This window comes from Arvicola amphibius, chromosome 13, assembly GCF_903992535.2.
Source record: "Arvicola amphibius chromosome 13, mArvAmp1.2, whole genome shotgun sequence".
Taxonomy (NCBI): domain Eukaryota; kingdom Metazoa; phylum Chordata; class Mammalia; order Rodentia; family Cricetidae; genus Arvicola; species Arvicola amphibius.
This window is the reverse complement of record NC_052059.1, coordinates 70505793-70577881: the sequence shown is the minus strand read 5'-3', so window position 1 is coordinate 70577881 and position 72089 is coordinate 70505793. Positions and strand designations below refer to the sequence as shown.

Here is a 72089-nt window from a genome sequence, read left to right as displayed (position 1 = left end):
GACGCAGAGGCCATGGGCTAGTGCTGCTTACTGGCTGACTCTTTGTGACTTGCTCAAGTTCAATTTTCTTAGACAACTCAGGACCTCCTGTCCAGGGGTGTCACCACCTACAGTCGGCTGGGTCCTCTCCATATCAATCATTAATCCAAAAAGTGTTCCACAGACCCCTACAGGCCAATCATAAAGAGAAAATTTCTCAGTTGAGATCCTCTTCCCAGATAACCTTAATTTGTGTCCAGCTGACAAAACTCTAACCAGTACACCTATGTTTAAAACTTTCATGATAAGTAACATGAATTCTAGGAATTTTAAAACTACAGGTGTGTGTAAGACAAAAGCAGTACATATCTGTCACTATTAGGCAAACCAAGCTTTTAAACAAGTTAAGACAGAAACTCCTTGTTTCTCTCTGGGCTGTGGTTGGGCACGCCTTTAATCCCAGTACTGGACAGGTAGAGACAGGTGAATCTCTGTGAGTTCGAGGCCAGCCTGGTCTACAGAGAGAATTCCAGAACAGGCTCCAAAGCTACAGAGAAACCCTCTCTTGAAGCCCCCCTCCCCCCACAAAGAAAGTCTTTTATTTCTCATTTCAAATGAACATAAAATTTCCAACTCTGTTTAATTCTGAAAACAAAACAAAAAAGCAAAAAACTATAAACAATGACAATTTAGGAACAAGGGGTATCCCTTGACCAAGGGCTGTGATCTATAAGTCCATTTTTCATTTAAAAGGAATGAGGGTCCCTTGCAAAAACATAAGAATGCAATAAGCCAGTATGAAATGCAGGTGATTCCGATAACCTATGACCCGATTCCTTTTGCAAATGAACAGCATGGCAAAAGGACAGCAACTAATGTTTGGTGAAGACCTTACATGGATCTCAAACAACCTACCTGTAAGGGATACATTAGACAAACAAAATAAGGAGAGGGTCGCCAGGATGGTTCAGTAGAAAGAAGCCTGGTATTCTGAATTCAATCCACAAGACTCACATGGTGAAGGAGAAAACTGACTCCTACAAGTTTTCCTCTGACCTCCATGGCTGCCTCCTCTAAAGTTTAAAAGCAAGTGGAATGCTGGATATTTTATGATACAAAAAATCATTATCATTACATACGATAGCAATATCATTATGTTAAAAAAAATCTTTACTTGCTACCAGTTAGTTTCAAGTCACTTACAGATGACCTAATGTAGCATTTGAAATTTGCTTTAGTATACCTAGGATAAAAATTGGAGAGGAGCAGAACAAATTTCACAGAATGCTTGAAGAAATGTGTTACGACATGTGAGTTCATCATATCTCTTTGCTAATCTTTATACATTTAAACTGTCAATGTTTTTAAAGGCCTATTATTTTTTTAAAAAGGACTAATTTAGAAACACCAAAGGAGGCCCAAACAAAATGAAGATATTTTAGTGTAAGGATAATTTAAAAGTAATAAAACAAATTAATTAAAGATGCATAGGACATCAAAAGGGAATTCAGCTCAAATTCCATGATGCTCCAGGGATCTGAAGTTAGCAAAGCTTGCTGAAAATCTTCCCAGGCAATAGATCCGGACTGTCAGAAAGTCGCAGGGGCCCCAGCTCTTCCTGTTGAGGTCAGAGGTTAGCATTTCCGGGCTGCTGGTTGGAGGCACATGTGCAGCCTGTGTGAGCTGCCTCCTCATTCATGGATCCGTTTTGGACATGGTCTGAGCAGTGGAAACATTCTTTACATATTTAAGTAGATGATGCTGCTTATGACGGACACTTGGGACAGCTAGCTGCTGGGGGAAGTCACTAAAGGCCCCAGGAATAGCTGCCTCCCAAAGCTCATGTGGCTTTGGATTTGTTCCTTTACTGTATTGCTAGAGGGTCTCCCCTGCCCTTCCTCCTGGCCCCCTGCCAGGACAGGATTTCACTCCGTTTAGAGAGCTCCTGGTGTTTCCTGGTAGCTGATGATTCATTTTTCTTCCTTGAATCTTCTCCATGGCTGGATCCTTGTTTCCCATATCCTTCCCATACCCTCAGAGAACAAAAGGTTGGTGTTTTGGCTGAATTCTGAGCTGGAGTATTTTATCCGACACAGGATGAGACCTGAGGGCTCCTTCAGTTTGCTTAGATTTCCCTAAGCATTCCTAGATAAATACTAACCACATTTGCTTTCTGCCCGACTGAAGTGATGCTTTATGTGATTCATTTGTTGCCTGAGATTTTTAGTTATACTCATAAAATCTGGCCTCTGCCCCTGATACAAGTCCTCGTGTTTATTAAGATGTAACCTAAGACACCCATACATTTCCAGAACTCTAAAAATGCTTTCTCATGTCTGTAAACCCAGTAAGATAAATTTTGGCTTTTACATCATGTTTGAGAAGCAGTAATAACAGACGTCAGTTCAAAAGAAGAATTAAGTTCTAAGTCAAGAGTTCCATCGTAGCCCTGTCTCAAAACAAGAACCAGATAAATAAGGACCTTTGGCTGCATCTGACTTTGCAAAACAGAATCCCATCATTTTGGGGAATTAGAAGGGTAAGGAGAACACTTACCCCACTGATGAAATGCTGGAGCAGGTGAAGGAGCAGGGCGGGGAGCCACACCCAGGATGGCCACGACTCTGGGCATCAGCAGGGTATCTGAGACCTCAGAGAGGGCTCAATACTGATAAAATAGCAGAAGCTAGATGCCTTGAACCACACCGGTGACTCATTGCACTGTTTGGATACTATGTGACACACCACAGCTCCCAATGCCACTAGTGTAGATGACATATGATTGAAGGGCAGGAAAGATGGAGGAGCCACATGGCATATGTATGGCGGAACTGGAAGCTTGACCACTCTGAATGATTGGTGTGAGAGAAGGCAGGGATTGAAAGAGGAGCAGGTTGTTGCCTAGAGGAGTTGGCAAGAAGGTTTGTGTGTGTGTGTGTGTGTGTGTGTGTGTTCCTTTTCTTTTGTAGAGAAGGCTATAAGGGTAGAGATACAGAAGGACTGGGAAATGAGTGGGATTATGGTGTATGATGTGTAATTCCCAAAGAATCAGTAGTAGTAGTAGTAGTAGTAGTAGTAGTAATTATACTAATAGAAGAATTATACTAATAGAAGGGTGACTTAAACCATCCAGAGTTTTGCTTGCTGAAAATGAGGCGTTCAGAATCACAGAGCATGAGGAGGCAAGGATGCTTGTTACCCAGTACCAACTGTGTTTTCACAGTTGTTAAAGCAGAGATAGCGAACCCATGTTCCAAAATCTGGTTCTAACCACATCAGCCTGGGGTGTCTTTCTTACTGTTCTGAACCCCAGTGTTCTCACCTCACTCCTGACTGCTGCCTTTGCCACAGCCCCTTCTGTAGCATAGCTCTGACCCATGTTCAGGTCTTACCCAGCTCAGAATTATTTTACGACTCTCAGTGACACACGTGTGGAACACACTGTACTCAGATGCTTTGCACAGTCCACACAGGAAGGAACCTACCTGTGTCGTTCCCACGTGGCTTTCATTGTCTGGATGACTTAACAAACAAGGTCCTCCTGCCATTTAGAGACAGGTCTAAGCCCTTTCCTTTGCAGCTGTAACCCATTCTCTCTAAGTGAAAACTGACATCCCTTTTCCCTCCACCTCCCAGCACTGTGTGTGTGGATTTTCAGCCACCTGCCAGGATACTGTAGCTAATAATAAACATTTTGCTTTTCTCTACTTCACCAGAGTCCAAATTTGTAGGCAGGGTCTTATTTAGAGCTCCAGAAGTTACTCACTAAGACAAAATGTTCAAAAAAAAGTCCTGTTAAAACAGGTTGCACTTCACTGTTTTTGAAAATCCAACAGGACGTAGACAGACAATTCTAAAGTGGTGAAATTTGCCATTTTCTGTTTCTCCTCTGCTATCTTTAGGTATACTCAAGGATGTTTTTATTTTTACAGCGTGTGCCGTAGATGAAAACAGGGAGGGTTCTCTTTTCCTGTTTCCTTATATTATGCTCTATGTAAAGCTCAAATAAACGTGTTTCCTAAGGAGCCTGTGTCGATTAAACACTTTACTAGGTTGCTGCAGGGCCAGAGACAAGTGAAACCCAGGAGGGGAAACCGTGACATAGCTATAATGGAATAAGTTCCACAGTTATAGACTCGAGGGCCAGTCCCTCACATTAAATGTTATACATTTTCCAAGTAACATTCGCCAAGCATCCCTGCCCGCGATTAAAGAAAAGCTCTGAAAGATGATTAGCCTCAGGAATTAGCATTGATCAGGAGCAGAAGACCTGGGCCTACTCTGGACCGTACCAGTTTCTGTCAATGTGATCCCGGAACCTGGGATCTCCTATTTATCTTTCTCAGCAGTGAAACAGTCCAGTCATTGAGGTGAGTTCTTCCACAGGCAGAGACGCCACCCATCCAGTTACAGGGTGTGGATCAAATTAGCAAACATGCTGTATGTGTTAACAGTCCTTCTCAGTCTCCTTACTGGTAGCGTCTGTGGCTGAGAAGGCTGGCTCTCAGCCCGCACACCAAAGCATCTAACTCAGAAACTGACTCCTTGGACTGGGGAGCAGTGGCCTCTGCTACCTCCTCCCCATCACACACAAAGTAGACCTGGTTCTGGGTCAGCTTAGTGGAGGATCTCTTCTCCAGCCCCTCGGTGTCGCAAATAAAACAATCCTGCTTGCCAAAGGCAGCGCAGGCCACTGCGCCTGCTCTGTTGGCTTCGCAGACGTCTGAGGCTCCTAAGATACTTGCGAATGCCTGTTGGAAATTGAGGGGGCCATTTGAATGTAAGTCCTGTTAAGGTCACCAAGTTTTTATAGAGATGTGCCTAAGGGAAACACAGGACAAAAGGCAGAGATTCTGCCGAAGGTCTTATACATTACTCTTAAACCCTAGAGCACTGGTCAGCATCTATGTTTCTCCTTGTGATTTCGTTCTGTCTGTCTACTTCTACTTGAAATTAAGATGAAACAGACTGAAATCAGCAATGTGAAACAGGTCTCCAGAAGCAGCTGCTGGTCTCCCTACCGGTAACGTTCCCTAGCTGGCAGAAGACCTCTGGCGCCCTCTAGAGGTAGAGCTAGAAAGAGTCCCTACTAGGTCGCAAGTTCACAACTGCGTTTCCCGCCAGTAACTGGAAATACAGGATATGGTATACAATTTACTAATAACATTTCATAGGGAAATTTACTTTAGAACAATTCTTTGGTATATATATATAAAATTTTATCACTTGATAAAGATGAAAGCAAATTTACTAAGTAATGATTTTTTTTACATAAAAAGTTAAATATCGGCTTATGATCTGTTACTGCAGGATGAAGAGCTTCTGAAGAGTTTCTGAGTTGATTGATATTTAGATCTTATATAACAGTGCTTCACCTAAATATGTAAAAATATGACAAAAATGTGTTTAGGACCATTTTGGAAATTTTTATGTCCTAATCGTATCAAGCCTGAATTCACTTTAAAGAAAAAAGAGCCAGACATGGTGACACATGCCTTTAATCCCAGCACTTGGGAGGTACAGGAAGGAGGGTGGATCTCTTTGAGTTCCAGGCCAACCTGGCCTGCAAAGTGAGTTCTAGGACAGCTAGGGCTGTTACACAGAGAAACTCTGTCTCAAAAAACAAACAAAACAAAAAACAAAAATAAATAAAAAAGGCAAATGCAAATATCAACACAGAAAATTGGATCCCACATCTTGTGTCAGTCGGAAAATTGTTTCCCTTCTGGGGTTCAAAGAACCCTGGAATCTGAGAACTACAGTTGAAGACAGCGCTGAGAAGGGTGGGCAGCCATTGCCTTGGTTTGACCATAGGAAAAACGTACCACAGTTCACAGAACCTACAGAAATGTCATTTGTTCCTGACTCTGGAAAAGGTGCCAAGAGCTTAGTTGAACTTCTTGATGAGTCTGAATGTACTTCAGATGAGGAAATCTCTTTCTCACAAGATGAAATACAGTCATTTATGGCTAATAACCAGTCTTTCTACAGCAATAGAGAACAATACCGACAGCATCTGAAGGAGAAATTTGATAAATACTGCCGCTTAAATGACCACAAGAGGCCCATTTGTAGTGGCTGGTTGACAACGGCTGGAGCAAATTAAATAAATAAAATAGCTCTGTCTTTCAATGAAACACACAAAAAAAGAAGACAAACCTCTAGAGAACCTACTTTCTCAATAGTTGCACTGTAAAATGTCTTGTGAGAGAATGATCTGCAACCAACATAGATTGTAGCTGGAACAAGTCTGTCCTGCTCCCCTAGCTGTGGATCACCAGTAGTACACTCCACAGCAGCGGGAGTATGAAGGAAAGTGGTTTCCTTGTGGAGCTGGCAGCCCTGTTGTCTTATAGCCACATTTCCTGCTTTCACGCGTGTTGGGTGTTTCAGTGACTAAAACACTGGAGAAAACTGTTTTTCACCGGTTTTCGTCTGCATCCGTTGCCCCCAAGGACTCCACCAAGTGTTCCCTTCTAGGTTAGTTTTTTCTCACTAGCAGATCCCGTTTTAGATGTCCCTGACTGCTTAAGATATGGCCATGATAGCCTTTCCTTAGTCCTAGGTCGTTTATGCGAAACACTCTACACTGAAAACCCTGTGTGATCAGTCTCCCCCAGCTACTGAGTACCATGAGAAGAACTCTGTCTGCACCCCTGGGCCCAGAGCGGCAAAAATCTCACCCTGGCTGATGCTGCATCACTTGAATACAGCGCCTCATGTTGTTGAGTACCAATCATAAAATTATTTTTGTTGGTACTTCATAACTAATTTTGATAGTTATAAACTGTAATGTCAATATCTGATATGCGGATGGTCTTAGGTGACCCCTGTGAAAGGGTAGGCCGACCCTCCAAATGGGTCATGACACACAGGTTGAGAATCACCATTCTAGGGTAAGCCTTGACTTGAACTTAGAGCTCTCTGTGCATCCTTCTCTGAGACATCCTTCTCATGCTTTGAGACATAAGTCAGCTCTTCCCTTCTTCTGGTCCTTGCTTTTTTGCTATTTCCCTCCCCAGGAAGGCTTTGTCCTCCTTGAGTCGCTACAGACCACCTTTGTGTTGATAATAATACATACCTAACTATGGCTTGTAAGAAACTTAGTTGTATATAAATTTTCCCCATTGGAATTCAAGTCCTATTCCTTCGTTTATCTTAAGTGGAAGTCATTGTGCCTTAGTTTTGTGTTTTGTGGAAGGGAAACCAAAGTTTTGCTTTATTTTGTTTCATTTAGGTCCCTGTTCACGCTAGGCAAGCAAGCACTCCGCCACTAAAACTACATTCTTTTTCCTTTTCTCTTGAGACAGAGTCTCAATAAGTTGCCTAGGTTCGTCTTGAACTTGTAGCCTTTTTGTCTTGGTCTGCTGAGTAGCTGGGATTTCAAGACTATATCACTAGACCTGAGTTTCCTTCTTGAAGAGGAGTTGAAGAGGACGGAGGTAGGGGATGGGTAAGGAGGACTTAGAACTTTTAGGATAATTCTCTGAAGGGATCTGATCTTCACAAGACACTAAAAGTGAAATTTGCTAAATTTATCTTTTTATTTATTGACTTTTATCCTAATATCAGAGATACACTGAAATATAAAAGAATTAAAAGGTTTATTTTTATTTCATCTATATGGCTGTTTTGCCTCCATTTATGTATGTGTACTGCATGCCTGTGTGGATAGAGGACATACCTTCAGAGGACAGAGATGATGCCACATCCCCAGAATTGGAGTTTCAAGCCACCATCTTAAATTGAACTTAGCTCCTTCTCAAGAGCAGCAAGTGCCTTTAACCACTGAGTTATCAATCCAGGCTGTTGAGAACATTTTACCTCAAAGTGGAGAGGTAAAATGATGGAGATGACTATCAGATTGTACAACTGGTCAAATATGATTTTTGAATCACATCCTGTTTCTTATTAGCTTGAACAAATTGTCAAACTTCTGGCAGAAGGATTGGTGGTATGCACAGTTCCGATGAAAGCAGCAAGGAGATAAAAATATTCTGTAAATAATAAAATATGAAATCTATGTATACCACAATTTAAAGATATTCTCAAGTAGCATTTACAACTGTTTCAGGAGTCTTTGCATGACAAAGATGGAAACTGAACTCAAACCAGCAAAAAGAGAGCTACTAGGTCATAAGTTGGAGACATCTGGAGTATGATGGGTTTCGGGCTCATCTGGATCCAGAGATGCAGATGGCATTCTCAAACTACAGCTTCTGCTCCATGCCTTGCATAAGCTTTTTACTTTTTAATTTTTTTGTTGATTATATTGAGCTATACATTTTTCTTTGCTCCTTTCCCTTCTTCTCCCCTCCCCTTCTACCCTCTCCCATGGTACCCATGCTCCTATTTACTCAGGAGATCTTATCTTTTTCTACTTCCCATGTAGATTAGATCCATGTGTGTCTCTCTTAGGGTCCTCACTGTTGTCTAAATTCTCTGGGATTGTGAATTGTAGGCTGATTTTTCTTTACTTTATGTCTAAAAGCCACTTATGTGTAAATAAATATATTTGTCTTTCTGGGTCTGGGTTACCTCACTCAATATGATGATTTCTAGATCCATACATTTCAGGATGTCTTTTTTTCTGAAATGTAGTACTCCATTGTGTAAATGTACCACAATTTACTCATCCATTCTTTGGTATAGGAATATATAGGTGGTTTCCAGGTTCTGGTTATGGCAAACAATGCTACTATGACCATCATTGAGCACATGTCCTTGTGGTACAATTGAGGATCCTTTGGGTATATACACAAAAGTGGTTTTGCTGGGTCTTGAGGAAAGTTGTTTTCTAAATTTCTGAGACATGGCCATACTGATATCCAAAGGGCTGTGTCCATTTGCATTCCTACCAGCAATGGACGAATGTTCCCTTTATCCCAATCCTCTCCAGCATAAGTGTCATTAGTATTTTTGATCTTGGCCATTCTTAAAGGTTTAAGATGGAATCTCATAGTTGTTTTGATTTGCATTTCTCTGATGGCTGAGGATGTTGAGCATTTCCTTAAGTGTCTTTCAGCCATTATAGATTCCTGTGTTGAGAGTTCTCTGTTTAAGTCTGTACCCAATTTTTTAATTAATTAATTAATTAAAAATTTCCAACTCCTCCCATTCCCCCATTTCTCTCTCACTCCTTCCCCTTCCCCTTTCCCCCCTCTCCAGTCCTAAGAGAAGTCAGGGTGCCCTGCCCGGTGCGAAGTCCAAGGCCTTCCCTCCTCCATCCAGGTCTAGGAAGGTGAGCATCCAAAAAAACTAGGCTCCCAAAAAGCCAGTACATGAAGTAGAATCAAAACCCGGTGTCATTATCATTGGCTGCTAAGTCTGGCCTTATTGTTAGCATCATTTAGAGAGTCCGGTTTGATCACATGCTTATTCAGTACCAGTCCAGCTGGCCTTGGTAAGTTCCTATTAGATCAGTCACACTGTCTCCATGGGTGGATGCACCTTTCACAGTCCTGACTTTCTTGCTCATGTTCTCCATCCTTCTGCTCTTGATCTGGGCCTTGGGAGCGCAGGCCAGTGCTCCAATCTGAGTCTCTGTCTCTATCTCCATCCATCACCTGATGAAGGTTCTATCGTGATATGCAAGATATTCATCAGTGTGGCTATGAGAGAAGGCCAGTTCAGGCAACCTCTCCTCTGCTGCCCAAGAAACTAGCTGGGGAAATCCCCCTGGACACCTGGGAAGCCCTCTAGAGCCAAGTCTCTTGCCAACCTAAAATAGCTCCCTTAGTTAAGATATCTTCTTCCCTTCTCCCATATCGATCCTTCCTCCATCTCAACCATCCCATTCCCCCAACGCTCCCCAGTCCTCCCCTTCTCCCTTCTCTTTCCCCATATCTCCTTTCCCCCACCCCACCACCCCAGTGCTCCCAACTTTTGCCCAGCTATCTTGCTTACTTCCAATATCCAGGAGGATAAATATATGTTTTTCTTTGGGTTCACCTTCTTATTTAGATTCTCTAGGATCAAGAACTATAAACTTAATGTCCTTTGTTTATGGCTAGAATCCACTATGAGTGAGTACATACCATATTCATACTTTTGAGTCTGGGTTATCTCACTCAGGATAGTGCTTTCTATTTCCATCCATTTGCATGCTAAATTCAAGATGACATTGTTTTTTACCACTGAGTAAAGCTCTAAAGTATATATGTGCCACACCTTCTTTATCCATTCTTCTATTGAGGGGCATCTAGGTTGTTTCCAGGTTCTGGCTATTACAAATAGTGCTGCTATGAACATAGTTGAACAAATGATTTTGTAGTGTGATTGGGCATCTCTTGGATATATTCCCAAGAGTAGAATTGCTGGATCCTGAGGTAAGTTGACTCCAAGTTTCCTGAGAAACCACCACACTGATTTCCAAAGTGGTTGCACAAGTTTGCATTCCCACCAATAGATTAATGTTTCTTTACTCCACATCCTTTCCAGCATAGGCTATCATTGGTGTTTTTGATTTTAGCTATTCTGACAGGTGTAAGATGGTATCTCAAAGTTGTTTTGATTTGCATTTCCCTGATTGCTAAGGAGGTTGAGCAAGACCTTAAGTGTCTTTTGGCCATTTGAACTTCTTCTGTTGAGAATTCTCTGTTCAGTTCAGTACACCATTTTTAATTGGATTAATTAGAGTTTTAATGTCTAGTTTCTTGAGTTCTTTATAAATTTTGGAGAACAGACCTTTGTCTGATGCGGGGTTGGTGAAGATCTTCTCCCATTCAGTAGGTTGCCTTTTGTCTTAATGACAGTGTCCTTTGCTTTACAGAAGCTTCTCAGTTTCAGGAGGTCCCATTTATTCATTGTTTCTCTTATTGTCTGTGCTTGGGGTTATACGTAGGAAGTGGTCTCTTGTGCCCATGTATTATAGACTACTTCCCACTTTCTCCTCTATCAGGTTCAGTGTGGTCAGATTTATATTGAGGTTGTTAATCCATTTGGACTTGAGTTTTGTGCATGGTGATAGATATGGATCTATTTTAATTCTTCTGCAGGTTGACATCCAGTTATGCCAGCACCATTTATTAAAAATGATTTCTTTCTTCCGTTGTATAATTTTAGCTCCTTTGTCGAAAATCGGGTGTTCATAGGTTTGTGGATTAATATCCAGGTCTTTGATTCAATTCCACTGGTCATCATCTCTGTTTTTGTGCCAATATCAAGCTGTTTTCATTACTGTAGCTCTGTAATAGAGTTTGAAATCAGGAATGGTAATGCCTCTGGAAGTTCTTTTGTTGTATAAGATTGTTTTGGCTATCCTGGTTTTTCCATATAAAGTTGATTATTGTTCTCTCAAGGTCTGTGAAGAATTTTGTTGGGATTTTGATGGGGATTGCATTGACTCTATAGATTGCATTTGGTAAAATTGCCATTTTTACTATGTAGATCCTCCCAGTCCAAGAGCATGAAAGATCCTTCCATTTTCTGGTATCCTCTTCAGTTTCTTTCTTCAATGCCTTAAAGTTCTTGTCAAATAGATCTTACACTTCCTTGGTTAGAGTTATGCCAAGATATTTATGCTATTTGTGGCTATCATGAAAGGTGAGGTTTCTCTGATTTCACTCTCTGCTTCTTTGTTCTTTTTGTATAGGAGGGCAACTGATTTTTTGAGTTGATCTTGTATCCTGTCACATTACTAAAGGTGTTTATCAGCCAGCTGTAGGAGTTCTTTGGTAGAGTTTTTGGGGTCACTGATGTACACTATCATATCATCTGCAAATAATGAAAGTTTGACTTCTTCCTTTCTGAATCAAATCCCCTTATCTCCTCATGTTGTCTTATTGCTATTGCTAGAACTTCAAGCACTATATTGAAGAGGTATGGAGAGAGTGGACAGCCTTGTCTTGTTCCTGGTTTTAGTGGAATGGCTTTGAGTTTCTCTCCATTTTATTTGATGTTAGCTGTCAGCTTGCTGTATATTGCTTTTATTATATTTAGGAATGACCCTTGTATCCCTAATCTCTCCAAGATCTTTATCATAAAGGGGTGTTGAATTTTGTCAAATGCTTTTTCAGCATCTAATGAAATGATCATACGGTTTTTTTCTTTCAGTTTATTTATGTGATAGATTACATTGATATATTTTCATATGTTGAACCAGCCCTGCATCTCTGGAATGAAGCCTACTTGATCATAATGTATAATTTTTTGTATGTGTTCTTGGATTCGGTTAAATTTTTGCATCGACGTTCATGAGTGAGAATGATCCGTAATTCTCTTTCTTGGTTGAGTCTTTGTGTTGTTTTGTTATCAGTGTAACTGTAGCTTCATAAAAGGAGTTTGGCAATGACTCTTCTGTCTCTATTATGTGAAACACATTAAGGAGTATAGGTATTAGCTCTTCTTGGAAGTTCTAGTAGAATTCTTCATTGAAACCATCTGGTCCAGGGCTTTTTTTTGATAGGGAGGTTTCTGATGACAGCTTTTAATTCCTTGCGACTTACAGGTCTATTTAAATTGTTCACCTGGTCATGATTTAATTTTGGTACATGGTAATTATCTAAAAAATGTCCATTTCTTTCACATATCCAATTGCATACAGGCTTTTGTAGTAATATCTAATGATTTTCTGAATTTCTTCTGTGTCTGTGTCCATGTCCCCCTTTTCATTTCTGATCTTGTTAATTTGCGTGTTCTCTTTGCCGTTTGATTAGTTTGGGTAGGGGTTTGTCAATCTTGTTGATTTTCTCCAAGAACCAGCTTTTTGTTTCATTGATTCTTTGGATTGATTTCTGTGTTTCTATTTTGTTGATTTCAGCCCTCAGTTTGATTATTTCCAGTCTTCTACTCCTCCTGGGTGAATCTGCTTCTTTTTTTTTTCTAGAGCTTTCAGGTGTACTGTTAAGTCTCTAATGAGTGCTTTCTCCATTTCCTTTATGTGGGTACCTAGTGCTCTGAACTTTCCTCTTAGCACTGCTTTCATAGTGTCCCATAAGTTTGAGCATGTTGTGTCTTTATTTTCATTGAATTCAAGGAAGACTTTAATTTCTTTCTTAATTTCTTCCTTGACCGAGGGGTGGTTCAGTAATTGACTGCTCAGTTTCCATTAGTTTGTACGATTTATGGGGTTAGAATTGTTGTTGAATTCTAACTTTATTCCATGGTGATCCGATAGTACACAGGTGGTTACTACAATTTATTTGTATCTATGGATGTTTGCTTTGTTACAAATTACATGATCAATTTTTGAGAAGGTTCCATGAGATGCTGAGAAGAAGTTCTATTCTTTTCTGTTTGGGTGGAATGTCCTATAGATGTCTGTTAAGTCCATTTGGTTCATTACATCTGTTAGTTCTCTTATTTCTCTGTTAAGTTTCTGTCTGTTTGACCTGTCCATTGGTGAGAGAGGAGTGTTGAAATCTCCTACTATTATTGTGTGGGGTTTGATGACTGCCTTAAGTTCTAGTAATGTTTCTTTTACATATGTGGGTGCTGTTATATTAAGAGCATAGATATTCAGGATAGACTTCCTCCTGATGAATTGTTCCTGTTAAAGTATAAAGTGTCCATCTCCATCTCTTCTGATTGATTTTAGTTTGAAGTCAATTTTGTTAGATACTAATATAGCCACACCTGCTGGTTTTTTTGGTCCATTTGGTTGGAAAACCTTTTCTCAACCCTTTACTCTGAGATAGTGTCTGTCTTTGAGGTTGAGGTGTGTTTCTTGTAAATAGCAAATGTTGGATCCTGTTTTCATATCCATTGTCTTAACCTGTGCCTTTTTATTGGTGAATTGAGTCCATTGATATTAACTGATATTAATGATCAGTGGTTGTTAACTCCGGTTATTTTTCCTGGTGGTAGTGTTTGTGTTTTTCTCTTCTTTTAGTTGTTCCGGTGGAGGGTTGTCAGATGTCTGTGTTATTATGGGTGTTGTTGGCTTCCTTGGTTTGTGATTTTCCTTTTAGTACTCTCTGTAAAGCTGGGTTTGTGGTTATGTATTGTTTAAATCTGTTTTTGTCCTGCAATATCTTGTTTTCTCCATCAATGGTGAATGCAAGCTTTGCTGGGTATAGTAGTCTGGGCTTGCATCCATGGTCTCTTAGTGTCTGCAGCACATCTATCCAAGACCTCCTGGCTTTCATGGTTTCCATTGAGAAGTCGGGTGTAATTCTGATAGGTTTCCCTTTATATGTTACTTGACCGTTTTACTTTGCAGCTCTTAATATTCGTTCTTTATTCTCTATGTTTTGTGTTTGATTATTATATGGCGAGGGGATGCTTTTTTTGATCCAGTCTATTTGGTGTTCTGTATGCTTCTTGTACCTTCATAGGAATATCCTTCTTTAGGTTGGGAAAGTTTCCTTTAATTTTAAATTTAATTTAAAGTTTTCTTTAATTTTGTTGAATATATTTTCTGGGCCTTTGAGCTGTAATTCTTCTTCTTCTACCCCTATTTTTCTTAGGTTTGGTCTTTTCATGGTGTCCCAGATTTCCTGGGTGTTTTGTGTTAAGAATTTGTTGGATTTGTTTTGTTCTTTAATCAATGAGTTTATTTCCTCTATAGTATCTTCGTTGTCTGAGATTCCTTCTTCTATCTCTTGTATTCTATTGGTTATACTTGTCTCTGTAGTTCCTGTTCATTTACCCAGATTTTCCATATCGAGCCTTCCCTCTGTTTGTGTTTTCTTCATTGCCTCCATTTCATTTTTCAAGTCTTAAACTGTTTCCATTACCTGTTTGATAGCTTTTTCTTTGTTTCCTTGGGTATCTTTGAGAGATTTATTAATTTCTTCTACCTTTTTATTTGATTTTTTTCATTTCTTTAAAGGAGTTTTTCACATCCTGTTTAAGGGCCTCTATTATTTTTATAATGTTATGTTTAAAGTTGATTTCTTCTACTTCTTCTGGAATAAGGTGTTCAAGTCTTGTTGTTGCATGATCCCTGGTTTCTGGTGTTGTCATGTTGCCTTTCAGGTTGTTAGAGGAATTCTTGCATTGGCGCCTGCCCATCTCTTCCTTCAAATGTAGCCAGGAGAGTCTCAGCATCTTGGTCCAGTCTTTGCTGTGACTGACTGTGTACTTGAGGAATTTTCTTGGTCTTGCCTATCTTAGGGACCCTCAGCAGTGGAGATGGTCATGCTGGTGGATCTAAGAACCTCGCAGATGGAAAGGATTGCCCGCGGGCTGGATCTCCTCAGTGCAGGAGCAGAATCTGTTCCTGGGCCAAGGACCTCACAGACAATAAGGCAGGCTTGGGGGAGGCAGGGTCATGTGTAACAAAGAAGCCCCTGCAGGAGAAGTTGGAGGGGCCCTGCTCTCCCTTCTGGACCGTCCGCTCCAGGCAGGTACACACTCACCCCTCTGAATAAATCTTTTCACCAGAGTAACAGGGACCCCCGTGGGCCAAGAACCCTGCAGACAAACAAGCGGACTTGTGGGGCAGAGTCGTGTGGAACAAAAAAAGCCCCTGCAGCAGAAGCTGGAGGTGCCTTGTACTCCCTTCCAGAGACCTTCCGGCCGGGCTTGCATACACTTTCCCCTCTGGACTGATCTCCTCAGCACAGGAGCAGGAACTGTTCATAGTCATTTATTTGTATATTTTATTTAGTCTTTGTTCTTTAATAAAAGTTTGTCAAAATACTTGCTTCTCCTGAATTTTTGTTCTTTCTTCTGTATCTGTTCTATTATCAAGAGCAGTATGGTTTTTTCAATAGGCATTATGTTTTTTTAATTTCTCTGGGAAGGAGTTCCTCTACAATTGCAGGGAACAACTGATCCAGATTTATAGAGGCTTGTGAGAGATCCCTTAATGTGTTTCCCAATGGCAAAGGATTACCATGAATGACTCTTGTTGATCTATTCATTAGTCCATGAGTTCTTTGCCACACCATCTTCATAATTCCATGAGGGTGGAACATTCTACTGAATTAAGCTTAGACAAAACATTGTTTCTAGGAATTTCCTATTTACAATACTTTTTAAAGTGATCTTTTTGCCACAATTAAAATAGTTGACATTTCTATTTTTCCTCAAACCTCTGGAAATTACCTCTTCTATCCATGCATCACTATGGTCATGATATTCTATATTTATTGTATCACAGATCCATTCCACTAAGGGTGTTGACCCTGCCTTTAAAGGCATAATTTTCCTTTTGCATTGAGAATTAGTATTTTCAAAATTTAGATTCAATAATTATTTGTCTAGTTTCTAAATTTTGTATCATTCTTTTACTGCTGAAGTCAATTTTTGTAAGAAATCCATGAAGGCTTTTTTTTGGGGCCCTGTGTATCTTAAGTAAATGACTCAATCTTCTTTCCTACTCCTCCAGTTTTGTCCCAAGCATTCAGAGCTGATACACTGCATAAAGCCAAGGTGTGATCCTCACATAGAGATTGCCTTTCTATAGTCATATAATTTCCTACTCCACGAAGTTGATCTTAGGAGATTTCTATACCTTTACTCCGTTTTTTTCAATAGTCTTATACTCTTCTCTGAACCAGGTACTTCATTGGAATTGTGGACTAGGCTCTAAAACAACTTTAAGCAATTCTATCTCTTTAGGGATAATTCTACTACAAACTGAGCACAAGTTTAACATTTGCTTCACAAAAGGTGAATGCATGCCATATGAGACTATTGCTTCCTTGATTTTTCTTAAATCTAACATTGGCACAGGAGTCCAAATAGATTTTCCATATCCTATATCATTTGGCAATTCCTGAAAGCTTGCTGGATATTTTAAGATGGTTGTTTGAAAAAATCTTATGCTGTTCCTCTCTAACTTTATAATTCAATGATGAGATTGGTTCCCATTAAATTCTTCTGTCTGGATCTGACTCTCTATTATCTGTTTTATTAAGTTTTTCTAAGACTTGTATCTTGAAAATCAAATCAAGAATTACCAAAATAAAAACAAGGATTATTAAAATGATAATTAACAGTAAGTCAATTCTGGTAGAGTTGATTATCCCTTCATTTCATTGTTCCATTTTAAGTTATAATCATACAGAGACCCAGATTTCTCTATCATAACTGTGTTTCCCATTTTTAACATGGGAAAAATGCTCCCGTTTAGCTAATTCCTCCCTTAAGAATTTCCAGTTTTCTCACCAAATCTTCTGCCAAATTTGTTGAAGATTTGAAGCTTATTGCTGCTGTACAGAACAATAAAAACCTGACTGGATTTTGAGGCAGTCACCTAGTTTGGCAGCAGCCCAAGAAGGGGGTTCAGGCAAAACCCACGAGGAGAGAAGAAAGGAGAATCTTGCTACTAGGGCAGTGACTTTGATTGTGTGTAGCTCTGGCTTATACTGGTGATTGCAAAGCCACAGGCAAATGGCTTTTTTTTTGTGAATTCATACCCCAAAAGTTGGGCACCAGATGTACCATGAATTATAAAAATACAGAGACAGATATTGGGGCTTAAGCTGAAGATCAGAAAAGCAAAGCAGCCAACCACTAGAGAATTCTTACCTCTTCCCAGGTTGGGAGATCCTATCCTCAGAATGACTGCAGACTTACTACAGACTGAGACCCTGAGTTCCTGTCTCCTGTATTACATTCCTCTCTAGTGCTGGGATTAAAGGCATGCACCACTACTGCCTAACCTCTGTGGTTAACTAGTGTGGATTTTGGGATTAAAGGTGTGTGTCACCACTGCCTGGCCTTTATGGCTGACTAGTGTGGCTAGCTTTGTGCTATGATCTTCAGGCAAACTTTACTTATCAAAGCACAAATAAAATATCACTATAGTTGGGTCTTTATGTGTTTTAAGTATTACAGTAACTGTAGCCTCATAAAAGGGCAATATTCTTTCTATTTCTATTTTGTGGAATAATTTGAGGTATATTGGTCTTAACTCTTTTTTGAAAGTCCAGTAGAATTCTGCACTAACCATCTGGCCCTTAGGTTTTATTGGTAGACTGTTAATGATGGCCCCTCCTTCATAAGGGTTATAGGTCTGTTTAAATGATATGTTTTTGATTTAACTTTGACAGGTGGTATAAATCAAGAACATTATTTCTTTTAGATTTTCCTATTTGGTGGACTACTGGCTTTTAAAACGTGTCCTTATGATTCTCATAATTTTCTGTTTATATTGTTACATTCCACTTTCTGCCTCTAATTGTCTTAATTGGGATTCCATCTTTTTGGTTTTTTTTTTAGTTAATTTCATGAAGGGTTTCTATATTTTATTGATTTTTCTCAAAGAAACAGTTCTTTATTTCATTCTTTGTTCATTTCTATTTTAGTGATTTTAGCATTGAGTTTGATTATTCCTTGCTGTCTATTCTTTTTAGATGTAATTTCTTCTTTTTATTCTTGATCTTTCAGGTGTGTTGTTAAGTTACTAATATGAGATCTCTTCTATTTTTTCAATATCCCAGCTCACATTTTATTATGAATGCTTACATCCTGGGGCAAAGATGAGCTCTGAGAAGTAGAGGCACTTAATTTTCATACAGGAATAAATACCTTCAGCATGTATTCAATCAGAATTAAATGTTCAGCATTTAAATAGTAGTAGAACCTGGAAGTTAGGCTTAATTCATGAATTAAGACTTTATAGTAAGTGATATATATGACAATTCTTGTTGAGAGAAATAATAAAATTTGTAAGAATTGTCAATGATATAACACAAAATGCTACAGTTCCCAATCTTAATTGATGACTTCCTTTCTGATTTATGGAATAAATTAATTTTATTGCTATATGGATGACATTAATATGATTTTATAATTACTTATTTCTGAGAGCTTCTTGGGGTTTCAGATTTCACTGGAGGGAAAAAACAGCTCAAGGAAAATAATGACATTCTATATGCTCTGAAAATATGTTGCTCTCATTGTTTGATAGTAGCTATTTTGGCCCATAGCAGGGCAAAATAAGGCCATGTGGGAAAGCCAAATAGAGATACAAAAAGGAGAAAGGTAGAGTTGAGGAGATGCTGGCCAGCTGCTGGTGGAACTGGAACAAGATGTGTTAGAGCACAGGTAAAGCCACAAGACTCATGTCAATACATAAATGAATAGAAATGGCTTAATTTAAAAGTAAAAACTAGTTAGTAATAAGTCTGAGCTGTTTGACCAAGCATTTTATAATTAATATTAAGCCTCTGAGTGATTATTTAGAAGTAGCTGTGGGACAGAGTGAAAGGAACATGACAAGGGCTTGCTCAGAGGTGCCTTTGGAGGGCATGGTTGTGCATGCTTGCAAGTTTCCTGAGTTTGTGCTGGGTTTCTCAGGCCCAAATCTGTGGCTTAAAGTTGAGGTACAGTGGAACTATGTTTCCTTAGTTGGTTCTTGGAAGTTTCCTGGAAGGTGGTCTTTGACATTGGCCCTGACAAGTGGAACTCAGAGAATACAGACAGGCCACCGGATGACCAAAGATGTCAGTCTTTTAGAAAACACACAAAATCCAACCCAGCCTGCCATGGAGTCCTTTCTGCTTCAGCAGGCATAGTGTTCAGCTTTCCATCTCCATTCTGTCAATAGAAACTTCTTTTCTCTTTAAGCTCAGTTTATTGATTATTCCTTATATACTTGGTTGAGCAAATTCTCCTAGAACTTCTTCTCCAGGGATCACCATTCTTCAGAAGCTGTTCAATAACAGTGAAAGCTGAAACCTATAGACTGAGTGTGTGTGTTCAGTATTTCCTCCAATGCTTGCCTTCTCAAGAGGAATCACCATCTGCACAGGTGGTTTACATTGGAAGTGCTCCCTTGACACCATTAGATGCTTGAATAAAGAAATCATAAGAGGCATGGTGGCTCTAATTTTTTTGTGTAGGCATTTAGAGCTATGAACTCACCTCTTAGAACTCCATAGGGCTGGGTATGTTGTGTGTTAATTTTCATCTTAATTTAATGGGTCTGTTTGGACCCATTATTTTATTTAGTAGATAATTGCTCAGGTTCCATGAGTTTGTAAGCTTCCTGTTTCTGTTGCTGATTTCCAGCTTTAATGTGTAGTGGTCTGATAGGATGCAGGGCATTATTTCAATTTTTTTTTTGTATCTGTTGAGACTTGCTTTGTGTCCCAGTATGTGGTCAACTTTGGAGAAAGTTTCATAACTTGCTGAGAAGAAGGTATATTCTTCTGTGTTTGAATGAAATGTTCTGTAAATGTTCTATTAGGTCCATTTGGTTTCTAACATCAGTTAGCTCCAGTATTTCTCTGTTCAGTTTTTGTTTGAATGGCCTTTGTATTGGAGACAGTGGGCTATTGAAGTCTCCCACTATCTGTGTGTAAAGGTCAATATATGATTTTAGCTGTAGTAGTGTTTCTTTTATGAATTTGGTTGCCCTTATGTTTGGCACATAGCTGTTAAGAATTTTATGTACTCTTGCTGAACTTTTTATCTAATGAGTATGTGGTATCCTTCCCCATTTCTTCTAATTAGTTTTGGTTGGAAACATATTGTCAGATATTAAAATGACTATGTTGTTTCTTAGGTTCATTAGCTTGAAATATTTTTTCTATCTATTTACCTTGAGATAATGTCTCCACTTAATGTTAAGGTTTATTTGTTGAAAGCAACAGAAAGATGAATTCTGTTTTCATATCCAAGCTGTTAATCTTTGTCTTTTTATTGGAGGAATTGAGGCCATTGATGTTGAGAGTTATCAATGTGTAGTGTTTGATGATTTCCATTATTTTATTGTTATGGTGTGTCCCCCTTTCTGATTTGCTTGTCTAAGATTATTTATTCTTTGTATTTTTTGGGTGTGGTTGTCCTTGTCAGGTTTATGTTTTCCTGCTGCTAGCTCCTTTCTGTAGAGATGGGCATGTAGATTGATGTTGTTTAAATTTGTTTTATCATGGAATATATTTATTTCTTTATCTATTGTAGCTGAGAGTTTTGGTGGGTATAGTAGTCTGGACTGGAACTTATGGTTTCTTGGAGTTTGTTGAATATCTTCCCAGTCCCTTCTGGTTTTTAAAGTTTAAATAGAAGTCAGGTGTTATTCTTCTAGGTCTGCCTTTATATGTTATTTGGTGTTATTCTCTTGTAGTTTTTAATATTCTTTATTCTATACATTTAATGTTGATTATTATGTGCTGAAGGGAAGCTCTGGATGCTTCTTGTACCTTGTTTGGCATCTTCTTTTTTGGTTAGGGAAATTTTCTTTTATGATTATGTTGAAAATACTTTCCTAAGATTTTGATTTGGGTTTCTTATTCTTCCTCTATACATAAAATTTACAGATTTTTTTATAGTGCCCAGATTTCTTGTAAGTTTTGTGTCTGAATTTTTTTAGAGAGAACATTTTCTTTGACCAAAGTATCCATTTCTTTTATCTTGTCTTCAATGCCTGAGATTCTTCTTTAAATTTTTTTTTTGGATTCTGTAGGTGAGGCTTGCTTCTGTGGTGTTCCAGTTCTTAAAATTTTCATTTCCAGTTTTCCCTTAGTTTGGGTTTTCTTTAATGGTTTTATTTTCACTTTTATGTCTCAAATAGTTTTCTTCATTTCATTTTTGTTCATGTTTTCATAGATTTTGTTAATGGATTTAATAATATCCTCTCTAAGATTCTTGAGCATATTCCTAATAGCTATTTTGATGTCCTGTGTTTCAACTATGCTGCTGCACTTCTCAGGGCCTACTGTAATAGAATTTCTGGATTCTAACAGGGAAATATTATCCATTGTGTGTGTGTGTGTGTGTGTGTGTGTGTGTGTGTGTTTTGTGTTTTGCTGGCCTCTAGGCATCTAGGTTTGGGATAATTGTAATTCTAGGTGCTAATATCTGGTCTTGTGTTTGTTGGGTGGGTGTTCTGTTCCTAGGATTTCCAGGTCCTATTCTCTGGATTCTGGATTAAGTACAGCGTGGAAGTAGATTACGTAGTAGTGAATACTTCTGAGATCCTTCCAGGCATGGGCACTGGGGATCTGAGGTAGAATGTGTTTCTAGGTATTAGGAACTGATACTAAGGACTGAGTGTGGGTAGAATTGGTGTGTGTGTGTGTGTGTGTGTGTGTGTGTGTGTGTGAGAGAGAGACAGGAAATCTGGGTTTCTCACCAGGATCTGAGTAGTCCCCCGGAAATTCTGGTAAGAGGACACAGCAGGTGGTCTGCTATAAAGCTGGAGTACCAGAATTAGAGGGGCCAGGTTCTTCTTTTTTGTCAGAACATACCAGAGGTGTACCTGTGGAAGCTGTAAAGAAGGAAGCATTGTGATTCCCTGGGAAAGGGGAGATACAGGAAGGTGAGACTGTGCACATATGGTCTGTTAAAAAGCTGGGGATAAGACTATGGCACCGGAATTAGAGTGGACAGATTTTTCTTTTATGTCAGAACATACATGACATGAATGGCCTTTAATTCAGTTCCTGATAGAATCTTTTTTCCCATCTGAAATATTATGAATCCATCCTTTCACTGTCTGCTGTTAGTATTCTAGTACTCCCATGAGAATGGCACTTTGGGTTCTGCTTACCAAAATCTCAGGCTTTGACATTCTATACTCCTCTGATAAACTAGTCTTCAAAGCTTATGAACCACATAGTCAGGTTTATTATCCAACTTTCTACATTCATTACTTTTATCATTGTGTTGACCCAATATCTGGCAAGATATAACCTAAAACAAGAGGACTTGCTCAGGCTCATGGCTTATGAGGGTTTAGTCTATCTGACAATGAAGGCATGGCAGCAGAAGCTGCTGTAGGAATTCCTACTGCCAGTAGTCTTTAAGTAACCTGTCCACTGGGTGTGGCCTCTTATACTGTTTATGCTAATGTAAAGCATGCATCTTGCCTCTTTTCCAGATGTGGGATTTGGTTGCTGTTTTCCATTCCAACAGAGGACTTGTATGTCTACCCCTAAATAAATAACCCTCTAGTATTCTCAGTTCTGAGCTAGTGTGGAATTTCTTTTAAGCATCCTTCTTCATCTGGTGCCCCACATGGACTCAGACTCCACACCTACTGGGTGGACAGGCTGAGGGCCTAACTGGTCCACAGCCCAGAAAGTCTTCTAACCCTGCTTGCTTGGCTTGCTAGCACCTAAGTGTTTTTTTTTTTTTGTGGAACCCCCACCACAGTGTGGCAACTTGGAAATTTCCCAAGTACATGCATGCCCCCACCCTCACTGCTGCATTCCTTGCCATGTGGCATCTTTTGTGTGGCTTCTGGTTTGTGCTCCATGCCCATGAGTTCTGAGCTCCTTGCTCCATGTTTAGAATTGATTCAATTGCTTTTAATTTGTCAAGCAAAACATATTTCTCAGTATTTAACCAGTACCAAGGCGGGAAACTAAAGCAGCTCAGGACCCTTCAAGTCTCCACCAGTCGCACCGCTGCTAGTCCTGACTCTGCAACCACAACACCTGCTGGACAATAAAGATTATTACACCTCAAACAATTTACCAGATCTCATTACAGGTAATTAATACATCAATAGGGAACACTACATTAACACTGAAACTTTTAGTAACTTTTTTGCTAATACTATCGTTTGTCTTCTACAAGGCTTATATGGTTATGATAATGCATCCATTTATTTGATATTGGGACTCAGTTTTTTCTTCATATTATATATTTAAGAAATAATGTGGTACTTTTAGAAATGACACAGTCTTTATAGACTAATAACAAACAGCTAGTTGACAGGATTAATACAATTGAAAATCAAAAGTTACCTGAAAAAATTAATATTATTGAAAAGGTTAACATTAATTTGACAGACAAAATTGAATCCATGTCTAAGGGTATTGGAAATTATCTGAAAGAATTTTTACTATTGAATTTAACAGTCAAAATTTGTTTAAAAGTTATAATAGGTTAGCAGATAGAGTATCTCTCCAGCATGGCAGTCTGCACGCTATTTCAAATAATGCCCAAGGATGAGGTGTTATCCTTAAAGGAGAAACTTCAGACCTTGGAATAACATGTGCAGAATGAGGACTGGAGGATAGGTGCCTCAATGAAATCACTAGAAATATATACAGGTCAGGAACTTCAGGCTTTACAAAAGACAACAGTAAAAAGATTAGAAATGATTAAGGAAATAATTGGAGCTGATGAACAGGGAAAGAAGGCACAAGGATAGGATTCAACATTGCCAGTAGCTGTCAGAGATGACATACCCAGGGTTTTAGCTACCTACTCTGTAATCTACTCTGATAAAGCATCAAGTTCTAAAGACCCAAAAGGATCCAAAGAAGGTAGATGGATACCTATAGGAATGCATGATCTAAGAGAAATTAGCAAGCTGTCATAACTCATGGCTTACATTCTGCATTTGTTATGGAGATGATAATGACATGTGCTTCTAGCATTAAGGTGATGCCACATGACTGGCTTCAGTTAGTTTCAGCAGTTTTGGATGATGGGCCACAGTTGATGTTTAGATGTTATTTCAGGGTGGAGGCTACAATTTTAGAACAACAGGGAAAATCAAAAGTAATTGAGACTTCCCAAGACCAAATTCTTGGTGAGAGCAATTATGCCAACCAATAGGTTCAAGCTCTTTATGATGAACAAATCTTGTCCCTATGTCACAAAGCAGCCTTAAATGCTTGGGACAGGATTCAAGAACTAAGAAAAATAATTGAACCATATGCCAGGGTTAAGCAGGGCCAGAGAGAACCCTTTAGTGGTTTTTACAAAGATTAACTAAGCCTGTACAAATAGGAGTAACAGACCCAGATGCTAGATGAGTGCTTATTGAATCTCTGGCTTTTGAAAATGCCAACTTAGAATTCATAAAGATGTTTGGGCCTTTAAAGGTTAGATAGGCACCTATGGATAAATGGATCCTGCATAAAATGAACATTGATACATTTGATTATAATAATGAATCTTGAGTAGGAGAAGCAATTTCCAAATGAATGAGGAGACATCAAAATGCCAAATGTTTTAATTGTGATAGAATTAAAACATTCTACCACTGAGAGGGTATTGTAGACAAGGAATTTCTAGGAATAATATCTTCTCTGGGAATATCAAGAACAGAAGGACTTAGCCTTCAGGTATATGTAGAAGGTGTAGCAAAGGCCAACATTGGACCAATGAATATAGATCAACAAAAGACAGACAAGGTAACCTGATACCATCAGGAAACTCCTTGAGGGGCCTCTCACAGGCCCCAATCAAAAGTGGTTCAGTCATTCCTACTCACTGTGGAGGACATGTTTCACCAGGAAAATTTAAAAATCCAGAGCCTTCTGTAAAAGACCACACTGTTCCAGATGGTGGAATAAACATGGAAGGTAAATAAAAAATTCCAATAGGAAATAGGAAACATATATTCTGGCAGGCTTTTATAAATTATCAAATATCAAAGCTAAGAGTGCGTAGAAATGGCATTGTAATTGGTTTGATAGGCACAGGTGCAGATGTGAGTATCATTACTCCAGAATATTGGCATCCAAATTGGCCTCTTTAAGAGGCAGATGTTCAATTACTAGGAATTGGGACCATATCTCAAGTTAAACAAAGTACAAGATGTTTTGACTACATAGGGCCAGAAGGTCAGAGAGGGGAGCAGAGGCCAAATGTGGCTAATATTGCCATAAATTTATTGGGTCATGACCTGATATAACAATGGAATACCCAGATTAACATTCCTGCAGTCCCAGGAACTTATAATTCTGGGAAGGATATTATAAGGTACTATACACAAAAGTCACTAGCCATTCAGGCTGTACAAGAACATAAAGCAACAAGCAAAGCTTTAGAGGTGCAACAATCCTACCTTTAAAATAGTTAACTGAGAAACCAATATGGGCTAAACAGTGGCCTCTAGCTGAAGAAAATCTGCAGGCTTTAGAACAGCTTGTAAAAGAGCAACTAGATGTTCGCCATATTGAAGAATCAACCAGCCCTTAGAATTCTCCTTTATTTGTTGTTTAAAAGAAATCTGGTAAGTGGAGAATGGTAACAGATATAAGAGCTATCAATAAGGTAATTTAATCTATAGGCCCTCTACAATCTGGAATTTTTTTTGCCTTCACTATTACCAAAAGGACATCCTGTTATACTTATTGATTTGAAAGATTGATTCTTCACTATACCTTTACAAGAAAAGGAAAGAGAAAAACTTGCCTTCACAGTGCCTACTTATAATATTTCTCAGCCTACTAGGAGATATCAATGGACCATCCTCCCACAGGAATTCTCAATAGCTCCACATTGTGTGAATGCTTTGTAAGTCGGCCATTGGAAATAATACACAAGCAATTTCCTAAGTCTATAATTTACCATTAAATGAATGACATTTTGCTATCTGATTTAAACATAGATACTTTAGAATGTTTGAAGAAGTAAAGAATGTTTTGCCAACATGGGGATTACAAATTGCTCCTGAAAAAATACAGAGAGGAGATTCTGTCCATTACCTAGGTTATAAAACAGGTTTACAGAAAATTAGAACACAAAGGGCACAAATTAGGAGAGACTAGTTGAGCACTCTTAATGACTTTCAAAGATTGTTAGGAGACATTTCCAGTCTATTACTGGCTGATGGAATAACACCTGATCTAATACTTTTTTAAAAAAACAAAACCTTAGATGGTCATAAAGACTTGAATAGTCTCAGAAAATTAAAAGCTGAAGCAGAAAAGGAATTAAGAATTGTTGAAGAGAAATTACAGGAGGCACATGTGGATAGGGTGAATCCAAATCTTAATTGTATTCTAGTTATATTGCCTTCCAGAATTTCTTCTCCAGGAATTTTAATGCAGAGGTATAATATTATCTTAGAATGGATCTTTTAACCACCTAAATGAAGTAAAAAAATTAAAAACTTATGTGGAAAAAGTCTTTGAATTAAATATAAAAGGTAAATTGAGACTTCATCAATTAGCAAGTATAGACCCAGCAAAGATTATAGTGCCTTTTATTACTGATAAAATAAAAAAAGTTATGGGAATGTACCATGGCAAAGAGCTTGTGCTAAATTTTGGGAGAAATTAATAGCAATTATCACAAAAGTGATAGACTTAACTTTTATGTTCTTAAGTTCTCTTTATCTGAACTTCTTGTATTCTTCCTTGAATTGCGTATGATGCTCCAATAACTGGAGCCCATACATCTTATACTGATGCAAATAAATCAGGGAAGGCAGGTTACAAATCAGAAGAATGAAGTAAGGTGGAATAAAGCCCTTATAATTCTGCCCATAAGGTAGAATTATATGCTATTTTCATGATACTAAGGGATTTTAAATAACCTCTTATTATAGTTACTGATTCACAATATGCCAAAAGAGTTGTCATGCACATTGAAACTGCTGAATTTATATCAGATGATACAGAATTGGCTTCATTATTTATCCAGTTGCAAGACATAATTATGACTAGGCTTTGTCCCATATGTGTTTGCCAAGTCCTCTAGCACAAGATAATACTGAAATTGATCAATTATTGATGGGAAATTTGTTGCAGGCCTCAGAATTTCATTAAAAACATCATGTCAATGGAAAAAATTTAAAGAAAGAGTTTTTTATAACCTGGCAACAAGCTAAGGAGATTATAAAGAGATGTCCTACTTGCTCTTTTTATAACCAAACACCACTACCTGCAGGGACTAACATAAAGGATACTCAAGGGAATGAAATCTGGCAGATGGTTGTATTCTGCTTTGCAGAATTTGGAAAATTAAAATATGTACACCACACCATTGATACTTATTCAGATTTTCAGTGGGCAAGTGCTTTAAACTCAGAAAAGGCTGATTCAGTAATCACACATTTATTAGAATTTATGGGTATACCTGTACAAATAAACACAGATAATGGTCTTGCATATGTATCTAAGAAAATGAAACAATTTTTTTGCTTAATATAATATTAAACATATTCCAGGCATACCACACAATCCTACATGTCAGGCAGTTATAGTAAGATCAAATCAAACTATAAAGGATATGTTCAACAAACAGAAACGGGTAAAAAAATGTCCCCAGGAATAGATAACATAATGATTTATTAACCCTAAATTTCCTTAATTTTAATGAGAAAGGGACAACAGCAGTAGAGAGACATTAGATAATAGAAAAGTCTTCTGAATTAAATCAGCCGATGCATTTCAAGAACGAGTTGACCGCACAATGGAAGCCAGGAGATGTGCTACATTGGGGAAGGGGTTTCTCTCTTGTTTCCACAGGAGAAGAAAATCTATGGATACTATAAAAATTAATAAAAATTCTGTTTGAAAAGGACAAAAATTCTCTTGAAAAAGGGAAATGACAGCTTATCCACTATGGTGAAAACCATACAGGTGGTAAGGAAACCGCATAAGGGTTTGGGGAAGCATTCTGTTCTTGTCTTTACAGGAAATCCTCATCTTAAAAAGGCCAAGAGACCCTGGACATCTAGATGCCTAAGGAGGAAAAGATAATTATCCAGATAGGATCACCAAGCAAAGATAATTATGACTTATGAGAACATTTCATTTGAGGGTAAGAATATAAAAAACATAAACTAAATTATTAATCATGATTCACTTAAAAATCAATGCTGGCTTTGATGTTACACACTGGTCTGTCCTTCTCTAAATCCAAGCAAGTTGTTAAAATAAAAATTTAGAGTTTCTGTCTCATGTCAGGAGCCATGATATGGGACAGAAAGAAAAAGAATTTAGAAAAACTTTTACTTTTCTTCATTTGTCTCTATTATACCTTTCATTGATATATATGTCCGTATATGTCTATATAAATAATGTTTAAGTTTTCCACAATGAACAATGAATTTTCCTGTAGTAATCTTTAAAGTTTCCAGTAAGAAGATGGGGCCTCCCAACAACAACTCCACCTATTTGATATGATGTCATGATGCTGCCGGTGCTACTATAAGACCTGTTTTGGGTACCCGCTGCTCAAGATGGTTCCAACTAGGTTAGCTGAAATGGCACACTTTTCTTACAATGTTCTGGCCAGAACTTCAAATAGGAACCTCAGAAAAACCCTACCAAATAGTCAGAGACTATTTTCAATTATACCAGACACTAATCTTGGAACTTAACCATCATTTTACTCTCATAGGATCCCATGGAAAGAACATCAACCCCATGACATCTGGAAGTAATTCTAGAAGATGATGTCCCCTCTCCTAACAAATTTTGTTCTCAGGTTTAGGGTTATCATTTAGGGGTTGATTATAATTGGTATAGGATTGGGGGTTGGGAGAAATTTTGTAGGCTCAGGGATCTCTTTGGAAAAAAGGAGGTAAGTTGGATGGGATAATAGATTAGTGTGAGCTTACATCAGCTCCTGACTGTGGGATCCTCCCTGTCTGAGTTTCTGTCCTGACTTCCTTCAGTGATGGACTACACTATGGAAGTGTAAGCCAAATAAATAAACCCTTTCCTCCCCAACATTCTTTTCGGTCATGGTATTTCATTTATCTGTAGAAACTCTTATACATTATCTGAACTACATATAACAAACAGAGCATGTTCAAGGAAAGGCTGTATTATAGACATGTGAGAGGAGGCAGGTGCTATATGAATGACTTTAAAAGGTCATAAGATTTAAACAAATGTTTTCTCTAAGGTCACTGGCCCAGCCCCATTATCAGGAGACTTTGAAATCCTTGTGTCCAGTACAAAGGATTCTACCAGGTAAGTTACCAAAAATAGAGACCACTTATTAAGAGAAGAGAAAAATATCCCTAAAAATGGAACTCTTCCAGCATTCTGGTAACCACTAATGGTCCCTCTGGATTTGTCCTCTTTCTAGAACTGTACTATTTTGTAGCCTTTGAGTGTATCTTCTGCTGACCTCAGTCTCCTTCTACCCATTTAACTCACAGTGGGGAAAGAATAATGAAATTAGAGCCAGAAATTCTGGGATCTAGCTCAGATTTACCACCAACTATCTCTACAGTCCTCAGTTATGTCAGAAGTGAATATATGTAATTTCTAAAACCAGTTTACCCATCTTAGGAATGGTGAGATACCAAAGCAGATCTCCAGGAGTCCTTGGAAAAAGAATTTTGAGCCTGACATTCCTGCTCAAATGAAACTACTAAACATGAAAATCACTTCTACTGGGAACAATAAAAGTTCTGTGACTTAAAACCATCTTGAGAAAGTACACAAAGCCATCTGATCTCAACATTTACCACAAAACTATATACTACATTAGTAAAAATATTATGGAACTGTTGTGAAGATAGAGAGGTACAGATCAATAAATGAAGTAGAGAGGCCAAAACATTAAACCAACTCCTAATGGCTTATTCTCACACTCATAGATCAGTACATCTCTCAGTCCTCATCAAAGAAGTTACTTTTTGCAGTAGATAGTGATTAACACAGAGACTAACAACTGATCAAGGTACAGACTGTGGAATGATCAGTCCTATGTGGGACATATACATCACATTCCTTTTCTAGGGTCAGGAATCATTGGAGAAGAGGGAATAGAAAGACTATAAGAAATTATCAAAGAGTAAAGAAAAAGAGAAAAATGTGTGTGTGTGTGTGTGTGTGTGTGTGTGTGTGTGTTTGACATAAGCTTCCAGAAGTGTGTCCATAATACACCAGAGAAAGATGGTTTTTAAAACCAGTATTGAGAAAAGTTAGTGTCTTCATGTAAAATATTAAAGTGGAATATTGTCTTATTCTATACACTAATTAACTCAAAATGGATGAAATGCTGAGGTGGCATACATCTTTAATCCCAGAACCTGTTAGGCAAATTTTTGTGAGTTCAAGGACAACCTGGTCTACAGAGTAAATTACAGGCTAGTCAGAGTTACATAATGATACCCTAATCAATCAATCAATCAATCAATCAATCAATAATCAATCAATCAAACAAATGAAGAATTAAATAAAGACCTCAAGATAGAAACTTCTGAAAACAAATAGAAGGCAACATATTTATAATATTCCTTTTAGAAATCATTTCTTACATTTGTCTAACAATGAGGAAAAAATAATGGATTTCAGTCCAGGTTTCCTGAGTTCTAGACCTGGTGTTCCACTAATTGTCTCCAGAGCCCTGTTTTCTTAATAGTGAGGCAAGAGGAATCCTAGGCAAAAATGCTAAAATAGACAAATGGGGCTATGTCATGATCAGGATCTTTGGCAGATCAAAGGAGACAGTCAATATAGTAAAGCAGCAATTTACAGAAAATATTTGCAAGTCATCTATTGAAACTGGATTAATATCCAAGATATATGGAGACTTTTTTACATTGGCAAGAAAACAAGTAACCTTTAAAAAGGGTCATAAAATCTGAAACCGTATGTCTTCAAAGAAGAGAAATAATGATGGCATGACCAGGAAAAGATATTTAATACAGCCAGGCAGCACTGACTTACATCTTTAATCCCAGCACTCAGGAGGCAGAGGCAAGCAGAGCTCTGTGAGTCAGAGGTCAGTCTGGTCTACAGAGTGAGCTCCAGGACAGCCATGGTTATACAGAGAAACCCTATCTCTTAAAGCAATAGAAAAGAGATAGTCAATATATTAATAATCAAAAATTCAAATGAAGATATAAGACCTCACATTTGTTCATATGGTTGTCATAAGAATAATGACATCCACCATTGGACCCTGTAATACACAAGTCTTATTCTTTTTTTCATTTTTTTTTATTTTTCCATTCAAAAATTTACATTCCTCCCCTCCTCCCATTCCCCTCCCGCTCCCTCACTCACCCTACTCCCTCTCCCTCCTTCCTTGAGAGAGGGCAGGGTACCCTGCCCTGTGGGAAGTCCAAGGCCCTTGCCCCTACATCTAGGCCTAGGAAGATGTAAATCCAAATAGACTAGGATCCCCAGAAGCCAGTACATGCAGTAGAAATAAGTCCCAGTGCCTTTATCAATGGCTTCTTAGCCCCCATTGTCAGCCACAATCAGAGTCCGGTTTGATCACATGCTCGTTCAGTCCCGGTCCAGCTGGGTTTGGCGAGCTCGCATTAGAACATCATCAAGGGAAAGGACTAGAAACGTTCGGCCTTGTGGTCATCTTTGAAATTTTTCCCTTTGCATACAACCGAGCGGTGAGGATGGCTGGAGTCTCCCACTGCACAAGCTTAGCATGTTTCATTGCTTCCTGTTCTTAGATTGTGCCCTGCTCCCACCCTGTCACACACACTGATCTTCCTGTTTCTATGGTTTTAGACCGGGATGATCCAGATACAATTATGCAACACATCATCTTCTATGAGCAGCTTCTTCCATGCAGTGTTTAGTGTTTTCAAGGCTTACTCACTGTAGCATGCAAAGGAATGTCATTCTTTAAGGCTGAATAATATTCTACCACACACACACACACACACACACACACACACACACACACACACACACTTTATAGCTGACCAACATTTGGACTATTTTTTAACCTTTTGCCTATTATCAATCATTGTACCATCAATGCTCATGGCTAATGTAAACATGTTTTCATTATTTCAGTCCTCCTGGGTATGTACTTCAAAGAACTACTGGGTCATGTGATAATTCTATTTAAACTTTCTGAGGAACTAACTGCCTAACTCTTTTCCTTATATGCTTTTGCGTGTTGGGAACACTAGCAACAAAGTCAGGGGTCCAATTACTCCACATCCTGGACAGCACCTGTTAATATCTTTAAGCCAGTGGGTTTTGGTGGAGGTATTGTAAGACAACAAGCACAAAGTGAATGGAGCACCCTGTGTGCTTCACAGAGAAGATTCAGATACCCTGGGCAAGTTTATCCCCTAATTAGTCACAGGCTACACAAGACAATATAGTACCAATGCTGCCTATTTCTTTTGCCTGTGGTACCTTTCTCTCAAGGAGGACATGAGTCTTGAACAATGGTCCCTGAGGGAGCAGGGAAACACCAGGGACATCAGCATGGGGAACCAGTTACAAATGAAAACCCTTGGACTTCCCTTTAGCCCTGTGAAGCTAGAGACTCAGAGGTGGGCCCGGATCTGTGACTCCAGGTGGCTCTGTCACCTGCTCAGGTTCAGGGGATACCTCGTGAGTGGCCACGAAGACACATCGACTCTCTCATGTCTCCCCTAATAAGGATGCCAGCACCAAAGGAGTGGCTTTTTTATTGGGGTGGGGGCGTGGCCAGACGGGATCGTGGTATATAGCCCGTGACAGGCCTGAACTCTTGGTTTCTCCAATCTGTTTCCCAGGCACTAGGATTACAGGTGTGCATCACCATTCCTGGCTCCACAGTTTTGTTTTTTTTTAAGGTGTTCAGTTGTGCAAGCTTGGGGAGGCTTGACACTGTCTAGTAAAGAGGAACACTGGATATGAAACGTTTCCACAGAAACCGCAGGTCAGCACCATCCCAGGCAGGTAAGGAAGTCCCCGCAGCCTGCTGTTCCCAGCAATCCTAGCCATTCACAGTCGCTCTCCAGAGCGTGCTGCCATAGCGTACTTGGCTCAGTGAGAGGAAAATGCATGGAACCTTCACAGACGGTCATCTCCAACACTGACAAGGACCTCACTGACGAGGGCTGCACTCTGGACACCCAAAACGGCCTTTGAGCTTGTGTGTGTGCGTATGCTACGGGTCAGATCCAAGGCTTTGTACAGAACCAGGTAAGTGCCCGACCACTGGGCTCTATATCCCAAGCTTCCAACAAGACTGCTCAAATTAGGAGAGATGTTCTCTGATGAATTAGTGTATGCTTTTTCCCAAGTGGTCATTTAAAGATTTCCATTTCCTACCAACCTATAAACACGGTTACCGGGGTAGGCGATGTGTCTTCATGATTACCTTTTTAATCACTTCCTTCAAACACTGTATAGATAGATCCATGAATTCTCTTCATCTTCACCAGGAAGCACACTGAAGCAAGGTTTTCCCACTTGTCTGCTTCCATCCAGGTTGCCGGGAAGGCAGGGCACACTCAGATGTGCAGGCAGATGTGGAGGAGACCCTGCGTCCACAAATCATGAGGTTCACGAAAGCACTTCCATCACCAAGAGTAGAAAAGCTGGGTGCCATTCAGCCATCAAGTCCATCACTTAGTGGCCTGTCCTTACAGCATCTCCTTTGTCTGAAACATCACAGAGTCTCTGAGTGAATATAAAACCTTCTGATAAGTGTCCAGAACATCCTGAGCTGTGGGTCTTTCTGTGGGGATCTGGCTCTTACATGCCTTATGGATATCAAACAAATGGAATCGAACCATATCGCTGCCTTCCACATGCCCCAGAAGGAAACTGGAGACATCCGGAATCTTCCAGATGTCAATCTTCTCATCATAGGAGGGCATGAGGTCATCTCATGTCTTCCCCATAAGGCCAAAGCTGCTCTGGAGCCACAAAATCCCCTTGGAGTTCTCTGTGGCCACACTTCACCAGGACCCTGGAGGCGTGGTCATTCTCCACAATGCTGAAGTTGCTTGTCAGCAGGTACTGAGACAGAGTTTTGGGCAGGTCGTTAGAGTCACACATGACCCTCACGCCCAGGGGGCTCTGGTGCAGGTAGTTGATGATGGCGACATACTCCACAGCCAGCTGCAGCCTGTGCTGCCAGGTGTTCACATCTTGGTACTTCGAAAGGTTTAGTGTTTCTTCCAGGTTGCTCAGGGAACCCAAGGAGTGATACTCGGTGAGAACGGTGCCATGCTCCCTGCAGTAGCCAACCAGCGTGACCACGTCTTGCTCTGCAGAGACTTCAGCATTTACAGTCCATGGAAGAAGTCGTCCTTCATTTCCAGCCTGGTGAGCCGTGAGAGAGCAACTTTGTGCTCATTCCACTTGGACAGAAAGACCTGAAACAGGGCCATGGAGAATGTCAGACCCATGCTTCCACCAAAGCATGCTGAGAAACAAACACCTCCTAGGAGGCAGGCGTGGTGCAGAGGACGTGGAAATAAACCAGATACAGTCCAATCTCTGCCATCCCAGAGCTGTGAAGACAGACACACAGCACTCAGGAAGGTGAGCAGCTAACTGGGATGGGGAAGGAAGGAAGAAGGAAGAACAGGGCCAAGGCAGATATCACAGACTCTTCCAAAGTCTTCTCCCAACCCTAGAGTCACCATGGACCGCAGTGTGGAAGAGCACAGCCTGCTCTTGGCTGACAGAAGGGGTAGGAGGACCCAAGATGATTCCCAGGTGTATGGCTCAAGGACCTGGGTGGAAAGTGGTGCCATCTCCAAAGGGGGGAACAGCAGGCCCCACAGAAGAGATCAACCATTCACACCAAACCAGCTGCAGTGACACATACGGGTAATCCCTAAACTCAAGAAGCTGAGGCAGGAGGATCATGAATTTGAAGGCTATACAGTAAGACTCTATTCGGAAGAAAGAAAGAAACAAACAAGAGTCCCACCCAGGACGTTCTGACCTATTCAGAGAACTCCAAGTGGAGCTGACAAATAAGCAGTTGACTGCACGGTTCTGGGAGTTGGGGAGAGACAGACCTCGAGAGAACTATCTGGGAGTTAATTAAATATGCAAAAGCAACAGGATTAGACTAGTTCTGGATATAGATTACATCTAGAGACACAGAGAGACACTTCCTCAGTTTCAGCATTGCTACGTTCTGTGGTAATGAGCTGCAGGCAGGCCTGGTTTTCGTCCTGCCCAGATCCCGCATAGCTTTACACCTGAAATAACTACATGGAAACTGTATTCATTTAAACACTGCTTGGCCCATTAGCTCTAGCTTCTTCTTGGCTAACTCTCATATTTTGATTAACCCATTTCTAATAATCTGTGTAGCACCACAAGGTGGTGGTTTACCGGGAAAGATTCAGCATGTCTGACCTGGTGGCTGGCTTCATGGCGACTGTCTCACTGAGGAGAGGCATGGCATCTGACTAACTTCCCTTCTGTTCTGTCTACTCCACCTATCTAAATCCTGCCCTATCAAAAAGCCAAGGCAGTTTCTTTATTAACCAATGAGATCAACACAAACAGAAGACTATCCCACATCAACGTTCCATTCAGACAGCTGTCTTTCGAGGGACAGGCCTTTCTTGTGTGGCATGCAGGATGTCTGTCTGGCAGCATCCCCAGCTTCCACCCCACCGAATGCCAGAAACATCCCCCTCTCCAGTAGTGACAACCACAAGAGTCTGTATACACTGTCATCCACTTCCAAACTGCTGCTGGTTGAGATGCATCATCAGTTGGCGGGATGAGGAAAGAGAGGACAGTAAAAGAGTTCAAAATGATCAAGGAACGAGGAAGACGCAAAGCACGTTATCCTCTTGTAGGCCAGGGTGGCCTCAAACTCACAGAGATCATCCTGCCTCTGCCTCCTGAGTGCTGGGATTAAAGGCATGCACCACCACTGCCCAGCAAGTGTGCTTGTTTTTACACAGAAGGGAATGAAGGATGGGGTGGAGAAGACTGGTGATCCTGCAAAGTTGCAAGACTCAGGCTGATGCCTGCAGGGAGGTACATGGGACCTCACGGAAAGGATGAGGATGCTGTCTGTGTAGTCTTCCATCTTCATGGTTCATAAAAGAAGACCATTAGCTAAGAACACGTCAGCATTTGGAGAAACGTTTGTCTCAGAGCAGGAGTGGCTCACCGAGGCCTGATGTGCTGTGCTGGAAGCTCAGACCCTTCCTTAACTCTATAATTGTCTATCATGGTTGTATTTTCTTATATAACTATGTAACTTTGCAATTGAAAGCAGTAGACTCCACAACTAGGCAGCACACTTTTCGTTTTCACTTATTATCCTTCTTCCTGATACTAATTGAAGTTCCTATCTATACCTAATGGCTACACATTGACTATGTTTATATATATATATATTTTGAGACAAGGTCTCCTGTAACACAGGTTGGCCTTGAACTCCCTACACAGCCACGGATGGCCTTGAAGCAAGTACTCCCCCAGCTGAGCTACATCCCCAGCCTGAAAGTGTTCCCGTCTCCCATCGTATAGCACTCTTTCACACCTGCCTCCCTCCCTCCAGAGGACTTCACTATGCCCACCCTAGTTCTCCTGGGCCCAAGGACAGAAATGCAGGGCCTTCATGGATTGTTTTCCTTTCCTTTGTTTTTAAGCCAGTATTCCACGATGTTTCCCAGGCTGGCCTCAAGTCCCTACCCCAAGCAATCCTTTTTTTTTTTTTGGTTGAGTTTTTTTGAGACAGGGTTGCTCTGTGTAACTCTGGGTATCCTGGAACTTGCTCTGTAGATCAGGCTGGCCTCAAACTCAGAGATCCGCCTGCCTCTGCTTCCCGAGTGCTGAGATTAGAGGCATGCGCCACCACAGTCCAGCCCCAGGCAATCTTTTTCCCATGGACTCCCAGGTACAGCAAGTGTCGGGGCACCTGAGCTGACAGTGAGGACAGCGCAGACGTGAACACTTACCCTCTTCATGGCGCCTTCCCCAACGCGCCTCAGCTGCCTCACTTCCGTCCTCAGCTCCTCACAGGACAACCAGCACGAGCAATTTCTCATCCGTCCCATCCTGAAGTAACCATGAGGACAGCGCCTGGGATTCTCAGGAGATTGGGGGAAATGGAAAAACCAGTCGAGGCAGAGGTGCTGGACAGAAGTGTTCCAAAGTGACCATTAGACTGGGAGACAAGGGACCCAGAGTCAATCTTGACAGGGCTACCTTCAGGAGTTTCTTCCTTCTCTCAGCTGGGTCTCCATCCACATGCCTGGGTCGCTCATAGTTGTGCTTGGTACCACACGGCAGCTCACAGCCTCCGTAACTCCATCCCAAGAGATCTGACGGTGTCTTCTGGCCTGCGAGAGTACTGCAGTCATACAGTGCACAGACAAAATAAAAAAGAATTATATCACAACTTCAAAGAATAAACTCAAGTCTTGTCCCAGAAATACTTTTGCACAGTTCCTGTAAGCAAATAAGGAACCACCCCTTCCTGTTTCTAAACCAATGAGGACATGGGTGAAGTGCTGCCACAGCAACGCGACCCCAAAACGTCAGTACTGACAGTTTCGTAGCTTCGCTTAGAAAACAGAATTCAACACTGGTGTTTATTCCTGCTATTACGGGGTCGTGACTCTGCAATCACTCTGGTTTCATTCACAGGCTACCTGGAGGCCATCTTGCCCATTCACCCCACACTCTGGGTTCTCCCCGGCCAGCTCCAGCAGTGTTCAGATTTTATGGGGACTCTCATCTTGACCTCAGGCCTATCCCTCGGCTCATCTTCAGAGACTGAACAGAGCCGCGGCAGCTGTTTCCACCCAGGCTGCTGCATCTGTTGTATTATCTCTTTCATCATACTTTAAAAAATTTTATGTTAATTATCATTGTGTGTACGGCTTGTGGGCACGGGCGAGCACATGCCACAGCGCGTATGCGGAGGTCAGGGGACACCTCAGCTGAACTGATTCTCTCTTCTCTCTCTAAGTGGGTCTTGGGGATGTAACAGGCTTGCATGACCAGCACCTTTACCCACGAAGCCATCTTTCCAGCTCACCTTTCTTCATAATCTTTAGAGGGACCAGGTGTGTCTCAACTTAGACCTTAGGACAAAGGGTTTTTTTTGCAACTGCTTTTTCTCTAGTAGTCAATGCCAAAATCAAGTGATAACTGCATCACGGATGTGAGGTGCAGAGGGGAGGTATGATATCATGCGTCTTCTCTGCCTGTCCCACTCAGCCCTGTTTCCAGAGTAGGTAAGAGCAGCCCCTATGGCGTATAAAAACAAACCTGTGTTTTCTCAACAAATATCTCTTACCCAACATTTACCAGGATAAAAATGGCCGGGACTACAGCTCACTGGTAAAGTGCTTGCTTAGCTCAGGGCTATAAAAACAAGAACAACAAAAAACAAAAACAAAAACAAAAACCAGGCAGTGGATTGTAGTTGGCCAATCCTGGCAGTAGATGATAATATTCCTTTGAGGATGTTGCAGGCTGAGGTAATCTCACCTCATGCAGTGTCTCTGGTAGCTCTCAAGCTGCTTGCGATCCCAACATCTATGCTGCAGTCTAGATCCTTCTCCCAACGCTCTGTGGGCTCAGTATTAACTGCTGACCTTGTTGTCCCCCCTTTTCCCCAACACATCTCCTCTTCGGGGCTCCCACTCTATCGTGGAGACACAGCCTACCGTCATTTATATCACAAACCAGGGTGACTCAGTTCCTCCCTCCCCTGACCTCAGAATCAGTCAAGCCCTACATACCATCCTTTCCTGACTCTGCCCTGGCCTCTTACCTTCTCGTCTACAGCTGATTCCTGCATGATCTTTCTTTGTTCCCATCCATTCTCTACACAACAGGTGGGATCTTCTTTCTTTAATGAAATGTTCCAAAAGGAAAAATAAGTAAGATTAGGACATCTATTCAGTGTTTTGTCAATTTACAGTTGTCCTAAATATATTTCAATTTTTTAAAAATAACATTTTGGGGGAGTGTGGCATACTGGGGACCCAACCCAGGGTCTCGCACGGCATAGGATTCTCCACCAAGCCTGACCTTTGTGAAGGAAATGAAATATTACATATAGAACTGGAGCACCTTCGATGCCCTCTCCATCCCCAGCTGCCACTAGCCTCATGGTTATTCTCTGGGATTCTCCAGCTGGAGATCTGGGGACTTGGGAAGAAAAGTCATTTCGTAGGTGCTCACTTCAGACCTACTGATCAGAAACAAAATCCGCTCTTAGAGTCCGCCAGGAGGTCTGGATGAATGCTAAAACCTGAGGCCCTCTGGTGGCCACAGATAAACTGTGTCTTCCGTGGTCACAAGTCCCTGCCCATAAGCAGCTTCTCAGGCACTGTGTCACTTCTGGTATACTGGAGAGCCGCTCTACAGCTAACGGCTTTGAAGTTCAGATTGATATCTTGTTGTTGTTGTTTTAATTTCTTACATTTTATTTCTTTGACCACGAGGGGAGGACACCTGCCAAGGCATGCATGAGGAGGTCAGAGAACAACTTACAGGAATCAGGTCTCTCCTTCCACTATGGATCCTGAGTGTTGAAATCAGGTTACTGGGTTTGGCAGCAAGCACCCATCGCAACGAAGCCATCTAGCCAGCCCATCACAGTATGCTTTAGAGATTCATCTACTCTGCTTTGTTACTCTCAGTTGACGACAGCATCATCAGTGAAATAACTCCCCCTGCTCCAGACAGTCTCATTGTGTAGACAAACCAACTATACCACCCTCTTGTCTAAGTCTCCCATGGGCTGAATTATAGCCATTCACAACCAGCCTGGTGTGAAACAAAATTTGTACATATTTCCCTACGTGTACATGAAAGAATTCTTGTTTGACATAGAGGGTGATCCTTCCAAACGACAGATAAAATCCTGCTCAGAATACAAACATTCAGTAGTCCCACTGTTCCTTGAAAAACAAGTCTAAATTCTGAGATGATGTGGGAGAGTCTTCTGTTTGTGTAGATTTCTTTCATTAATAAAGAAACTGCCTTGGTCCATTTAATGGGCCGGCCCTTGGGTGGGAGGAGTAGACAGAACAGGAAGAAGGAAGTGAGGTAGATGGCTCAGTCAGATGCCATGCCTCTCCTAAGTGAGACAGATGCCATGCCTCTCCTCTCTGAGCCAGATGCCATGAAGCCAGCCACCAGGTCAGATGTGATGAAGCTCCAGCCCAAGATGGACTTACGCTAGAATCTTCCAGTAAGGCACCACTTCGTGGTGCTACACAGATTATTAGATATGGGTTAATCAAGATGTGAGTAAGAGGCTGGAACTAATGGGCCAGGCAGTATTTAAATGAATACAGTTTGTGTGTTGTTATTTCGGGGCATAAGCTAGCCAGGCAGCCAGCCTTGTGGGAGCCGGGCGGCAGGAACGCAGCCCGTCTGCTCCTTACTACACTGAGATGAGTCTTCAGTAGCCAGGGATGTAGATCGTGAGAGAGTTAATGCTTAGCACATGCCAAGACACAATGCAGGTCTGACTCCAGCACCAAGGGAAAAGTAAACCCCAGGAAAGTAAACTACAGAGTCCCCCAAATGTTCTATACTCCAGCCCCCAAACACTCCTTGGTGCCCAAACCGTTAGGAGATCTGTGGACCCTTAGATTGTGCTTCAAGATGTTTGTCACCTGTTCTGTTTGGTTCCCTACCATCTGCAGTGCCTGGCACAGAGCAGGGACCGAGGCACACTGAATGGACAGTCACACTGCACTTCTCTGTGTTCATGGGCATCTGGCACGCAATTCCTGTCTTCCTGTGTTTCCGTTCAGTTCTCTGTGGGACCTGCCCTCTAGCGCCTCCCATCGGCCCTTTCTTCTCTCATCCAATTGCACCAACACCACCGTTGCATCTTCCAAGTGTTAAATCTCTTTCACTCCAACCTCCCCCTCTGATCTTTCTATTGCATGACTGCAAGTTTCATGGTCCCTAGAGCTTATAGCTTTAGGAAGGAAAGGGGGTCCCTAAGAAAAGAACACACACAGACTGGGCAGATGGCTCAGTGGGTAAGGTGTGCAGACCCGAGCTGAAATCCCTAGAACCCAAAAGCATTGTTCCTACAGCAATACCAGTAGTGAAGAGAATCCATGGAGGCTGCTGGGCCAGCCAGCCTGACCCATGGCACACCACAGAGTGATTCTGGCTTAAACAAGGGAGAGGGCAAAGACAAGCACCCATGTTGTACCCTGTCCTCCACTTGCATGCCATGACACGTGTGAAACACACACACAGGCACACACCCTTTCCAGTGCACAGACTTTGAAGCATAAAATTGTCAGCCCCTTTCCTGGGTTTTGCAAGAGACTTGTGGCTGGGCAGAGGAGCTTAATTCTAAATCCACACCCACTACTCACTCTCGAGCTCCACACACCCCTTCACTCTTGTGCTCTGGTAAAAATATCCCCCTAAGGCTCAGTCATTAAAGACTTGATCTTCAGCTGTTCCTGGATGGTGGGAGCATCTTCAAAAGGTAGAGTCTGCTACAAGGAAGTTTCTGTCAGGAACAGCATGGCCTAGAAGGAGACACTGGGACCCCAGCCTGTGTCTCTCTGCATCCAGGATGCCATGAAGGAAGGCCACCTCCTCCATTGCCGTCTTCTCCAATCAGATTCCCCTTCCACCACGGATCTCTCCTGCCAGCGATGCGCAGAATGACCACAGGCCATAAGCAAAGGTCACTATGCAAAGGCCCATCACGGAATGAACCCCCAGGACTGAGCCCAAATAAACCCTTCCCTTCTAAAAACCTCCTATAGCAAGGTTGGAGCAATAGTTCAGTGGTTAAGAGCACTGGCTGAGGATCCAGGTTCAAGTCCCAGCACCCATGTAGCAGCTCACAACTGTTTATAACCACAGTTCCCGGAAACATGGCACCCTCACACAGACATTCACAGAAGCAAAAATAAATAAACAAATCATTTTCAAAAGCTGATTATAGCAATACAAGTTAACACTCAGATGCTACCAACACTAGGAACAAAATTCTGCAAGAATCTGGAATTCATATTTTCTTTAAAAAATTTATTTACTACAGAGACACCTTGTTTCAAAAACCAAAATAAATGAATAAATAAAAGACTTATTTATTTTATATGAATGAGTGCTTGTTTGCATGCATGGTGCCCAGGGAGGTTGGAATACGGCGCTGGATTCCCTGGAACTGAAATTATGAACAGCAGTGAGCCATTAGGGAATTGAACCCCGGTCCTCTTCAAAAACAAGTGCTCTTAACAACTGAGCAATCTCTCCAGGCCCTAGAATCCTCTTTTCAAATGAAAATATGACCCTCATTAGTTGGCAAGCCCTTACATTTATGGACTGTATTTTGTATCTTTTAGCTATAATCCTCACATTCTGAATCTCCCTAGGAAAAAAAGCAATCATCCTTAAACTCAGCTCACACAGTATCACACAATATCAAACTCAAAACAGTTCTGAGAGGTAGATAAGTTTCCAGAGAAGTGAATGGACTCAAAGGTCAAGGCGCTCATCCAAGATCTACACCATGTACGTGGAAGGGCTGCCTCAAATCCACGTTCTTCCTTGGGGTCTTGCAAAGCTCAGGAGTTAGGCAGACTTGAACCCAGTGTGGTCACTGGAGTGGGCTGCTTAGACAAAGAAAATAAGCCAACTAAATGAACTGCCAATACACACAATGTTTTACATAATTCGAGATGTTGGTGTCACCAAGACAATTCAGGCTAAACCTCACTTTCCGATAATTATTTTAAATAATCTGGATATTATATAGTTAGTATAGGTAAAGAGTGGGATGTCAAACTTCCTAAACTCTAAATATTGCTTTTTAATAGAGGAGGGAAGTGGGGTTCACACAGCTGAGTGGCGGCACCCGGTGCACAGACAGACCCGGAGAGGGGTGCGCGGAGAGCATAAGGAGGGGCTGTAAGGTGTTCTCCCGGAGGGGGTGCGCAGTGATCACCCAGAGGAGGGTGGTGCATGGTGACTACCCAGAGGGGGGCGGTGTATGGTGATCACTCGGGGTGAGGGTGCACGATGAGCACCCGGAGGGACGGAGAGTGCACCGTAAGCATCTGGAGGGCACCACCTGCTCCAAGGCGAGGCTCAGCTGAGGCCCGGGAGAGCCGTGTCATCCCACCCTGTGGCTGGGTTGGGGAGGTGGTCCAGGCTCGGAAAGGCCCTGCAGAGCCCTAGTCTGCTCCAACATTCCCCTGAGCCTACCTGATACCCACCAAATCCGGCTCGCTGCCCACTACTCCTGCATGGCAGGAAGCGGTCCGAAGCGAGCAAGGCTGTCCCCTCGTGGCCGCCTCCTGCCTTACCATGGACACCAGCTCTCACCCAGCCTCTGCTTCTGCTGGTGATTGTCAGGAAGCAGCCAACAGGTTGAGCCTGGGGCTGGGAATCTCAGAGGGTTGCTTTGTGATCTACATATTTGCAAAGCAGTAGTTGCCAGAGGGTGGGCCCCAGAACAGCAGCCTGAGCAAATGTCCAAAATTCTCAGCCCCACCACCAACCGAGCCCCCAGAGGTACTGATGCCTCTGGATTTGGAAACTGCATGAAAGGTGAATTTGGGGCTTTGATCTGAGATGCAAAGCTGAACTTCACAAGTTTCAGGTTCAAACCTCAAGCTGGATATTTAAGTGACGTGAAGGTTGGAAGATCTCAGCGAGTCACACGTATCTGTACTTGATGTGAAACGAGAGGTTGTGAAATGGAAAATCAGACGTAATTTGTTGTTTGTTTAAAACACACATAATATCATCTGTTCTAAACTGATCTACTTTCTAGGTTTGAAATCAAGACAGTATGGCATGCAGATTTTTAAAAACCCATCTGTGCTTCTTATCCAAATAATGAGTGTTAACACCAAGTATGTTTGTTAAAGGACCTGGGGTCGATTTTGGAAGCACTAGAGGGGTGGGGCAAAAAAAACTCTGTAAGCCACTTTTGCCTCTCAAACTGATGTGTGTGTATGTGTGTCACTCAAAGACCAGGGATACTAGATGCCCTTGGAGCTGTAGTTGTGTGAGCCACCTGATATGCATGCTGGGAACTAAGCTCAGGTTCTCTGCAAGAGCAGCACAGGTGCTTTACTATGGAGCCATCTCTCCAGCACCAAGAGTACTTATAGTAGAAAATATACCTGTTTGTATAATAATAAGAATATCTTATATTGTTATATAATAATACATGTTAATAATTCAGAAATAAATTATATGCATTATATCTCAAAGCCACTAAAAGCACTGCTTAAGGAATACAGGGTTTCAGTTTGAAAAGATAAAAACAATTCTGCTGATGGTGGAGGTCATGGTTGCATAGCAGTGTGAAATATCCTGGATGTCCCTGAAATATGCATTTAAATGACTAACGTAAGGGCTGGAGACATGGCTCCGCAGTAAAGAGCCCTGGCTGCTCTTCTGGAGGACCTGGGTTCCCTCACCCACACGGCAGCTCACAACCATCTCTAAGTCAGTTTTAGAGGGTCTGAACTCGGAGTGCACTACATACATGTGATGCAGACATACATGCAGCCAAAGCACCCATATACATAAAACTCAAAACAACCTCCTAAAAATGACTAAGATCATAATATGTGTTATGTGTAGTTTGCTATACGGAAAACAGTGTAGGGGCCCATGAGCAGGCCAGCAGGTAAGGGTGCTGACAACCTAAGTTCACTCCCTAGGAGCCACAGGTGTGAGGTGAGAAAGGATTCTCACAGCTTGTCCTTTGATCTCCATATGCACACGTGCACACACACACACACACAGACACACACACACACACACACACACACTCTCACACACACATATCAAATAAATGAAATATTAAAGTTACATTGGTTTATATGTATTGACATGGAGAGATGTTCATAACATCTGGTTGTTAGTGGTTTTAATGTTAAATAACTCCCATAGGCTCACGTTTCAAGGGTCCTCAGGGGGTGGGGGTTGAGACTGTTTTGGAAGTGGAGTCCTGCTGGAGGATGTGGGGATTTGTAAAGAGGCACATCGGTGGAAATGGCAGGTCCTGTGTCTGCTTTATAATGGTGTTTCTCTTTATTCTTGGGAATACGTGTATACAGTGAATTAAGATCATATCCTCCCTCATTTCCGTTCTCCCCCCTCTCCCCCTTGCCAACATGTCCCCTTCCCAACTTCAGGCCTTTTCCTCCTCCTTCTCTTTCATAAACCACTGGCATCACTCTCAGAAATGATTCTCCCTGTAAAACAACTATCAACTGGCAACTGCTCCCCAGTAACTCCCCAATCTGTGCTGGAATTTCAGTTGGCTTGATCACTTGCAGGTATAATCACAGTCACTGTGAGTTCCTTGAGTGCAAAAGCTACAGCATGTCCAGAGACAGCACCTCACAGCGCTCCTCCCAACCTGCAGTCCAGAGACAGCACCGCACAGCGCTCCTCCCAACCTGCAGTCCAGAGACCCCGCTCCACGGTGCTCCTCCCCATCCTCTGGCTCTTACATTTTCCTGCCTCCTCTTCCCCTGCCAAGGTGCACATTGTTTAACAAAGATGCCTCATGCCTCATCATGCCGGGTGGTGGTGGTGCACATCTTTAATCCCAGCACTCCAGAGCCAGAGGCAGGTGGATCTCCGAGTTCGAGGCCAGCCTCGTCTACAAGAGCTAGTTCCAGGACAGGCTCCAAAGCTACAGAGAAACCCTGATTGAACCCCCCCCCAAAAAAAAAACCCCTTCATTGTTTAAGAGTTGAGCACTCAGGCTCTACTGGATCTCTGGCCAGAGAACTGACATGGGTTCTCCATGAACACAAAAAGTGTGCTGGATGTGGTGGCACTCAGAGTGGACTGACTGACCTGCACACGAGACATCTGATCCCAATCAGCATAACGAGACTAACGATGAAGGGTCTGTTGATGTGCAAACACGAGAACACAAATTATCAGAAGGATTGGAGAGAGTTGGATGGCTCAGTAGTTACTGTTCCTGTAGAGGATCTGAATTTGAGTCCCTGCACCCATGCTGGGCCACACCTGTAACTCCAGCTCAATGCCAGGGAACCGTGAGCATGCTTTGCTTCTACTGTTAGATGTATCTACACAGGAAATTCCCTGGCATTCTTATGGAGGACATTCCATGATGTTGCTCATAGCAGCCTGGTGGTTCTCTTACAAAAACCCAGCAAAAACAGCCTCTTACCCTTTCAAGTAGTTCCACGCACTTTCACTGTGTGGTACTAATTTGATCCTTTCCAGAGTATACCTGTAAGGAAAGAATATTATTTTAAAAGAAGAGACCAAGTAGACACAGTTTTAGAAACACGGGGATGGAACCTGACATGCGCTTTCCCATTTCTCTCCTGTCAGGCATTCACTTGGATCCTCCCAGTGTTTCCTGGTACCATTAGAGCTCCAAGTAGGTAAGAGAGTCCTGAGTATGCACATGTCAGCCTGTCTCGGCACTGCCCCTTCCCCACAAAAGAAGGGATGGGGTTGGAGAGACAGCTTAGCAGTTAAGATACTGATGGCCAGTTAGTCGGTGGTGGCACATGCCTTTGATCCCAACACTCAGGAGGCAGAGGCTGGCAGATCTCTTGTGAGTTCGAGGCCAGCTTGGTCTACAAGAGCTAGTTCCAAGATAGGCTCCAAAGCCATAGAGAAACCCTATCTTGAAGTCCCTACCACCACCACCGAGAGAGAGAGAGAGAGAGAGAGAGAGAGAGAGAGAGAGAGAGAGAGAGAGAGAGAGAGAGAGAGAGAGAGAGAGAGAGAGACTGGCTGTTCTTCCAAATTACCAGCACCCACTTGGCAGATAGATCACAACCAACTGTAACTCCAGTCCCAGGGACCTAAGGCCCTCCTTTGTCTGCTCAAAGCACTTAATGCATGTGACACACAGGCATACCTGCAGAAAACATTCATACACATAGAATAGAAGGTTTTTTTTTTTAAATTATATGTATGGCCTGGTGGTTAAGACTGCTTCCTACTCTCCCTAAGAACCCTAGTTTGGTTCCCAGCACACATGTTAGGAAGATCACAAATGTGTGTTATCCCAGCTCTAGGGGGTCTGAAGTGTTTGGTCTCTGCAGACACCTGCCCATATGTGGCACACACACACACAAAGATATCATTATTATTATTATTATTATTATTATTATTATTGCATTAGACCCTAAGTACCTCCAAAATTTTTGGAGAAAAAAAAGAATATCGAAGATTTTCCTTCTGAAGTAAATGTTACTAAGAAGAAGGACACTCGTCTTTTACTGATACAGAAACCTGGGGTGGCAAATCAAAGGCCAACTTATACCTAAGAAACTAGACATCACCTTAGGAGCTAAAAGAAATGGCACGGAGCTGGGTGTGATGGCACATGCCTTTACTCCTTGCACTGGGGAGGCAGAAACAGGTGGATCTTTGAGTGTGAAGCCAGGCTTATCTACAAAGTGAGCTCCAGGATAGCCTGCACTACACAATAAGACCTGTTGTGGAATATTTAACTATGTAAAGGTGTTTTACATTTGTTTATACTTCATTTGTGTTGCATTTGTTTCACCTTGCCTACCTAAGGCACCCGATTGGCCTAATAAAAAGCTGAACAGCCAATAGTTAGGTAGGAGAGGGATAGGTGGGGCTGGCAGGCAGAGAGAATGAACAGGAGGAGAAATCTAGGGCTGCAGAGAACTGGAGAAGGAGAAGAGAATAAAGGAGAAAGAGAGGGATCTACCTGGGGCCAAGAAGTCAGGCAGCAGACAGACAGACAGACACAAGGAGCAGTGAAAGTAAGATATACAGAAGGAAAAAAGGATGAAAAGTCCAGAGGCAAAATGTAGATGAAGAGAAACAGGTTAAGTTTTAAGAGCTGGTAAGAAACAAGCATAAATTAAGGCTGAGCACTCAAAACTAGTATTAAGTCTCCATGTCGTGATTTGGGAGCTGGTTACTGGCCCAAAAGAAAAAGCCTGGTACAGAGACCCTGTTCCTAAAAACACAAACAAACAAACAAACAAAAAAAAAAAACAAACAACAACAACAAAAAACCTCTATGGAATTTACAGATAAAATCCCCGCACACAAAAAACAATACCTATAGAAAAATACTATGTGTTTGCAAATATATTACAAAGCTTGATAGGACATACATAATTGTAACATATTCTAGAAAGAGAGAGAGAATTAAAACCTTTTTACATTTTTTCATTTAGTCATACTTTTGAGTAAGGGTCTGAACTTGCCTTGGCTGGCCTGGAACTTGTTAGATAGCAAAGGGTGACCTTCAACTTCTCATGTTTCTGCCTACATCCCCTCAGTGCCTAGCACAGCGTGCACTGCTCCAGCACCCAGTGCACACCGCTCCAGCACACAGCACACAGTGTGCCCTGCTCCAGCACACAGCACACAGCACACAGCACACAGCACACAGCACACAGCAGTGTGCACTGCTCCAGCACATGGCACACAGTGTGCACTGCTCCAGCACACAGCACACAGCACACAGTGTGCCCTGCTCCAGCACACAGCACACAGTGTGCCCTGCTCCAACACACAGCACACAGCACAGTGTGCCCTGCTCCAGCACACAGCACAGTGTGCCCTGCTCCAGCACACAGCACACAGTGTGCCCTGCTCCAGCACACAGCACACAGTGTGCCCTGCTCCAGCACACAGCACACAGTGTGCACCGCTCCAGCACACAGCACACAGCACACAGTGTGCCCTGCTCCAGCACACAGCACACAGCAGTGTGCACTGCTCCAGCACACAGCACACAGTGCGCACCGCTACAGCACACAGCACACAGTGCGCACCGCTCTAGCACACAGCACACAGCAGTGTGCACTGCTCCAGCACACAGCACACAGTGCGCACCGCTACAGCACACAGCACATAGTGAGCACCGCTACAGCACACAGCACACAGCACACAGTGTGCACCGCTACAGCACATAGCACACAGTGTGCACTGCTCCAGCACACAGTGCACACCGCTACAGCACACAGCACACAGTACACAGTGTACCCTGCTCCAGCACACAGCACACAGTGTGCACTGCTCCAGCACACAGCACACAGTGTGCACTGCTCCAGCACACAGCACACAGTGTGCACTGCTCCAACACACAACACACAGCACACAGTGTGCACTGCTCCAGCACATGGCACACAGTGTGCACTGCTCCAGCACACGGCACACAGTGTGCACTGCTCCAGCACACAGCACACAGTGCACACCGCTACAGCACACAGTGTGTACCACTCCAGCACACAGCACACAGTGTGCACTGCTCCAGCACCCAGCACACAGTGTGCACTGCTCCAGCACACAGCACACAGCACACAGCACACAGCACACAGCACACAGCATGCACCACTACAGCATACTTGGTTTTCTGCAGTGCTGGGGATCAAATCCTTGGCTCTGCAATGCTAGGCATTGGCTTACCAACTAAACTACATCTCCAGCTCAAGAATAAGAAATCTTGTCTTGAAGGTGAACTCCCAAAAAAAAGATATAGTAATCCTCCTGGATATTGGAAGTAGACACGATCGCCAGGCAAAATTGGGAACTTGAGGGTTGGGCGAGACTGGGCCAAGGGAAGATGGGGAGAGAAAAATGTGAAGGGGAGAACGGGGGGAGCTCGGAGGAATGGGGTGCTTGGGATATAGGAAGGGTGGATATGGGAGCAGGGAAGCATATATCTTAATTTAAGGAGTTACCTGAGGGTTGTCAAGAGACTTGACCTTAGAGGGGTTCCCAGGTTTCCAGGGAGACGCCCCCAGTTAGTTCCTTGGGCAGCTGAGGAGAGGGAGCCTGAAAAGGCCAGTTCCTATAGCCATACTGATGAATTTCTTGCATATCACCATAGAACCTCCACCTGACGATAGATGAAGAAAATGACAGAGCCCCACATTGGAGCACCGGACTGAGCTCCCAAGGTCCTGATGAGGAGCAGAAGGAGAGAGAACATGAGAAAGAAAGTCAGGACCGTGAGGGAACCTCCAGCTGGCGACAGATGGGGAAGGTGACTGAGCCCCACATTGGAGCACTGGACTGAGCTCCCAAGGTCCTGATGAGGAGCAGAAGGAGCGAGAACATGAGGGAGAAAGTCAGGAACGTGAGGGGTGCGTTCACTCATGGAGACGGTGGGACAGAACTAAAGGGAGATCACCAACTCCAGTTGGAATGGGACTGATGGATCATGCGACCAAACACGTCTCTCTGAATGTGGCCAACAGTGGGGGCTGACTGAGAAGCAAAGGACATTGGCGCTGGGCTCTGATTCTTCTGCATGGACGGGCTCTGTGGGAGCCTTCTCAGCTTGGTCGATCACCTTCCTGGACCTGGGGGGAGTTGGGAGGACCTTGGACTTAGCATAGAGTGGGGAACCCTGATGGCTCCTTGGCCTTGAGAGGGAGGGAGGGGAGGTATAGGTGGAGGGAAGGGGAGGGAAGGGGGAGAAGGAGGGGAGGGAAGGGGGAGGAGGAGCGGAGGGAGGGGGAGGAGGAGGGAAGGAGATGGAAATTTTTAAATATATAAAAAAAATAAACCATGAGGAAAAAAAAAAAGAAATCTTGTCTTTAAAGTTAGTTTAACTCAGTATACTTTTCTTCCATAAACATACTACACTACTTTTATAATAAAAGAGGGGAAAGAGTGAGGAAAGTATAATCAAATCAACTTATCAACCTATATTCTTAAGAGTTAAAATTTTAATTTACATAATATAAATTTTTGATAAAACATCTATTGCTAACATTTTAAATATTATTTTTAGCATCTTTAGGGAATTTACCTTAATTAGGGAAAAGTCTACTTCTTGCTCATTTCTCTCTCACAGCAGAAGGCGAGGAGACAAGTGTGAATTTTCCATATGCTTTATATTCAGTATTTTAGGTCTTTTAAAAGCTAACCTAATGAACAGACATTTTCTCTTAAGTACACTATTTATTTGGGTCAAGATCAGATTCTTGAGTACTGCCTCTCTCTTCCTATCCTACCCAGCCTGCATCCAGAAAAACCCTCCCTTCTTCCTCCCCTCTTTGGGTTCATAACATCTCCAGCTCAGCCTGATTGGGGTGCTGGGGCCTGATAGGGAGTTTCTTTGTTTCAATAGTCTGCCTGCAGCAAGGTAGGCCCTTTGTCTGCGAGCTTTTTGGCAAGCAAGGACATCTGATCTCAGCACCAGAAGATACATCCAGGAGCACCAGAAGATATATCTGGGAGGCAAGCAAGGACACCTGATCCTGTAAAAGAAGATCCATAGAGGAGCATTTGGAAGAAGAGATGGGAAGGCACCAATGCAAGATTTCCTCCAACAATCTGAAAAACAACATGAAATCACCAGAACCCAGCAATCTTACAAAAGGAAGACTTGAACACCTCAATCAAGAAGAAGTAGAAAACCCTGACTTTTTGAAAGTGATCGAGGCCCTTAAACAGGAGGTGAAAAACTCCCTTAAAGAAATGGATGAGAAGAATAACAAAAAGTTTGAAGAACTGAGTAAATCCGTAAACGATATCCTAGGAAACCAAGGAAAAACAATCAAACAGATAATGGAAACAGTTCAAAACTTGAAAACTGAAATAGAGGCAAGGAAGAAAACACAAACTGAGGGCCGGCTGGATATGGAAAATCTAGGTAATTGAACAGAGACTACAGTAACAAGCATAACCAACAGAATACAAGAGATAGAAGAAAGAATCTCAGATTCTGAAGATACCATAGAGAAAATAAATGCACTGATCAAAGAAAACAGCAAATCCAAGAAATTCTTATCACAAAACATTCAGGAAATCTGGGACAAAATAAAAAGACCAAACATAAGAATAATAGTGGTAGAAGAAGGAGAAGAATTACAGATCAATGGTCCAGAAAATATATTTAATAAAATTATAGAAGAAAAGTTTCTCAACCTACAGAAAGATATTCCTATGAAGGTTCAAGAAGCTTATAGAACACCAAATAGACTGGATCAAAAAAAATCCCCTTGCCATATTATAATCAAAACACAAAACATACAGAATAAAGAAAGAATATTAAGAGCTGCAAAGGAAAAAGGTCAAGTAACTTATAAAGGTAAGCCTATCAGACTTACACGTGACTTCTCTATGGAAACCATGAAAGCCAGAAGGTCCTGGATAGATGTACTGCAGAAACTTAGAGACCACGGATGCAAGCCCAGACTAGTAACTTATAAAGGTAAACCTATCAGACTTACACCTGACTTCTCTATGGAAACCATGAAAGCCATAAGGTCCTGGATAGATGTACTGCAGAAACTAAGAAACCACGGATGAAAGCCCAGACTACTATACCCAGAAAAGCTTTTGATCACTATAAAGGGAGAAAACAAAATTTTCCAAGATAAAAACAAATTTAAACAATATGTAGCCACAAATCCAGCCTTACAGAAAGTAATAGAAGGAAAATCACAAAACAAGGAGTCCAACAATGCCCACAATAACTCAGACGTCTAGCAACCCTTCACCAGCACATCTCGAAGAAGGGAGACACGGAATCTCTACTACCAAAACAAAACAAAACAAAACAAAAAATGACGACCGGAGTTAATGACCACTGGTTATTAATATCACTTAATATCAATGGACTCAATTCACCTATAAAAAGGCACAGGCTAAGAGATTGGATATGAAAACAGGATCCAACATTCTGCTGTTTACAAGAAACACATCTCAACCACAAAGACAGACATCTATTCAGAGTAAAGGGTTGGGGAAAGGTTTATCAAGCAAATGGACCTAAGAAACAAGCGGGTGTGGCCACACTAATTTCTAACAAGGTTGATTTCAAACTAAAATCATTCAGAGGAGATAGAAAAGGACATATTATACTCATAACAGGAAAAATCCATCAGAATGAAGTCTCAATCCTGAATATTTATGCCCCTAATATAAAAGCACCCACTTATGTAAAAGAAACATTACTAGAACTCAAGGCAGCCATCAAACCACACACACTAATAGTAGGAGACTTCAACACTCCTCTCTAACCAATGGACAGGTCAATCAGACAGAAACCTAACAGAGAATTGAAAGACTTAATGGAGGTAATGAACCAAATGGACTTAACAGACATCTATATAACATTCCACTCAAAGAGGAAAGAATATACCTTCTCTGCGGCTCATGGAACCTTTTCGAATATTGACCACATACTCGGTCACAAAGCAAATTTCCACAGTTACAAAAAAATATTAGTAACCACCTGTGTCTTATCGGATCACCATGGATTAAAATTAGAATTCAACAACAATGCTACCCCCAGAAAGCCCAAAAACTCATGGAAACTGAACAGTCAACTACTGAACCACACCTGGATCAAGGAAGAAATAAAGAAAGAAATTAAAGTCTTTTTTGAATTTAATGAAAACAAAGACACAACATACTCAAACCTATGTGACACAATGAAAGCAGTGCTAAGAGGAAAGTTCATAGCACTAAGTGCTCACTTAAAGAAAACAGAGAAAGCACTCATTGGAGACTTAACAGCATGACTGAAAGCTCTAGAAAAAAAAGAAGCAGACTCACCTAGGAGGAGTAGAAGACTGGAAATTATCAAACTGAGGGCAGAAATCAACAAAATAGAAACACAGAAAATAATCCAAAGAATCAATTAAACAAAAAGCTGGTTCTTGGAGAAAATCAACAAGATTGACAAACCCTTAGCCAAACTAATCAAACGGCAGAGGGAGAACAAGCAAATTAATAAGATCAGAAATGAAAAGGGGGACATAACCACAGACACAGAGGAAATTCAGAGAATCATTAGATCTTACTACAAAGTTGGAAAATGTAACAGAAATGGACATTTTTTAAGATAAGTACCATATACCAAAGTTAAACCAGGACCAGGTGAACAATCTAAATAGTCCTGTTAGTCACGAAGAATTAGAAACTTTTATCAGAAACCTCCCCACCAAAAAAGCCAAGGACCTGATGGTTTCAGTGCAGAATTCTACCAGAACTTCCAAGAAGACCTAATACCTATACTCCTTAAGGTATTTCATAATATAGAAACAGAACAGTCATTGCCAAATTCCTTTTATGAAGCTACAGTTACCCTGATATATAAACCACACAAAGACTCAACCAAGAAAGAGAATTACAGGCTAATCTCACTCATGAACATCTACGCAAAAATTCTCAATAAAATACTGGCAAACTGAATCCAAGAACACATTAGAAAAATTATCCATTACGATCAAGTAGGCTTCATCCCAGAATGCAGGGCTGGTTCAACATACAAAAATCTATCAATGTAATCCATCATATAAACTGAAGGAAAAAACCATATGATCATCTCATTAGATGCTGAAAAAGCATTTGACAAAATTCAACACCCCTTTATGATAAAGGTCTTGGAGAGATTAGGGATACAAGGGTCATTCCTAAATATAATAAAGGCTATTCACAGCAAGTTAACATCAAAATAAACGGAGAGAAAGTCAAAGCCATCCCACTAAATTCAGGAACACGACAAGGCTGTCCATTCTCTCCTCATCTCTTCAATATACTGCTTGAAGTTCTAGCCATAACAATAAGACAACATAAGGGGATCAAGGGAATTCGAATTGGAAAAGAAGAAGTTAAACTTTTGTTATATGAAGATAATATGATAGCGTACATAAGCGACTCCAAAACTCCACCAAAGAACTCCTACAGCTGATAAACACCTTTAGTAACGTGGTAGGATACAATATCAACTCCAAAAAATCAGTTGCCCTCCTATACACAAAGGATAAGGAAGCAGAGAGGGAAATCAGAGAAGTATCACCTTTCACAATAGCCACAAATAGCATAAAATAGCTTGGGGTAACTCTAACCAAGGAAGTGAAAGGTCTATTTGACAAGAACTTTAATTCTCAGAAGAAAGAAATTGAAGAGGATACCAGAAAATGGAAGGATCTCCCTTGCTCCTCGATTGGGAGGGTCAACATAGTAAAAATGGCAATTCTACCAAAGGCAATCTATAGATTCAATGTAATCCCCATTAATGTCCCAACAAAATTCTTCACAGATCTTGAGAGGACAATAATCAACTTTATATGGAAAAACAAGAACCCCAGGATAGCCAAAACAATCTTATACAATAAAGGAACTTCTGGAGGCATTACCATCCCTGACTTCAAACTGTAGTACAGAGCTACAGTATTGAAAACAGCTTGGTATTGACATAAAAACAGAGAAGTCAACCAATGGAATCGAATAAAAGATCCGGATCTTAACCCACAAAACTATGAACACCTGATTTTTGATAAAGGAGCCAAAAGTACACAATGGAAGAAAGAGGGCATCTTCAACCAATGGTGCTGGCATAACTGGATGTCAACCTGTAGAAGAATGGAAGTAGATCCGTATCTATCACCATGCACAAAACTCAAGTCCAAATGGATTAAAGACCTCAATATCAATCTGAACACTCTGAACCTGATAGAAGAGAAAGTTGAATGTACTCTACAACATATGGGCACAGGAGACCGTTTCCTACGTATAAGCCCAGCAGCACAGACATTAAGGGCAACATTGAATAAATGGGACCTCCGGAAACTGCGAAGCTTCTATAAAGCAAAGGACACTGTCAGTAAGACAGAAAGGCAACCTACTGACTGGGAAAAGATCTTCACCAACCCTGCAACTGACAAAGGTCTGATCTCCAAAATATATAAGGAACTCAAGAGACTAGACTTTAAAATGCTAATTAACCCATTTAAAAATGGGGCTCTGAACTGAACAGAGAATTCTCAACAGAAGAAGTTTAAATGGCCAAAAGACACCTAAGGTCATGCTCAACCTCCTTAGCTATCAGGGAAATGCAAATCAAAACAACTTTGAGATACCATCTTACACCTGTCAGATGGCTAAAATCCAAAACACCAATAATAGCCTTTGCTGGAGAGGTTGTGGGGTAAGGGGTACACTCATCCATTGCTGGTGGAAATGCGCACTTGTGCAACCACTTTGGAAAGCAGTGTGGCAGTTTCTCAGGAAATTCGGGATCAACCTACCCCAGGACCCAGCAATCCCACTCTTAGGAATATACCCAAGAGATGTTCTATCATACTACAAAAGCATTTCCTCAACTATGTTCATAGCAGCATTATTTGTAATAGCCAGAACCTGGAAACAACCTAGATGCCCTTCAGTGGAAGAATGAATGAAGAAACTGTGGAACATATACATATTAGAGTACTACTCTGCAGTAAAAAACAATGACATTTTGAATTTTGCATGCAAATGAATGGAAATAGAAAACACTATTCTGAGTGAGATAACCCAGACCCAAAAAGATGAACATGGGATGTACTCACTTCTAATCGGTCTCTAGCCATAATTAAAGGACATTGAGCCTATAATTCGTGATCCTTGAGAAGATAATAAGATGAACCCAAAGAAAAACATATAGTAATCCTCCTGGATATTGGAAGTAGATAAGATTGCCGGCCAAAAATTAGGAACTTGGGGGTGGGTTGGGACGGAGGCAAGGGTAGATGGGAAGAGAAAAGTGTGAAGGGAAGAATGGGGAGAGCTCGAGGGAATGTGATGCTTGGGATATAGGAAGGGTGGATATGGAAGCAGGGAAGCATATATCTTAATTAAGGGAGCCATTTTAGGGTTGGCAAGAGACTTGACTCTATAGGGGTTCCCAGGTATCCAGGGAGATGCCCCCAGCTACTTCCTTGGGCAGCTGAGGAGAGGGAGCCAGAAAAGGCCAGATCCTATAGCCATACTGATGAATATCTTGCATATCACCATAGAACCTTCATCTAGTGATGGTTGGAGATAGAGACAGAGCCCCACATTGGAGCACCAGGCTGAGCTCCCAAGGTCCTGATGAGGAGCAGAAGGAGGGAGAACATGAGCAAGAAAGTCAAGACCGTGAGGCGGCCTTCATCCACTAAGACGGTGGGACAGAACTAACGGGAGATCACCAAGTCCAGTTGGAATGGGACTGATGGAAAATGTGATCAAACTGGACTCTCTGAATGTGGCTGACGGTGGAGCCTGACTGGGAAGTCAAGGACAATGGCGATGGGCTTTGAATCTACGGCATGGACGGGGTCTGTGTGAGCCTTGTCAGATTGGATTCTCTCCTTCCTGGACCTGTTGGGAGTTGGGAGGACCTTGGTTTTAACATAGTGTAGGGAACCCTGATGGCTCTTTGGCCTGGAGCGGGAGGGAGTGGGGGTATTGGTGGAGGTGAGGGGAAGGAAGGGGGAAGAGAGGAGGAGATGGAAATTTTTAATAAAAAAATGAGAACAAAGATCAGAATCTTGAGTGTGGTGGTGCTTACCCAGAATCCCAGCACTCAAGAAGATGAGGCAGGAAACTCTTAAGTTCAAGAGCAGCCTGGGTTACAAAGCCAGGCCCATTTTAAGAAGTAGTTGGTTAGTATTACCTTAGAAGTGAAGAGTACTTGCAACTCTTGCAGAGGATCAGTGACTCTCAACCTCCCAGGACTCAGGTTCCAGGGGATCTGCTGCCTTCTTCTGACCTCCATGGGTACCAGGTATATGTCATACAGAAGCCAGACATTTTGGCAAATCACTCACACACTACAATAAAATGATGCAGCTTCTGAAAACTGTAACAGGAACTTGTCAGACCAGAGAAAAACCAGGCCCCTCACGATCCTCTGTGTCTATGGCTGACTATAGCAAGGATTGCTACAAGGTATGATTCCAACTAGAAAAGAATCTGGAAAGAATTTGGGACCTATTCTAGGAAAGATCTCAAAAGATCCAAACTGGTACCTGGAAAAAGCTTCAGTAAAGTTACAAGCCACAAAGCTTTTGGAGTCAGAAAGAAATCCAGTGAAGAGCTTGAAGAGAGACTCCAGAACTGACTCAAAACACACAAATGAGTATCTAGAAAACACCCTGAAAGCTTATGTGGGCACAAAGTCAGAGAAAATCAATCAAAGTCTGATCCCTCTGTGTGTGCGTCGATCCTGGCTTGCTATGAATGATGGTTTTTCCATGTCTGACATCCAAATGGAAACTAAAAATTTACCATCCTCTAAGAGTTCAGACAAGTCCATGAGCTCTTCCCAGAAGACTGCCTTTCTTGATCCAGGTGCTCACCAGGCCATGGAAGAACAGATTGTAAGGTTTTGGGTGAAGCACAGGTGGGGCCTACCCTTCAAGATGTTCAAGCCCATAAAAAAATCTCTTTAAGCTGAAAAATGTTGAGTCCTTGCCCGTTGCACTGTGTGACTTGTTACCCTCAACCACCTCTATATCTGGGACAAGTTCAGCAGTTGAGGTAGTCAGGTTCCTAGGAAAACCATGCCAGTTGAGAGAGGTGGTAATTGAGGATTCTTCTTCATCACTATGGAATCTTTTCCTTGTCTCCTCTCCTTCCTGTATGGATATCAAGAGAAGCCTGAGAGCATTTCCATCTGGTGCTGACCATGAGCCTTCACAGGCCCTGCCAACCAAAGCAGAGAGCAAACAACCATCATTCTGAAACTCTCAAACATAAATTCACAGATAAACCATCTCAGAGTGGGACTGACTTAGAGAAAGAGAGAGAGAGACCCAAGAAGTCCTTTTACTGCCTTAAAGGACTAGTATCCAAAACCCAGGGGCCCACAGTCACCAGGAAACAACTCTTAGTGAGTTTCCACAAAGTGTGGAGACAGAATCGGCCAGCCAACCACAAGTCTATACCACTGCTGTGCTCCTTCCAGAGCATCCCAGGAGCACACGGCTTCCTGCAGACACTTTGGCTTCCCAGGGGTTAGGTGATATTGTGGTGGTAGGAGGGGACAAGAGCCTGGTGCAGCAGAAGCCCAGTACTCCAAAGCATCAAGTCTCACCAAAGAGCCAAATCAATGTGTTGGCACCTACTTACCGAGGTGAGGAAACTAAAAGACATTATCAGTCTCTGCCAAAACCCACACAGGTTCCTCCAAATAGCCCCTTCCAAAACTGTGTGAGCTGCTTTCTCCCATGGATTCACCCCACACAAACAATTGAAGGGCAGGAATCTCTGCCTAAGAAAGGTAAGCCTACAGCAGCTATTGCCCAGAGTCAACGAAACAAAATGAAAAAGAAACCACACATGGACAGCAATGTTGCCCAGGAACTTATGACAGCCCTTGGAGAGATGTTAGAAATGAAAATGATGCAGCAACATAAACTCTGTGCATCCAAGGTAAAACAGCACAGGGAAACTCTCCCTCCCGCCCCTGGTCATAAGCCAGCCTCCTACTCAGAGCAAGGAAGACCACCCAGTTAACCAGGCAATTCCTACTGCCAAAGGTATTCTACAAAGGAGAGGCACATTAAAGATCAACCATCTCAGAAAAATGTACAATTGAGCAATGAACCCCAGGCCCCTCAGAATCCCAGCATCTTGTCCCCTAACACAACCTTGAACCTGCTGTGTTCTTCCCAGCATGGAACAATAGCACCAACTGTTGCAAGTTGCCATCTCTGCTGTCTTAGGCACTGTGCTGTTCAGAGAAGTATCTGTAGCCAACTAGAAAATTCCTCTCTAGTTTTTACTATTAGGAAAGCATAATCAAAAGAAAAAAACTAAGTCCATGTAAAAATTATTTTTCTAATAATAACACATTCAAGATATTTAAGGTACACCAAAACACACATTTTCGCCTTAATAAAGAGCAGTGGTTTCTCTCTGTTCCATGTTTCAAATGGGCCTTGGTTCCTACCAGAGATAAACGGGGATGGGTTATTGACAGAGATAGTGGAAACCCACTTCCATAAACACTCTTGACATGAAAACACTGTTTCCAATGTCCAGGGAGATGGTTCTCTTGGTAAAATGCTTGATGCAAAGGAATAAAGACCTGAGCTTGGATCTTTAGTGTACATATAAAATCAAGCACAATGGTATTTTCAATCCCAATGTTGGGGAGAGGAAGATGGCTTTAATGGGGAATTCTACAGAATACTGAAATGACTTTTTAAATTAATGGTTTATTTTAAATTTATTTATGCATATTCATGTGTCTTTGTATTTGTACTCACATATGTGCAGGTTTTTGAGGAGGCCAGAGAGAGTTTTAAGTCCCAGGCAGTTGGGAGCAATCAAAGGTGAATGCTAGGAAGTGGACTATATTCTTCTCTGAGACCAAGTGCTTTTATTTGCTAAACCATTTCTTTATCCTTTTACCAAACATTTAAAGGAGACTTGACATGCTTCACAAATGTTGGATAGACCCTCTAGCTGCCTTTTTTTCTCTCTCAGAACTTGAGCTAACCTTGGTTTCTCAGCCTGGTAGCCTCTCTTCTTCAAAAGAGTTGATAAAATGTACTGCAACTTCACAGATTTTAAAGAATTCAGTATCTCCCCCCCCCCCCACACACACACACTTGCAGCTGTGAGCAAGCCGTGCCTCCTGACCAAGGACCATTCTGAATTACAACTTTGGGTTGTTTTTTTTCTTGTGTGTGTGTGTGTGTGTGTGTGTGTGTGTGTGTGTGTGCTTTCCTGATTTCTTAGGACTGCTGACACATAGGCCGGGCAGGTACAGTTAGGTCCTATACTATGAAATTTGCCTACCTCCTTGAAAATCTCTAGGAATCAAAGACTCCCCTGTTCTTCAGATTTGAAAGGAAGTTTCTATCTCCCTGTAAGGGTGAATAATGGCTGTATAAGGCCATGATGCCATGTATATCCTGACATTTAAACAATAAAATATCTGTCTTTTTCCCTTAGGGCCAAACAATACATGAGAGCTATCCTTCCTAATGGTTTCCAATTTCAAAGCCCCATTGCAGTTTCACATGGTGTGAGATTCTCTCCCTGCTCTCCTCCTCCCTCTTATTAATGCTCACTAGAGGGTAATTTTTGTGATCTTTTTTTCTAGGAACAGACTTCCTTTTGTAATTTTGAGAAAATGTTTCTAAAATTTGAAGACAAAAGAACACTTTCAAACTTCTCTAATGGAGGTCATCAGTATTCCGACAAGGGTGTTATAAAAATAAAAGAGTTTATGAACATGTATTAGTTGTACATATTAATTTAACTCAGTGTTATATTTCAATACATGTTTATAGCAGGCACAATCAAAAGCAGTCTCCTTTTCACCACTCCACTCAATTCCTTCTCAGACCCTAATAATCACTATTCTACACTCCAGAAACTGCTGTTCTCTGTCTACTCCTTTTTGAGTTGGGATTATAAGAAGTGACAGGCCTAGCTTGTTATGTAGCTACTAATACCTGAACTCAGATCTTCATGATTGAACAAGCGCTCTTAGCCTAGAGCTGTCTCTCCATTCCCCCAATCTAAGATACTTTAAGGATGATAATACTGATCTTAAGTGTGGTAGTGATGGTGCATGCCTTTAATTTCAGCACTAGGGAGGCTGAGGCAGGCCAATTCTTGTGAGTTCAAGGCTAGCCTGTTCTACAGAGCTAGTTTAAGGACAGCCAAGGCTGTTACATTGTATAATCCTGTCTTGAAAAAGAAAAAATTAAAATAAAGTAAAATAAAATACAAACAAACAAAAACCCTGACTTTAAAAGACCTCAAATTAAGATCTGCAAATGAGAAAATGAACTAGGTAATATATGAATTCCTTGGATGAGGGAGCTGTTAATAGGACATTGAAAAAAATAGAGTGGGTGGAATTTAAAGAAAGTATCCAAAAGACTGAGTAGGGAGAATTCATCTGTCTGCATTGCCCCTCCCTCATTCTCAGAAGCCCTTTGTGATGTGGAGACCTGGCTTTGTGATGTGGAGTCCCCAGTTCTGTGAGGAAGTGGGCATGGGTTAATCCTTCACTCCTCAGGGAGAGCCCAATCAGTTCAGATGGAGAATCTTCCCTCTCTTCTGGAAAGCATATACGCCACATGGCTGAGCCTCAGCTCCACGATGGACACAATGGACGTGATATTTGCCATTGTGTGTGGACTGGGGCTCTACCTTCTGTTACTTCCCTTCATTGATAGTCATCTGTCTTTACCGCTACCCAATATAAAGTTCACCAGGAAGGTAAGAAACTCTAAATGTATCTAACAGAGAATACACCCCTTTCTATCTCTCTCCCCCTCTTCCCATCCCCCTCCTTCCCTCCCTGTCTCCCTCTCTCTCCCTCTTTCTCTTCCTTCCCCCACTCCATCCTTCCTTTCTCTGTGTCTCTTTCTTGATTTTTAAATTAGCATACAATGTATTGGGTTTAATGATGGGATCTTCAAACAAACTTCAGTTTTTGTTGATTGCTGTCTTCCATTCCCCTCTCCTCCCTCATCTCCCTCCATACCTTGTACTCCTCCACTACCCACCAGCCACTTTTTGACTTTCATGTGACATGGATCCTTTTACCGGTCTCTTCTGCCCCAATACCACATTTTACTACAAATTTCCCCTTGTCCAAATCAAGTTTAGAAATGGCTAGGGAGACATCTCCAGAAGGAACAGAAATCTATTCTCCTAGGAACTAGTGGAGCAGAGTTGAGAGCAGTCACCAGGGCATCTATCTGGAGCTCACAGTATGTCTGTGAGGTATGCTGGTGTGCCAGGGTGAACTTGAATGCCATGGTTTCATGGATAGGACTTGCATTCTTCATATAAATTGGGAGCCTCTATATCAGGGATAAGACAAGCATTGAGCACTGGTTCATATATTCTCTTCTCCTGTACAATCCTTTCTTCTGTGATGCTTTGTCTGAGGACTATGCTGAGCCTCAAAAGGTATTAGACCAGAGGCCAGAGTGACTTCTGGCTTAAAGCAGCAGAATTCAACCTGGCAAATATGAAGCAGCTACAGAGATTTGACTCTTGAGCAGAAGAACAGTTACTGTAGACATCCAAGGTTAGCCTCACAGTGCAAATGCCTGTGCATCAATCAGGAGACCAAAGAAGAATGTAAGATGTTCTGCTCTATAACCCTCTCCTTAATTTTGTTAGACAGAAACCTTGAAACCCCACATCTATGGCAGGCAGTGACAGGAAAGGGTCTCTGGAAGTTGGTGTCTTGTAGCCTAGCTCCAAGTTCAGATCCTCAACTATGTCTGCCTCCCATAACACTAGGGTTACAAGCACATGTGCAACTACATGAGTGATGGGAACCTGAACTTAGGTTCTTATGCAGCAATGTTCTTACCCACTAGGCCATCTCCACATCTCCCTTAAATTTCTTAAAGAAAACTGGTTGACAAAAGTATTCAGTAGGTAAGTGCTTGTTTTGCAAGCATGAAGACCTGGGTTTATATACTTGGCATTCAATTAGAAAGCTGGGCATAGTGATAGTCTTGGTGCTAAGGAAACAAAGACAGAAGGATCCATGAAGTTTCCTGGACAACCACTCTAACTGCAACAGTAAGTTCCAGGTTTAGTAAGAGACTCTGTCATTAAAAATTAAAGTGACAGAAAGGATACCAACACATATCTCTGGACTCCCATATTCATACACATTTGAATACATATGAGAGAGGGGAGAGAGAGAGAAAGAGAGAGAGAAATAACTGTTTGTACTTTTTCAATCACTTTAAAAAGCTGAAGTTAAAACAACAAAACAGAACAGAACCACCAACCAAGCTTGGTGGCACACTTCCTTAAACCCAGTACTCAGAAGACAGAGGTAAGTAGACCTCTGTGAGTTCAAGGCTAACCTGATTTATATAGTTAAGTCCAGGCCAGCCAGGCCTGGAGTGATATCATAGCATTAGAGAAAGCATGTTTGCTTCTCAGAAAGCATAGCTCACAACCACCTATACTCTAGTTCCAGAAGATTCAGTACCCTAATACACTATTCTGGCCTATGCTAGTGGCTAGGCACACAACAAAAACACACACCCCACACAACTTACACACATACCACACCATAACCACACACACACACACACACACACACACACACACACACACACACACCACAAAACACAACCACACACACCAGACAACCACACACACCACAACACACAACCACACACACACAACCAACCACATGCACACCAAACCAACAACCACACACACACATTTAGAAAATGGCATTAATCCTGTATCAAATTTAAAAATTCATGAATATCTGCAGCTTCTCTAGAGGATAATGAGAACTATCTATCTATCTATCTATCTATCTATCTATCTATCTATCTATCTATCATCTACCTACCAATAATCTCTTTCTCTCTCAGCCTCAAAGGCAGATGACCTGGCAGAGTCGATACAGGAAAAAGTTTCAAACTCATTCTAGGAAAGATTCCAAAGGTAAGTCAGTTTCTGCCATTACCTTGCCTGTGAGGAACTAGCACCATGTTTCCCAGGTGAGTTTCAGAGGCCTAAGAGGGAGGTTCCTGGGAAGGAAACAAGAATACCATACTCAGGCTCTTGTGTTAGAAGAAAGCTGTGATGAGCCAGTTAACAGGTGTTCCTGACAGGGAGGGCTCTGGAGTACTAGGAACAATGTTACCAGGATTTGGAGGTGGGACCTGGAGTAAATCTGATTCTTTTCTGAGGTGACCACATCCTTTCTCCCAGAGGTCACTTAGAAGGATCATGGGGAGAGGGTGACAGCTATGGGATCTGCTTATGAATGATTAAGTGTTGTCCATCCATCTTCCTTGAGAATGATATTGATCATGGATTACATGAGCCTGGTTGTTAATGAGCAGGCCCTAGAGTCTAATCTCATAATCTTTTCTAATGTGACACCCACAAATCTAGCTCACTATAAAAACCTCATGTCTTACCTTCCACTATCATAACCCAGTGTCCTAATTTCCAGCTTGGAGAGAAAGCCTGAAAAAGCTGAAAGAAAAAGAAAAAGATGAATCATTTCTAGAAGAAATTAGCCCAGGATACCATTTGAATTCTTTAGGGAACATGTTTAAGTCACCAAATACTAAGCAAGACAGCACTATCCTGCCACCCTTCTGGAACCTGAAAGAAAAATCAGAAGAGCAGACAGCCACTCAGAAACTATCATATCCCACCATCTTGGGAGACCATTTTCAAGAGAAATACAACCAGCTTTTTTGGGGTCTCCCTTCTCTGCACAGTGAATCTCTAGTGGCCACTGCCTGGATCTCTCAGGCTACTTCTACTCTCCCTTGTCCCTTTTTCTTTTTCAATGTCACCTCAAGTGCTTATCGAGTTCAAATGCGGGATAAGATGTCTCCAGTGCATTCCTGTACACGTCCTCTGTCCTACCTGGACCTCCAATCCCCACCCTTAACTCTGTCTCCATCCCAATTCCAGGCCCCAGCTCCGAATCAAGTCCATCCTCAATCCCCTCTCCCAGCCCTACTGCCCTCTTCTCTACCCTACACAATTGACTATGGAGATTATGGACCATCTTGTTCTCAGTCACAAAGTCAGTCGCAGTGCCTCCCTACTGAAATACAACATGCAGAAGGGCACTTGCTTACAAAACTAGAAAGTAGGCTGCCTTTACCCTTGATGGTCCAGAGACCTCAAGAAGTCTATGATGTCTTGGCCCCCAACCTTTCCCAAGACTGGGACCGGGACTCTATCCTTCCTGACAATTTTCCTATCAGCTGTGAGCTCCGAGAAAAACTGGAGCAACACATTCAAAAGTGGCTCATTCAACACCGATGGGACCTTTCTCGTAAGATCCAAGAGTCTCTGGAAGGGATGCAGCTTCAGAACACAGTAACAGAACCTTGCCAAACCAGAGACAAACCAGGCCCCTCACTACCCTCTGTGTCTATGGGTGACCATAGCAAGGATTGCCACAAGGTGAGATTCCCACTAGAAAGGGAATCTGGTAAGAATTTGGGACCTATTCTTGGTAAGATCTCAAGAGATCCAAACAGGTACTTGGAAAAAGCTCAAGTAACATTACAAGGGGCAAATCTTTTGAAGTCAGAAAGAAATCCAGTGAAGAGCTTGAAGAGAGACTCCAGAACTGACTCAACAGAACAGATGAACAACAATCTAGAAAGCACCCTGAAAGCTCATATGCGCAAAAAGTCAGAGCAAATTAATCAAGGTGTGATCCCTCTGTGTGTGCGTCAATCCTGGCTTGCTATGAATGATGGTTTTTCCATGTCTGACATCCAAATGGAAACTAAAAATTTACTACCCTCTAAGAGTTTAGAAAAGTCCATGAGCTCCTCACAGAAGCTTGCCTTTCTTGATCCAGGTGCTCACCAGGCCCTGGAAGAACATATTGTAAGGTTTCGGGTGAAGCACAGGTGGGGCCTACCCTTCAAGATGCTCAAGCCTGTAAATGTCATTAAGCTGAAAAAAGCTGAGTCCTTGCCCGTTGCACTGTGTGACTTGCTACCCTCAACCACCTCTGTATCTGGGACAAGTTCAGCAGTTGAGGTAGTCAGGTTCCTAGGAAATCCATGCCAGTTGAGAGAGGTGGTAATTGAGGATTCTTCTCCATCACTAGGGAGTCTTCTCCTTGTCTCCTCTCCTTCCTGTAAGGATATTGAGAGAACCCTGAGAGCATTTCCATCTGGTGCTGACCATGAGCCTTCACAGGCCCTGCCAACCAAAGCAGAGAGCAATCATCATTTTGAAACTCTCAAACATAATTTCACGGGCATACCATCTCAGAGTGGGACTGTCTTAGAGAAAGAGAGAGAGACCCAAGAAGTCCTTTTACTGCCTAGAAGGACCAGTGTCCAAAACCCAGGGGCACACAGTCACCAGGAAACAACTCTTAGTGAGTTTCCACAAAGTGTGGAGACAGAACCAGTCAGCCAACCACAAGTCTATACCACTGCTATGCTCCTTCCAGAGCATCCCAGGAGCACACGGCTTCCTGCAGACACTTTGGCTTCCCAGGGGTTAGGTGATATTGTGGTGGTAGGAGGGGACAAGAGCCTTGTGCAGCAGAAGCCCAGTACTCCAAAGCATCAAGTCTCACCAAAGAGCCAAATCAATGTGTTGGCACCTACTTACCGAGGTGAGGAAACTAAAAGACATTATCAGTCTCTGCCAAAACCCACACAGGTTCCTCCAGAAAGCCCCTTCAAAAAACTTGTGAGCCGCTTTCTTCGATGGATTCACCCCAAGAAGGCAATCAAAGGGCAGGAATCTCCTCCTAAGAAAGGTAAGCCTACAGGAGCTACTGCCCAGAGTCAACAGAAGCCAGCCAAAAAGAAACCACGTGTGGACAGCAATGTTGCTGAAGCCCAGGAACTTACGAAAACCCTTGGACAGATGTTAGAAAAGAAAATGACGCAGCAACATAAACTCTGTGCCTTGAAGTTCAATCAGCACAGGAAAACTTCTCCACCCCGTGCCCCTCAGTCTTCTTATGGCCATAAGCCAGCCTCTTACTCAGAGCAAAGAAGAGAACCCAGCCACCCAGGCAATTCCTCCTGCCAAAGGTATTCTACAAAGGAGAGGCGCATCAAAGACCAAAAATATCAGAATATACAATTGAGCAATAAACCCCAGACCCCTCAGAATCCCAATCTCCTGCCTCTCAACACAACCTTGAACCTGCTGTGTTCCTCCCAGCATGGAACAATAGTGCCAACTGTTGCAAGTTGCCATCTCTGCTGTCCTAGGCACTGTGCTGTTCAGAGAAATATCTGTAGACAACTAGAAAATTCCTCTCTAATTTTTAATAGAGCATGATCAAAAAAAACTTAGTCCATGTAAAAATTATTTTTCTAATATAACACATTCAAGATATTTAAGGTATACCGAAACACACATTTTCGTATTAATAAAGAGCAGTGGTTTCTCTCTGTTTCATGTTTCAAATGGGCCTTGGTTCCTACCAGAGATAAACAGGAATAGGTTATTGACAGAGATAGTAGAAACCCACTTCTATAAACACTCTTGACATGAAAACACTGTTTCCAATGTCCAGGGAGATGGTTCTCTTGGTAAAATGCTTGATACAAAGGAATAAAGACCTGAGTTTGGATTTTTAGCATACATATAAAAACCAAGCATGATGGTATTTTTAATCCCAATGTTGGGGAGAGGAAGACAAGAGGATCCCTGGGACTTGCTGGCTAGCTAACTAGTCAAATAAACAGCCTACAACCTCATTAAGTGATACTGTGTCAAAAAAGGAAAAAAAGAGCAGATACCAAACACTGACCTCTAGCCTTTCCACACACATATAAATATATATACACACAAATATGTGTGTCTGCTTGCGCATACACCTGCCCACACAGAAAAATGTCAGGATAAGGAAAACTGAGAAGACTCCATCTCACTATCTGCTTCAATACTTTATAGCAACTCCACTGCTCCATTGCTTTATATGAACCTTAAACTTTAGGCAACTGCAAAGACTAGGCAGACAGACGTGTCTTAAGTCTCATAATTCTTCCTGGTGCTTCATACAAGGCCAGAGTCAAAGAGTTTTCCTTGTGACAAAATAGCAGAACTTTGGAAGGGGGCCCAAAGCTTTCTTAGCAGAGGATACATGATGCCTGCCTCTGGGAAGCCTTTTCTCCTGGAGAAAGGTAGGAATGGAACAGCCTTAAGAAAAATTTAGTTATATGCTAGCCACCTCTTTACATTCCTCATGCAGAGGAGAGCACCTTCCAGGTCAGGGTGATGGTATCATTCAGGGATGCCACTGAAGGTCATGTCTACTCCAGAGGCGTCACCCCTACCGTTCACTTACCTTAATCTGTCTCACAGCTAACTCCAATCCAGGGAAGCATTCTGGATTAATGAAGAGGTTTATGATTGAGAGTTGGGGATTGTAGACTCGGGGTTGTATAAAAAGCAATTAAAACCTTGGGACCAAAGATAGAAACGTGAAGGTGCTATGAACATGTTAACAAAGAAAAACCCTTACTGTTCCCCTGCCATCTGGAAGCCAAGAGGAGGAGGATATGAAGGGACAAATGATTCATCTTGCTCATACTTGTAACCCATCTATGATCCTTGGTTTCAGACCTAGAAAAGCTAACAAACAAACAAACAAACAGCTCAACATAGACTGGATTGGAATTTAAAAAATTAGGGAAGATAAATTTTTTAACATTGCATATAATCAAATCTCTGATCCTAGAAAGGATGATTTCAATAGGTGTCAAGACCAAGGATCTTGAGATCTTGTCTGTTGCATGTATACACCATTCCAGGACTACTACCAGTAGAGAAATGGAAATTTAAAAAGGGTGTGGGGGATGACTTGGGATCACATGCAAATTTTCCTCAGCTCTTTGTCCTTGTTTAGTTCAGAGACTAATAGGAAATACACAATCAGAAAGGGTATGCATTGCCAGTACCTTGTCAGAATGTATCCCCTCCCCTGTGTAGAAGGATATAGGAGAGGTCTATGCACTACTCTTTGCTTCTAGCATTCCTTCCTAATGGGCTCTGTCCATTCAGAAAATTAGGAGGAAGAACTCTTTATGCGGAGAACATGTTCCAAGATGTGCTGCACACAGAACACAGAATAGGCACAGCTTAGAGACCTCATAACCCATGGAGGAGAACTTTGCACCAGACTGATCCTGATGCCAACAGGAATAGGATTAGGCTGGTACTCACCTACATGTAGGGATAGTAATCATAGGCCCCTGGGGTTTAGGTGCTGATGCAACTAGCCTTCTCTTAAAGGTGGACAACTAAGTTAGCCTCCAGAGTGAGACCAACAGTGAAAATGGAGTTGGGGCTGGCAGGAAGGTCTGGAACTTGAAGCATAGTTGTTCTCCAGACAACAAATAAATACTAAGAAGAGGGCAATATAGACTGGACCTTGACTTCAGAAGAGGTCATATCTGACTGCTGCTGGCTTCTCTCAGGACACCAAGAGGTGAGTTTTCTGAAGTGTGGAGGAGTTGGACCAAGATCCCATGGTTCTTATCAGGAAAAGGGCAATACATTAGCTACACTGTTGAACCAGACATAAGATGTCGATTCTTCATCCTCCATAAGATTCAGGAAGGTCATCAAAGAGATCTACAGAAGCCCCCCAGAAAGACCAGACAGCATGGACACCTCTCAACTGCCTCACATTGCTTTGTAATCTGAAACTTCTCATCGTGACTTTCCATGGGAACGTCACATAGCTGAGTCCTCATGTCAACCTACACATGCCCCATGGAGATTTCTATGAAAACTCTCATACACAAATCTCCCAGACCCCCTGTGGATGCCTCTATAGAGACCACACACAGACCTTTCATTCACACAGAGGCCTCAATTTAATAGTTGCACCCCCACTCACACAGACACATTCCCAGACCCCACAGTTAAACTTCCACATATACCTTATATAGAGACTTGTCTCAGCCAGCAAATAGGAACTCACAGATACTGCTCACAAAATACCTAAAGCAACACAAAGACCACCCCAGACTTCTCCCATGATACCCCCTAGTCAGCATGCAGAGATCCAAAATCCCAAACTCCCCCAGAAAGCCCCAGAGATGCCCTCACAGATATAGTTAGAAAACAGAGACTCCCCAAGTCTCAAAAATCTCTCACGGGGACCACCCTCCCCCATGCTTTACAGATCTTTTTTAGATTCCAATCACCACCCTGAACAAAGCAGCTGATGTTTCCCATCTCTCACAGGTCTAATTGAGAGAGCACATTAGAGACTGCCATAGAGACCTCCCATGGAGGTGTCACAAGAAATTCTTTCTCCCTGACATCCTACAGAGACAGCACCTCTTATAGACTTCCCACACACCACAGATCTCCCATTGCCTGGGATGCTTCAAGCAACCTTTCCCAGTAATTTCAGACTTCTCACAGTTTATACAAAACCTCTTACAGAAACTCCACAGAAACCTCATCCAGGGTTCTCAGCAGAGAACTTGACCAAGGGTCTCTTATGGAAAGCTCACATATTCTGGAGCCTGAACAGCTGATGATGAGATATCATCAGCAAAATGGTACCTAGATAGGATTGTGTTGTGAGTCACTGAGAAACCCAGCCATACATTCAGCATCATACCAAATGAATTGGGTTCTGTTATTGAAGAAACACATTATTTTTATTTTAGTAATATTTCTCTGAAGAAAATCTACTTTAAGACCTGCAAAATATTTTCTTTCCCAAGAGTTCATTAGTTTCAACTTTGTTTTTTACCTGGGGAGGGGGTGCTGAGGGAATAAAGGAAGCTGGGATTAGGTGGAATCTGCTATCACCTCAACTAGGAACCTCAGTGTGTTCATTATGTACAGCACAAACAAAGGGGCTACCTAGTCTTAGTAGGAGGTCTCTGTAGCTGAGGTGTAGCTCAGGCTGTAAACTTCTGGAAAAGGAAAGCTGTGATTGCTAGTTTTGTACACAATAATCAATTGTCCATAAACGCTAATACTTAGACTGCTGAGGAAAATATTGTCATTTTTCTAGAGCCTGGTGAATATAGGTAATGGCTTTGCCAATTTCTCATGGGTCCTAGGGCCACTGAGTCCTCAACATGGCTGGGTGCATGTCAACAACACATATTCACTTGTAGGAGGTTGCTTGCTCCCAGCTGCTCAGCCCTGAAATAACCACACAAAACTGCATTAATTAAATCACTGCTTGGCCTATTAGCTCTAGCTTCTTATTGGCTAGCTCTTACATTGTAATTTAACCCATTTCTATTAATTTGGGTATCGCCATGTGGATGTGACTTACCGGCAAGGTTCTGTCTGGTATCAGTCTCTTGCAAGGCTACATGGCTTCTCCTTGAATCCCCCTCCTTTCTCACAGAATTCAGTTTAGTTTTCCCTGCCTAGCTCTATTCTGCTAAGTCACTGACTGAAACAACTTCTTTATTCATTGACCAATAAAAGCAACATATATACAGAAGGACCCCCACACCATTCACTCAGGACTTAACTCACTGGAGGGATTTCCTCCACTCCTTATAGAACTCTTATCCACAATTTAGAGAATCATAAAATTTTAAACACAGTAAACTATTGTCAACTTCCAGTGAAAGTGTTACTTTTCAGTTTGTTACCATTTTCCCAAATTATATCAGTGCCACATTTTTGTCT

General features: G+C 41.9%; 1 protein-coding gene and 2 pseudogenes across 1 annotated transcript; 2 read left to right on the top strand and 1 right to left on the bottom strand.

The window, feature by feature from the left end:
• Window positions 1-33868: 33868 nt before the first annotated feature.
• Window positions 33869-46061, bottom strand: LOC119799900 (annotated as a pseudogene).
• An 11715-nt stretch (window positions 46062-57776) lies between these two features.
• LOC119799899 lies at window positions 57777-59738 on the top strand (annotated as a pseudogene).
• A 2259-nt stretch (window positions 59739-61997) lies between these two features.
• On the top strand, window positions 61998-67748 carry LOC119799898 (spermatogenesis-associated protein 31-like). The gene is made up of 3 exons (XM_038309728.1): window positions 61998-62180; window positions 64325-64397; window positions 64915-67748. The coding sequence occupies exons 1-3, from the start codon at window positions 61998-62000 to the stop codon at window positions 67746-67748; spliced, it is 3090 nt and encodes a 1029-aa protein (XP_038165656.1).
• The last annotated feature ends 4341 nt before the right edge of the window (window positions 67749-72089 follow it).

What these genes read in the sequence shown, in the direction of transcription:
- LOC119799898 (XM_038309728.1), top strand. Translation starts at nt 61,998, where the DNA reads ATGGAGAATCTTCCCTCTCTTCTGGAAAGCATATACGCCACATGGCTG. An exon ending in ATATAAAGTTCACCAGGAAG is followed by an intron (nt 62,181 to 64,324) that starts GTAAGAAACTCT and finishes TTTCTCTCTCAG; the next exon opens with CCTCAAAGGCAGATGACCTG. An exon ending in TTCTAGGAAAGATTCCAAAG is followed by an intron (nt 64,398 to 64,914) that starts GTAAGTCAGTTT and finishes CCTAATTTCCAG; the next exon opens with CTTGGAGAGAAAGCCTGAAA.